Genomic DNA, 54696 nt, shown 5'->3' on the forward strand with positions numbered 1-54696 from the left:
TATAGCACAAAAAGAAACCAAAACATTGGGGTCATATTGTGATCGAAGAAAATTTCTAGAAAGAACGAAGGAAAAAGGGATGCTTCCAAGAAATGGACAACTGTCCTTTAACGTTCGCATGCTCATTGCCTCGTCGTCTACAGCTTTTGTCTACCGCCCTTCCATGATTCCTCTTATCTTTTCTATTTATTTAAAGAACAATCGAGTAAGAGAAGACCCAATAAAAATCAATTCCTTTGAGTGAGAGGAAGTGATACGTAATAATTAGCAATTATACAACATCAATTATATCGCCTATTAACTTTAAGAACATGGACATAACTACCACATTACGGGAAATTACCTGCCTGTAATGTGATCCCTTCAAGAAATTACTTGCCATTCTCTTAAGGCATTAGATTGACTTTTTGTGATTTAAATTTTACTATCAAAAAATAATCGATGAAGGCTCTGCTGGTTACTTAAAGCAATCGGAGAAACTCAAGTAGGAACCACAAAACTACTCCACAATAGTTCATTATAATGTTATTAAATAGACATAAGTACCTTGCATTATCAACAAATATTCCAAATGCCATACGGAGGTGTTTTCAAATGATGGCATTCATCAGACAATTCTATCTAACACAATTATAATATATCATAGCATTGGCATACTCAGGACAGATTTTCAGGTTGCCTATGAAAAGTAATGTTAGAAGTCATGCATAAAGAGACGCCAAGATGTTCACCCAAAAGAACCCAGCAAAAAAAAGAAAAAGGTGTTCACCCAAAACGGGGAAAAAAAAAAAGATTGCTGTCTTGTTGATAGTTCCAAATTTAATGAGCACAGCAATATTAGTTTAGCTGAAATTGTTTCGGATTTTAAACGATAAATTCGATATATATATATATATATGTCAAAATTAGGCGGATTATGCATATAACTTTTTTATATAACTATATATTTGTTATCTATATATATCCATATATATATATATATATATAAAGCGAAAGCATTTTGAAAGTCCTAGTGAAGAGTACGATCAATTTTCATATTCTCATAGATGGATTTGACATTTTTCCTCAAAAAACTTTGACATATAAAATAATAATATATACGATTTACTTAATTATAAACTAAGTAAAGTTTACTAGTTACTTTGCTACGATGTAAGTTTTTCTTAGCTATGAAGACGTACAAAGAGTAATTTGACTTTTATAATTAGTGAGGCGGTGAAAATTTTATCCAATGTAATTCAATCTTATATCGCGGTGGAAAAATATTTAAATAAGAATTACTACAATAGATCCCAAATGAGATAAATAAATAAAATAAAGTAATATTATAAATAATATAAAAATAATATTATAAATTTAAAATAATATAATGATGAAGAAATTATTAAAAATAAAATATTAAAAATAAATTAAATTAATACTAAAATATTAGAATTAAAATTGCAATTTATTTTAAATACTCAAATAAAATAAATACAAATGAAAAATGAAATGAAAGAGAGAGAACAAAGGTGATATGACAAGGCGGTGGGGACTCTCCTATCAACCATCATCTTCATAGGAGCCACATTCTCATAAGTTGATATATCAATAGCTGCACAGGAGCCACGTAGCAAAACCTGACGGTGTTAACTCGAAATTAACAATTTATCTAATATTTTATAAAATTGAAAAGTTATGTAGAAAAGATTATTACAATTCCAGTTTTCATACCAAATTGTTGCCTTTTGTTTTAGCGAATACCAAATGTTTCTTTAAGAAAAGATTTTGTACTAAATATGTTATCTTCCCTAATGTCAGCATAATTTTGTATAATTTGCTTCTATAATATTTCAACAATCCCCATGCATGCATGGGTTATCGACTAGTATATATATAAATGTAATCAAAAGGTTCTGACAGATGATGATATATTGTCCTCTGACCTCCATAATTATTATTTCATTGGACTTTCAAACATTATTTCCATTGGAAAATAGGGAAGTGTATGTATTGGTTTCAATTTAATCAAAATTAGTGTTTAAAAATTAGTTACAAATTAGTTATAAGGAAAAATAGGGAAATATAAGAGACAAGAGTCCATGGTGGTGCTTGGTAACGGACTAGAGCATGATTATACTTAACTTTGTGGGATGAAGACAAAAGTAATTGAGAAAATTTATTATTAAAAAATTAATTATAATTATAGTTAAGAAAATGTATGTGAGAGAATTTATTATTAAATTGAAGAATAAGATAAAAAGGTAATGATTGTATTGTTGAATTAAGGAAAAATTAATGAATAGTTGAGATAATTTAGTATTAAATAATTGTAATAATTAAGAAAAAGTATGCGGAAAAATTTATTATTAAATTGAAGAAAAAAATAAAAAAAGTAATGATTGTGTTGTTAAATTGAAGAAAAAGTTAAGTAAGTTAAATAGAGTATTTTGTTTGTTTATGGAGTATAATTTAATCCACTTAACTCCACTTTATTTTTTTTCAATTCAATAACACAATTATTATTTTTTATCTTATTCTTCAAGACATTATTTTTTTCTTCAATTTAACAACACAATCATTCCTTTTTTATCTTATTCTTCAATATAATAATAAATTCTCTTACATATTTTTTCTTAATTATCATTACAATTAATTTTTAATACTAAATTCTCTCAACTATTCATTATTTTCCCCCACAATTCAATAACACAATCATTACATTTTTATCTTCTTTCTCAATTTAATAATTAATTCTCACACATACTTTTTCTAACAATTATTAGAATCCTACTTAAATAAATATTTGGAGTGATTACAAAACGCCACCTTAATCATTAAAGCCAAAAATCACTTAATGAGTAAGTAAAAGAATTTGACTTATGAAATAAGTCATTTTTCACTTATTAATACTCTTAATCCCTCACAAACATCTTGTCATTCTTATCATTAATCTTCTCTTCCTACGCATTTCTATTCTTAACTAACTAAGTGCTTAATTTTTAATCACTTAATTTATCGAACGGCACTATTACTAACTAACTAATCAAACTAATTACTAACTAACTAATCAAACTAATGATATATTTTTTTAATAAGAACACAAGTTTCCTCGATGTAAATTTGAAAATAATCCCATTAGCCGTTAGCTAGCCTTGTAAAATCCACTTTCTATTGAGACACATCTTCATAGTGAAACTCATCAATTATAATATATGAGAAGAAAGACGTGGAATGTGGCTGCGTCACGTAAGCAAATTGTAAAATCCTTAACTCCACGTTAATTGAACTTTCTGATTCAATTAAATGAATTTTCACTATATTTTATTTTTTTCCATATTCAACTAACTTTGTATATACGTTCATAATGGTTGTATGAATTTATATATAATTGTCTTTTTGAAAAATTAATTCTCAATATAATTTACACGAATTTCTCGAGAGATGAGATATTCTTTCAAAATTTATTACGCTAAATATCCAATAAATAGATGACATGAAAATTCAATATACTATATTTTATACAGTATTTTCTATATTCTTTCGTGTTTCTTCAACCTTTACTTTTATACAATATATCTATACATACATCATGAGTTGATTATTTGCATTTTTCACAAATTAGAATACATATTTTTTTTCAAACAGTTGATAGTGATATATCTCCTCGATATATACCTTTTCTCTATTCATATTTGGGGTAAATACCGCTGACACCCCCTCATAGTTCGTTAATATGCCAATGGCACACACTCTTTTCCAAATTGAAAAATCATCAATCCTGATTTTGTTGTTGTGGTAACTAATTGAACGCCATCTGTAAATTATGCTGACATAACCAGTCTTATAACTATTTTTTATTTAAAAAAAAAAGAATTAACTCGTGGGGGTAGGATCAACGATGATGGCCCCATCCGCACTACCTCCCCACAAGGTGAGGTTATCGAGGGCGTTGGGAACCTGCAACGACCACACCTAGGGGTCTAGTGGTTAGCAATAGAGCCCTCACTGCTAGATTTGCCCCCTCTCTCTCTCAAAAATTCATGAACTAGCCAACGCCTGCAAATTACTTAAGGACCCCATCAAGGGTAAGACAAGTCTTATGCTTCTTATCTCCTCCGACATAATAACTCAATGGTCTTGGGTCCACTGGCAATTTTGCAGAGAACCAGAAGTGACGCAAAGGATTTTCAGTCCATATCTGTATCAATAAACTCAAGCCCAAAGAAGCATATTTTGGATATATCAAGGAAATATTCTCGTGATGTGAAAGGGGACGATGAGGTGTCTTGATCCATATATTGAAAATATTATTATCTTAATTAGGTAGTATATTTAATTTAGATAAAAATATATTTAGAATTATATATTACTTGCGATTTTAGTTCAAGTCAAGAGTCTAAAGTTTCCAATTTTGAAATAATTACTTGTTTTGTTTTAGAAAGTTACATAGTAAGGGCCTAGATTTTAATTTTCTATTTTAGTTTCTTAGTTTTCTGAGGCTTATATATAGTTCATCTCAATGTACCAAAAGGGAGAACTATATTTGAAGCTTGCAGCTTAGCTTTTAAGGCTGAATTGTAATTCAAGGAACAAATTAGAACATAAACTCGAGAAAATTTTGCTAATTTTGCCAAACATCATCATGAAAGGGGTAAGGTAAATCTTGGTGATAAGACGAATATTCATCCATCGATGGAAGAGAAAATTCTGAATAGTAACCATGGAAATGAAAAGGAAGACGAGAGACCAACGCCAATCGACTGCAAGGAGGAGAAGATTAAGGAAGTTTTCAAGATTGTTGAAAGTCCTAAAAAGGAAGATGATATCGAGGTGAAGAATGAGTTAACTCTAGAATCACATGAATTGCCTATGTTGATTGTGAAGAATTTATATTTTGAAGAGAAGTTCCCAAAGGTGTCATCGGTATTAACATTTCCACATATGGAATTTGAAGCTTTGGTGAATGAAGATCCATCCATACGAGCGATTCAACTTCATGGCGACTACAATACTCGAAGCACATCGAAAGTTCGAGGATGAGTTTTTCACAAGTGGAGGAGAATGACGTGGAAGATTTTCAACCCATATCTGTATCAATAAGCCCAAGCCCAAAGAAGCATATCTTGGATATATCAATGAAATATTCTCGTGATGTGGAATGGAAAGATGAGATGTCTTGATCCATATATTGAGAATATTATTATCTTAATTACGTAGTATATTTAATTTAGATAGAAATATATTTAAAATTATTTATTACTTGCAATTTTAGTTCGAGTTAAGAGTTTAAAGTTTCCAATTTTGAAATAATTACTTGTTTTGTTTTATGAAGTTACATAGTAAGAGCCTAGATTCTAATTTCTTATTTTAGTTTCTTAGTTTTCTTAGGCCTATATATAGTCCATGTCAATATACCAGAAATGAGAACTATGTATCTCAAAAACTCTTAATATTTAATAATACTTTGAGTTTGCACGAGTCTTGATTTTCAGCATATCGCTAGGGTTTAGACGTGCGCTATTCCTTTCGAGTCTAAATCATGATCCGCGCTGTGTTAAGAAGAGAGACAATGGGAGGAGAAACCAGTGGTGGGGTTCATCAGCTGACCACCGGCCCATTAGGCGTGGTCGCTGGAGGCTTCCAACACGCAGGTGACCTCACCTAGGGTGGAAATCGCTAGTTTTACAATGACCTTAACACCCCCACACCGTATCCTTTTTCTTTTTAATTTTAGTATTTTATTGTGGAAATTAAGAATAATTTTAATCAGCATAACATAACTATCGATAGCGTCGACTCATCTGCATATATCAGAATAATCAGTGGTCATAAGTATTCACTTTTAGGAGGGGATGCGGTTATATTAACAATACACTGGGAGTGTAGATAGTATTTACTTTTATAATTATTTGCGTTATACGTGTTAAATATCTACATTTTATAATAAATATTGATAAAATATTATTGTGTAATGGGCGGTATCAACTATAGTTTATTTAAATCATTAAGTTTTTCGGCGAAAATATCATTAGAAATTTAGAAGTGCTCGCGAAGTTACTTTTTTTTTCATAATTAGATTAGTTTATTAATTAGTACTGATTAATAAATATAAATATATAAATAATTGATCTAAAAAAGCAAAATCCTTCCCCGCTTTTGCTTCTCTGGCGGTCTTCTGTCTGTCTGTCTCTCCCACACACAAAAACAGAACAAAGAGAGAGCAGAGAAAAAGCGAAAGGCTCTTCCTTTCCGTCTTCCCCAATAATCCTACCTGTCTTTACTAACTCGGAACCAAACGTACGTTGTATCGTGTCCGGCAGAAGAAGGTGGAACAGCAGAGCCCTCCCGAGGTAGAAGGGGAGAGGAAATCGAAGAAGAAGAAGAACAGGTAATCTTCCCGCGTCTTGTAGTTGATATTTGGCCCTAGAATTTACCAATTCTGTCGGTTCCGTTTTGGATCCTTTCCCCAATTTAGCTCTCTCCGCGTCTGTCACGCCCCTTTTAATTCTGCGACTCCCTCGCTCGGTTTCTCTCATTTTCACGCGTACCCTTATTGATTCTTGTTCCGTTTCTTGTTAATTTACGGGAAAGGTTCTTCCTTTCTCGCCCCTATCGAATCTTCCTGGGTCGACTTTGCTTCTGGGTTTTGCTTGTTTGATCGATTTTGGGGTGATAGTATTGGTTTCTACTTTGATGGAAGGCGACTTCTATCGCCGCCGTTTGCCGGTACGGATTGCTGTGACTTGAACCCTTTTGTTGGCATTCACTGTGTCGTTGTATATCCTGTGATTTGACGAATTTTCTGTAATTATTCATCACCAGACAAAAGCAAAGGGGTTCTTGTCAGTTTACTGTCTAGTTGAATATGTGAATACTCTCTTTTTCCGTGTCATTGTTTTTGTTTGGGATTTCATATTTTGGAAAATATGATTTTTTTAATACTCTTTTTGGGATTTCACCAGACAAAAGAATGTGTTTTTTGGTTGTTCTAGTTCTTTTTGTACGAGGCTTACCTAAGAAAGGAGTTGGTATTTACCAAATTGTTTAAATTTTTACCTTAAGTGGATGCTTTTGTAGTTTTCGGTTTGATTGCAAGATAAATGCAGGACTCGTACTACGCAATTCTGCAATATTTTGATAAGGACTTGTAGGTTTACTACATCGCATCGTTCCAAGATATCTCTTGCTATTTTGCATGGGAAAATGTTTGTTTACAAATCTTGAGCATGTATGGAGCTTTTGACATGAACGGGTCTTTGACGAATCAGTTGGACTCAATTGGGAGATTTTTGGCATATACCTTGAATTATTTAGGCGTATATGCTTTATCACTGTGTTGCCAGATGACATACCTGTTGCATGGATTGATGGAATAATCGGTAGAAATCCTGAAATGATTTTAAATTAGAGCCCTCATAAATGTAGGTTTAGCAAGGAGACCACGTGGAATAAGTTATGAATTTTACGATCTATGTATTTCGTTTTGTTGAATTTGGGCTCGTAGTTTAACTTTATTTCTAAAAGTTCTTTTGAAGTAGCACTTTCAAATTGCTTTGCCATTTACCTCGCTAGAGATTTGAACTAAGGGTCTTTCTGCATTCAAGTGTTCCTAGATAATTTGAATATCTGATTGTGGATTCTTTTATTTTACTTAGGCACATTCAGTTGTTCGCAATTATTACGTTTTTGAAGATCCAGCTCAAGATTATTTTTATACAAGAAAGAGGGACAGGATGAGAAAGTGGCTTTGCTGTACATGTCAAGTTGAAGAATCCTATCCTTCTCATGATGATGAGCTTTTGAAGAGTCCGAGGAACCACAATGATGGTACGTTTAATCCAATTCTTCAGTTTCAATAAAGATGAAGTGCTTTTAGTAACTTTTTCTGGCTGCATTTGATGACCTTATTAGGATTAGTGACTAAGAATTCTTGGATCCATTAAAATTTGTAATGTGATCATCATTCTGAATAGATAATGTATCTGGGCAATTATAAACATGCATCACAAGTTATTTCCTTGTTCATCAAAATCTGGAATGATCTGAAGCAGATGTCGCAATTATTATCATCAACCCATTTGTAGGGCTGGCAGATTTTCGAATGTTTTACAGATGTCAGGATTCGTTGATGATTAGAACCAGCACAGAAATGACTGGTCATGATTCGTGGATCACTTTTAAAGAAGTTGAGATACTTCAGCATTATTGAAACATGAAGGCAGCATTCTTGTATGAATTATGAGTCCTAGTCATTCGGTATATGATGTAATTTCAACCATTGCAAAGTGTAGCATCCACTGATTAGCAGATTCGCATTATGTGATTTTTAGGTTACCATAAAGGCTCGAAAACTTCTGCCCCTGTGAAGTCTGAAGTTCCAAAGGCACCGCCACCTATCGAAGTGCCTGCTCTATCTTTGGAGGAGTTGAAAGAAAAGACTGATAACTTTGGTTCTAAGGCACTTATTGGTGAAGGATCTTATGGTCGAGTTTATTATGCACACATTGATGAAGGGAAGGCTGTGGCTGTTAAGAAGCTTGATGTTTCTAACGAACCTGATTCTAATGTGGAGTTTTTGACTCAGGTTTGTTGAGTTGTTATTATACTTTATTATCATGTCTCAGCTTTTTCCACTTTGTGGTTAATTATAGATTTTGGATTGCGTAACTTATCAGATCGGTATTTTTGCAGGTTTCAACAGTTTCAAGATTGAAGCATGAAAATTTTGTTGAGTTACTTGGTTACTGTGTGGAGGGAAATCTTCGTATACTTGCCTATGAATTCGCCACTATGGGATCATTGCATGATGTATTACATGGTATGAGGAACCATTCTCCAATTTTTCAATAATGAATGAAGCATGATTGCAACAGATAACAATTATATCAAGTTAAATACTTCTTCTGCTTATAGAAATACTGAGAGACGGTTCCATGCTTGAAAAGAGATGAATAGTTTTAGTTTATGTTTCTGAAAACCAGCTGAGGAAGTTGTTCTTCATAAAGGGCCTTGTATGTCTCTTCATTGGAGCTCTAAGATGCTGGAGGCCCTGATTAAAAAGGATTAAGTCTTTTAAATCGGGAGTTCCTTGATTTCATGTTTAATAACGTTTCCAAGCAAATTCTGAGATATTTTTCTTGTTACTCTTGCTGCTTATTAATGTAGGTAGAAAAGGAGTACAAGGTGCCCAACCTGGTCCAGTTCTTGACTGGATGCAGAGGGTGAAAATCGCAGTTGATGCAGCTAGAGGGCTGGAGTATTTGCACGAGAAGGTTCAGCCTTCACTTATACACAGAGATATTAGATCTAGCAATGTGCTCTTGTTCGAGGACTTCAAGGCTAAGATTGCTGATTTCAACTTATCCAATCAAGCTCCTGATATGGCCGCCCGCCTTCACTCTACTAGGGTCTTGGGAACATTTGGCTATCATGCTCCAGAGTAATGCCCTCTATCCTGCCGTCTTCCTCTCTTTTTTTTTTTTTCGAAGGGAAAAAAGAAATTCTCTACCCCCAAGATATTGCTTGGCTAATGTTTCTAGTTTCCATTCATGAGTTTTACCATCTTTCATTTTTCCATTTTACGTTTCTTTTCTTTCCATTCTTTTATATTGTTTTGGGGAGAAACTATGTTTATTGTTTAATAGGCAGTACTTGAATATTACAATAAAAAAGAGATCATAATGTCATATAAAGTACAACTCGCGCTTTAATTTGCCTTGGGTTCTGTCTCCTGGAAAAACAAATACATTATGTATATGTATGAATACACAGAGGTTTATGCTGTCTTGTCTTGAACTGAATCTTTGTAAAGGTTGTGGTATTTCCTCATCTGTGTGCATCCAGATGTTACCTTATCAATGCTTTGCTTTACCATTAGAACAGTTATTTTAATGATGAAATCTCAGTATGGTGATTCTTCTGATGCTATTATTGTAATTCTCATGGGTTTTGGTGATTAACGAAGATGGAATCTGGTCTTGGTGCAGGTATGCAATGACTGGACAGTTGACTCAGAAGAGTGATGTATACAGCTTTGGTGTCGTACTTTTGGAGCTTCTTACGGGTAGGAAGCCCGTAGATCATACTATGCCTCGTGGGCAGCAGAGTCTTGTTACCTGGGTATGTCCTTGCCTTCTTTATGCTTGTAGACATTCTTTTTCCAATTATGTATTGCTCTTGTAAAATAAAATATTTTAGGGCTTTCCAATTATTCTTTCTTTTTTTTTTTAAATGGGATAAAGTGGTGTGAATATGCTGTTGATTTTTTCAGGCGACACCAAGATTGAGCGAAGACAAAGTCAAACAGTGTGTGGATCCAAGGCTCAAGGGAGAGTATCCGCCAAAGGCAGTTGCTAAGGTAACGGTTTTCTTTTCTGATTTCTATTACGTCTGCAATTGGAATTCTAGGATTAGAGCTTGTAGTCTAGCTGAGCCAGGGCGATGCAGTTTAATCTTGCTTCCTTTGCTGCATGAATACTTGAGTGGCCCCTTCTTTATCGCATTCTAAGAGGACTGGTGTTTTCCAAGTACTAAAGATAGATTGTTGAGCTTCTTGAGCTAAAAAGTGTGAAAACTCAAATCCGAAGTGCATTTGTTCCTTTGGCCGCTCAAGACATGGATATTACTTTGCTGTTCCCCGGTAGCTCGGCTTGTTCTCACGTAATGTAACTTCGTATACTAGTGCATACTAATTAGACATCAATGTTTTACGGGGTGCAGTTGGCAGCTGTTGCAGCACTGTGCGTGCAGTACGAAGCTGAGTTCCGGCCCAACATGAGCATCGTCGTTAAGGCTCTTCAGCCACTCCTCAAGTCTCATGCTGCTGCTCCTGCTGCTCCTGCTGCTCCCGCCCCTGAGACTTAAGTTGGTCGAGTTAAAATGTCTCCTTCACGGCATAATCCTACTTCTTTCAAACGAGCTTCCCTCACTTTCCTTGCAGACCTCGAGAAGAAACATCCACTTGTAATTTTTATCTTTCTTATGATACTTCTTTCTATAGGTGTTTGTTTTCCATGGAGGATTCGGATATTTTTATGTTCCTTTGTCATGGAAACCTTTTTCTTTTGCTGGTATTCGTAATGGGTTGTAATTCACTAGTTTGCCATTTTACCTTTCTTAGCATTAAAGAAACCCAAAAAAAAAAATTGTATCTAATTAAGTAGGGATTAGATTTGTATCTGGGAATTCCTTTATTGTTCTGTGAACAACGTTCAGTGTCTTCACGTTTTTATTCTGTATATATGTTTGAACTAAAAAGGCAGTTAGACAATGGTATAACATATTGCCTTGGCGCTTATTCAATTTTCGTTTCTCCCTTCTTTCTCGGATTGTAGAGTCCCCAAGTAATGAATGTTACATTGATAGGTTAATTGGTACATGAAAGCTTTACCCTATTCAGTAAATGTGAGCGAGACTAAAACCCCATTTCGAGGGGAATAATGATTATACTCCGAAATGGTGAAAGTTTATCAATATCATGTCAAACTTCCTTCATGATCAGCAGCAACAGCCTGAGGGGGAAGGGCCTGCGTAAAATTAAAGAGATCAATTCATGAAGTGAACTGCATCTGCTATAATAATTCAAGAGGGGCAAGATCTTGTGACGTGAATGGTCCGTTAAATGAGGGTCGCATGATTACAGTCGAAGTCCTATGGTTTTGACGGCTATAGAAGAATGATCTTACCAGGCCTAGAGCTTCTGCTAGGCTTCTAGGGCTCTCTTCACAGCAAACCCCAACAAGCATGTTCATAAGAAACTCTCGATGTTCCTGTCTCAGCTGTTTCCTCAGTCCCAAGGCCACCATCTCCATTTCAGGCTGCAATTAACAAGAAAGTAATAAAGTTGCCACAGATTAGCGAACTTGTTGGAGTATTACTTAGATGACTTATTTCACACTTGCACCAGAGGGTCAGTTTGATTTAACTTAGCTGACTACATTATCTAAAGAGTTATCAAAGAGAGAGAGGGAAGAGGATAATAGGATGGGAGAAGACGGAAGCATCTAATTTAAGCCATAAAATGACTCAATCAACCATAATATATTGAAACCTATTGGTGATTTTTCATGCAAATAACGTCCAAGCTTATTGTCCATATTTTCCTTCTTATTTAACTCTCGACTAATTCAACACTCTATTCCAACAAGTTTCTTGGCCTCCAGCTCATATCAAAGCATATTGAAAAAAGAAACTTTCGAGCAAATCTATTCCCAATGATAGCAAGTGAAAGGACAGGAAATGGAGGGCAATCTTCTCTACCAAATATTACTGCCAAGTAACTGGATTTCGGCAGGTAAAAACTCTCCCTGAATGATAGAATTGAATCCATATTTCGAAGAGGTAAACAAACCACGGGAGACATACAGAGTTCTCCTTGGGAGGGAATATTCTGTGAATGAACCATATCTTCGACAGCTCTTCCAGTGATCCGGCATGCTCACCTTGCATTTCCAGAGCCTGCAGACAAATACATCAACTCTATCATGTAAAAGCTAAGATGGCAGAAACATGGAACCAAGTATCTATGAAATGTGTCTTTCCAAGGACGTTATTATTGCTACAGAGGAATAAATTTAACTCCAAAAAATTCGCACGAAAATCCGCAGCAGGTATTGACCCATTTTAGACCTTGCATCAAGCAATTCAAGACTCGCGTTTGAAACTGTTTTTCAAACTTGCTAGAAAAGCAAAGTCACATATGATTCTTTAGAAATCACAGGCTAATGTATTGTTGACACTAGTCTACATTATTTTATCTAGGTTTTATCTCAAAATTTAACAGTCATCACTATCGGCAGTTTTGCAGCTAAAACTTGGACGCCTGCTAAAACCTGTATTTTGCTGACAGAAAAGAAAGATGTTCCCACCAATATCAGAATGCCGTCATGAAATCCAGAAATTATATGTCAGTAAGAGAAAAGTAAGATTGTTACTTCAACAATGATTTATAAATTTAACAATTACCCAGGCCTGTAGAAAAGTGGATCTTGTCCGTGCAGCAACAGCAGCAGACACAATTCTTGCAGCACGAATATTCTCAAGCCCTATGTTCCCAGCAAGACCCGCAACGAACACCCGAACATCTTCCCCATCAATCTGAACAGGCATGGATTGACCTGAAGGACTGAAATTTCTTTATAGTGTTAGTGAACATAAGAAAGTTGGGGAAATATGAGAAAACTGATAAACTATTATCAGATGGTGAAGAAAGTTTTGCCTAGAAACACATACCGACTGCAAACATTTAGAACAAAGTCAACAGATGTGCGATAAAAGTAATCTCGGGTGTTGGTAGTGCCAAATGAGACATGGATCCCAGATGTCCTGCATATTCGGCGTAGCTGCTCATAGATGCAGGCAAAGAAGATTCCGGAGCATCACTGAAGGATCACCTAATAAGGAACTAGTAAATGCAGGAGAAAAACTGCGGAGACACTCATATAAAGGAAAACAAAAGACCAACTACTCCTGTAAGCATGACAGAACACCACATCCTTCAATACAAAAACCCAAATGCTACGAGGCCTCCCAAAAGCATCGACAGAGATAAAAGCACTCACTTGAATTATGTCAGTCTCAGCAATGTCCTTCCCATGCAATCTGTTGTCCACGATTGCTGAAAATCATATTGATGAGTCATCGGTCAATGGTATATGGCATGAAAATAAGACGCGAACAAGGCAATAAGTGCATTCATCTTTAATATAAAAACTTGTCAGTGACAATAATTAAGGAGATAGCACAATCATGTGCATATGATTTACGACAAACAACGATAATTAGCATTGGCAGCTTGGTTGCTACCGACTAGGACCTAACATAATGGCCTTTAGCTCCATTCCCATCAAATAGCTGTTAAACTACCAAATGCTCTTATCCAAGGTCAGCCATAGTCGACAATTACGAATCGAACAACATAAAGGCTCTTAGCCAGTCATATTGAACACATTTCATATGAAACAAGACCTCCTTGTACATCGAGCAGAATTAGATAGAGAACGTCAAATAAACTTGAAAAGGAAGAAACGGCATAGAATGCGCACCTCTAATCAATCTATTGGCATCCCTCTGATACTCCTCCCTATCCACCTCCGGGTCCGGACCAGGCAAAGAGCTAGGCCACCATTCTGGCAACTCGTTCTGGAACCGAACCCCGAAGTTCTGCTTCCGTCCCTGTGAAACCCTATCCAAATTTCCCCTCCCCGGCGCCAGCGGACTATCCAAGGCCCTAAATTTCTCCAACTCCTGCCTCGTCCCAACCACGACCTCCCTCCCTCCCAAACTCCTATCCCTCCTCACCACCACTTCGGTCTTCCCGTTATTGAATCTCAATCTGGACCCCAACCCTACACATAACTTCACTAAAACCCTGAACACGGAAACCATGACAAAGCTCACAACCACCAGCCCTCCCACGAACTCCACCGTCGACCTGCGGCAGGAAATGAGCACTCTCCGGTTCTCATCGAGGGTTATCAGGGTTCGCAGGTCCCCGTAAGCCTCTCTCCCGCTGCAAACGAACTGGTCGAGTTTGGGCTTCACTCGGTGGGTCCAGTGGTTGAGATCAATGGTAAGTTTGAGGCTTTCTACATCGGAGGATGGTTCGGTCTTAGAGGGCCTGGCCTCGAAGGTGCTGGTGCCGGGGCTGGAGCTGTTCCTGCCGAGCCTCCGGGATCGCCGAGGGCGGCGGCGCGCGAAAGAGCAGGTGATTGAGGAGAAACGGCGAGGTCCCGGGAGGAGGCGGTGGAAATGGAAGTGGGAGAGCGGAGGAGGGTGTGAGGAGAAGGAAGAAAGGGAGATGGGGACGGCGGTTGCACGGAGAGCTTTCATCTCATTTGCAGAGCAGGGAAGCTTTGCTCAGCTCCAACAAGAAAAGGAGGAAGAAGAGCTCACCACTGAGTTTCCTAATATTTAATTTAAAATTAAAATATAGTTAATATATTATTTTTTAAGAAATAAATAAGAAAAGACGGAGGAGGTATTACCAAAATAATAAACCATTATGTTCTTTCCCCATCCTGAGAGCAAAGCAGCCACTTCGACTCTCTTTCCTCTGAAGCCATAGCTACACTCCTAGATCCGCCGCCGCTGCCGGCGTGTTCGGCTTCTGCCGGGCGCCTTCGGCAGCGCGCCCCTTATCAATCTCTCTTCCTCTCTCTGTCCTCGCCATCTCCTCATTGCTACCTCTAGTCACAGCTCCACCGCGACTCCTCCCAGTCATCGTCTTCTGCTAGACCACCAGCCTGCTGTGTCACCGCCCCATCTATCACCACCTACTCCTCTTCTGCCTCCGCCACAGCCTTCAGCCATCTCTCCACCGCTCACATCCCCATCCGATCTCGATCCGCGGGTTGTCTTGTGTGCCTCTTTAGGCAACTATTTTAGTGTTCGGGATGCATTTTCAAGCACCTCTCTGTCTGTTTGGTATGTCTCTTCAGGTATCTCTCTGTCTCGGATGCCTCTTCAGGCATTTCACTCCATGTACATTACTTTGATGTTCAATGAAACTTTACTATTCACCAAATAATAATAACTAGCCCTCACGCATGCGATGGCTTTACGGGTGCGCAATTACTTTTGTGCTTAGGAGCAAACTCGAATATCGGTTTAACAGTCAAAATCGTTGTTTTAGAGTCTATGAACAAATTCGATTATGAGATTAACAGTACAAAATATTATAAATATTTTCTTTCACAATCAATAATCTTTTAAGTTTGAACAAAAATGCATAAATAAATTGCTAGGCACATGCAGCCTACATTGTGCATTTTTCATTATTAAAATTTTTTTATCGTGCAGGCCGCAGTATTCGAGATTGACCGTTAAATCGATATTCGAGTTTGCTCCCAAACACAAAAGCAATCGCACATGCGTTTCGTGTTTGCGTGAGGGCTAGTAGTATATGCGCGATAAAAACTTAATAAATTGAATCTCCATTGAGCTGACCATTTCCTTTCCTGTGAAATTAAATGATAAAGGAAAAGCACAAATTTACAAAATTTATTTTCGTTTTGAAAAAGTTTGTACTTTTATAATAAGCCAATACTTGAACCTAATATGTTAATATGTCCATATATTCACCAAATTGTTTGAAAAATAATCTCAAATGCATAATCTTGAACTAATATGGAGTTGAAGATCTCGTGATAGGTATCGTACCTCTTGATCGGTAGAAAACTTTGGATTCTGGTGTGCCAAATTGCGTGTACATTCTGTTATTTTGACACTAAAAGTCTCTTGAGGTGTAATGTCATTCTCTACGGGAACAAAAATATTTGGATTTAGATGAGTCGATTTCATCGTTAAAGAAAACAAAGAACAATTAGGGTAAAAGGATATTATAACTCGATCGATCATTGAGGAACAGATGGATGGAACATACTTCTGCTCGTTTTCTTACATGATTTCATCACAGATTTTTGTTGTAGCCTAGCAAAAGCCAGAATCCATAAGAAAATCATGGCTATACTTAGGCTATGTTTGGTTGGGCGGAAATGGCATTCCATTCCGGATCTATTCCGCACCCAATTCTATTCATGCGTTTGTTTGTATTCGGAATCGGAATAGTGATTCCGGATGGGGCATCCCATGCCCAACTCCACCCCCCTTCCCCCCAGCTTTTCCCGTTGGGAATAGAGAGCATATTCCCCGTCATGCCCTTAGCTCAGCCCTCCACCATGCCCTTAGCTCAGCCCTCCACCATCACCACTGCTCCGCGTTGCTGCCTCCCAAGCTCCAACTTCGACGGCAGTCGATGTTAGGTGCCTCGCAGCTCCGTCCCCCTCACTCTGCCGAGACCTGAGCAGAAAAGTGGCAGGCTGAGAAGAGAGATGAGGAGCAACACCAGAGGGGGCATCTTATTTCCCAGAACCGGATGGGGTGAGGGAAGGGAAAACCCAGAACAGCGGCAGGGCCGTCGCGGGGGAGCAGGAGGGAAACCCAGGAGGGGGAATGCCGACGGCGCGTGGGGCTGTAGATCCACGAAATGCGGGAGGGAGTTTGGCTTAGATGGACTTTGGCCATAAAATCGGGGCTCGGGATCTTAGGCCCGCCCGACCTTATCCATGGCTGTTGCTGTTGTTCATCTTCGGAGAAGAAGATGAATAGTGGCGATTTCAATATTTTTTATTTTACATTAATGTAATATTTAAAATCAGGGGTATATGTGTCTTTTGGCTTAAAAACATATCATATTTCCCGTGTATTCCGATCAATCAAATATAAAATTTCAGTTCTTAGTTTTGTTATTCTCTCCAACCAAACAAATAAGGTTATATTTGGAAACATAATTTTGCTCAATTCAACTCAATTCCAAACTTTTTAAAATTTCAAAATGATCAAAATATTTTCAAATTTTTCACTTTTGCCCCATCCCTTCTTCCTCCTCCGTGAAGTTAATTGTTCATCATCTTCCTCCCCCTTCCACCCCGTCCTCTCTCTCTCTCTCTCTTCCTTCATGCCGATCCCCGAGCCCCAAATCTCATCAATCGATCCTAGGGTTTTCGATTTCCACTTCAGATTTCCACTTCATAATCTGAAGATCTATCCGAGGGTTTCTGATTTTGACTTCATAATCTGAAGATTGAGGCCAAGTTCACTGTTTCTAATGGAAGCCTGACTCCATGGAACCTCGGACAAGATAATCGAACGGAACTGGCGGAGAGGAGTAGATCTCCTTGTCTTCTCGGAGCGACTGGTGAAAGAGTCGCAAATCTGCAGATCATCGCTATCTTCTCACGAACCTCGCGCAAATCATCCTCCTCCATGAACAATGCAAGGGGAAGAAGAAGAACAAAGATGGTGACGTCCTTGGCGGAAGGGAGAGTGGTCTTGATGAGGATAGGGAATGAGGAGAGGGTGGGCTCGAAGATAGGCGGGGTTGAGGAGGGAGGAAGATGATGAACAGTGACGTTGGGGAGGAGGGAGAAGGGGTGGGGCAAAAGTGAAAATTTTGAAAACATTTTGGTCATTTTGAAAATTTAAAAAGTTTGGAGTTGAGTTGAACTAAGCAAAATTCTATTTTCAAACGGACCCTAAAAGTTTATCAGAATTTCTATTATATTATCTGTTTATTATAATCCATGTTTATTCTATTATGTATCAATTATATTCCAACGAACCAAATGTAACCTAAAAGTCTCGACAGTATGTCCCCTTGAGACTTCTACACCCTTCAGGATTACATAAAGCAACTGTGCTTTCTCGGACTCGACATAAAACATGAAGCCTCGTATAGATGTTTAAGGCCTGCTCCGACATGCTTTGTTCATGACAGAGGTCAGGGTCAATTCGAGGACACACTTGCATTTGATAACTGATAGACTGAACATACAAACACAACATTATTCATTAACAGGGCTCGACGATAGAGCAAGTCCAAATTTGGTCTCGATGACATTAGGGGTAAAGAAGAATATGTCATCAAGCCTGTCATTGCTAGGGGAATTCCCACCGTACACAACCATACCTTTCTCGCCGCTCCTCTCCCAGCTTGTGAATGCGTACCATTCTCGGGGAGCCACGACCCCGCCCATCACCTTCCAATTGGGGTTATTGGCGCCCTCTATGACCTCGACTCCGTATAAATTAATGAAAAATTTGACAACGTGCTAAAATCGTTATTAAATCGAAAGTTTGTACATTTTTAGATTATGGAAAAAAAAGTTTGTGCTAAAATTATTAAAATGTGAAAAGTTTATGCTTTTTTTATTTATTAACCCTTAGTAATAGATAATAATAATAAATAAATAAATAAAGAAGAGGAGGAGGAAGAAAAGAATCAGATGAGTTCAAATTTTTTCAGCCCGCCCGCATCTCTCTGTGATTGGCTGATGCGTGCAAATGAGGTGATGGTTGGTTCCAAAGGGAAGTGGGGCGAATCAGTTCGACCCAATGGTGCACTGCACGTTAGATCATGTTGGGGTTTTCGGGTTGAGGTTGATCCAATTTTTCAATTAAGATATGTTGTTTGTTCGATAATGACGGAGTAAAGGAGTCACGGTACTAGCCATCAGCCATGTTTAGTAGTAGCCAGGATATGGAGGGAGTAGGATTTTGGAAATCCTAAATTCGTGTTTGGTGACCGCACGATGATATATGAACTGGGACAAGATGAAGATATATTTATCAAGGAACTATTCCCATCAGGAGGCGGGTTAAGGTGGACAGAGATAATATTGTGTGCTAAATGATGTCATTGACCCTGATATTGGTACAAATTTTCAAAATCTGCCACTCAACGTAGGAAGAAGGGAGAAGGGCGACCTTGCTTAGTGCTATGGTGGCCGAAGTCGGGCCTTGTGGCCGGCATTGGGCCCCCAACACAAAATTAATTATGACTTTTGAAAGCATGGAAATTGAGAATGCCCCTCAAATATGATTTTGCCTTTTGATTTTTTATGAAAATTTTGAACTTGCCCATGGGAAGAATAGAATATATGTTTTTGAGGTTTAGAAATGTCAAGAGCCAATAAGAAACAATTCTTTTTTATAATAGATAATAGATTCTCTCCACAAAAAATTTATAAGCAATATAAAACTTAATAAATTTAATAAGTTGGAGAAAATTTGGGAATTTGAATATGTTTTCTAATTATTTGTAAAGATTTGAAAATTAAATCTATATGATATTAAGAATATCATATTAATTTTTACTTTCAGTACACTATATACAGATCAATATATTACGTTGATATGGTTTTGTATATTACCTCCTTAAGTGAAATTTTTGGTTCCATCCCACGTTCCAAACACTAGATTAGAATATCGTAAATCCATGGCATTTTTTAAATCCTATTCTATCCCGCCTCTATCCCAATAGCTAATCCGACAACCAACGATCGACGACCAAATGTAGCCAAAAGGTATTTCGGTATTTCTGTATTAGGACTAAAGTAAGTCATGGATGACCTATGTGGTAATTCTGGGAGTTTTCAAAGCCACAAGGGCTTGTTTACAATTAAGACTTAATTTGGGAATTAATTCTTAAAACTAATGGGCCCAAGAATAAATTAAGGAGTATAATATAAATATAAATATAAATATAAATATATATATATTTGCAAATCGAGAGTGTCGGGGCTTCGCCCTACTATTCCTCTAAGTTCCTGGAACCCCTTGTGATACTCAGGACTAGTAAATTGAGCCAACTAGTCAATAAACTCGCGCTTTGCATGAATTGTTTTTTGTGATATATTTTAGTTTATTATTTATTTTGATTAAATTTTAATAAGTTTATAATTTATTTCTCGATAACTTTCAAATTGAAATTTGATATATAATAACCTATCTATGAATTTAAGCAATTATCATATTTAGCATAATAATAATAATAATAATAATAATAATAATATCTCAGCAATTATCACATTTGGCGTAATCAAAATATCCTAACAATTATTTCATTTGGCTTAATCATAATATTATAGCGATTATTCTATTGGGCATAATTGGCTTAATAATAATAATAATCTCCCTAACAATTATCCCATTAAGCTTAATTGGCTTAATTAGGCATACAAAAAGTCGGTGAATCAGAATCCTCCATTTTGAAATTTTGAACAAATAGCACATAATGACGAATGCTCCAACAATTATATATTATTTATAGATTGGACTTAATTGGATTAATAATAATAATAATAATAATAATAATAATAATAATAATAATATCCCTAAGAATTATCCCACTAGGCTTAATTGGCTTAATTAGGCATATGAAAAATTGGTGAATGAGAAGCCTCCATTTTAAACTTTTGGACAAATGGCAAAAATGGCGAATGCCCTAGCAATTTATATATTATATATAATAATAATAATAATAATAATAATAATAATAAAAGTAGTAGTAGTAGTAATAATATTAATATATAATAATAATAGTAAAAAAATAAAAATAATAGTAATAATAATATATTATGATTATTACTAAAATAGAAATATTAATCAATTTAATGGAAGTTGTGGAAATATTAGGCATATAAAGGGTTGGTGAATGAGAAGCCTCAATTTTGAATTTTTGGACAATGACGCGATTTGGTGATTGCCTCAACAATTATTATTATATATAGATTGACTTAATCATAATATTGTAGCAATTATCCTATTAGGCTTAATAGGCTTAATAATCATAATCTTGCTAGCAATTATCCCATTAGACTTAATTGACTTAATTAGGCATACAAATAGTCAGTGAATAAAAAGCCTCCATTTCGAAATTTTGGACAAATGGCACACAATAGTGAATGCCACAACAATTACATATTATATATAAATATATAGATTGGCCTAGCAATTATCCCATTTGGTTTAATAACAATATATCTCATTTAACTTAATAATAATAATAATATTGTTATTATTACTGCTACTACCACTACCATAATAGAAATATTAATCAATTTAATGGAAGTTGTGGAAATATTAGGCATATGAAAGGTTGGTGAATGAGAAGCCTAAATTTTGAATTTTTGGACAAATGACGCGATTTGGTGATTGCCTCAACAATTATTATAATATATAGATTGGCTTAATCATAATATTGTAGCAATTATCCCATTAGGCTTAATTGGCTTAATAATAATAATCTCCCTAGCAATTATCCCATTAGACTTAATTAACTTAACTAGGCATATAAATAGTCGGTGAATGAGAAGCCTCCATTTTGAAATTTTGGACGAATGGCGCATAATGGTGAATGCCCCAACAATTATATATTATATATAGATATAGATTGGCCTTGCAATTATCCCATTTGGCTTAATAACAATATAGCAATATATCTCATTTGACTTCTTAACAATAATAATAATAATAATCAATTTAATGGAAGTTATGGAAATATTGGGCATACGAAGGGTCGGTGAATGAGAAACCTTCATTTTAAATTTTTGGACAAACGGCGCGATTTGGTGATTGCCTCAGCAATTATATATTATATGTAGATAGATTGACTTAGGATGGGGTGATTACTTATACTCCTCCTTACCACCTATCAAACCCCTTGAGTTTATATAACATATATATATATATATATATATTTCTTATGGTTAATAGCCTAAAAATATTTTTTTTCTTAAATTCCCAAATCTACCAATTTTTATTTATTTTTAAATTATGACATGTAAATTCACAAAATTTCGCTATGTTACCTCATATGCCAAAATGATATTTCCTCCATCAAAATGCTATCGTGGATGATAACAGTTCCGACGTGACAAACGGAGAGTTAGCATTCTTTTTGTTTTCATAAAATCACAAATCTTTTAATTTGTTCTCAAATCTATGAAATTTTTTATTTTTTTGGTAAAATCAAAAAGTTGCTCCTTTAATTATTTCAAAATATTGATCCCTTTTTATGATGTGATTTTTTAGCTTCTAAGTGTATTTATTAATTAGTCTTACTTGAAATAAAAAATGAAAAATAACTCCATATATCGCAATGTTTTAGGTCTGTCTCAATTTTATCTCATATTTTAAAAATTACTTAAAAATACCCGACGTTTGCATTTGTTTCCAAATCTATCCCACCATGACTCGTGGCTTGGTTAAATAGGTAATGGTGCCAACGGTTAGGATAAAGTTGGTAATACCGTATATCCCAACCTTTGAGAGTTGTCTTGATTTTATCCTATTATTTAAAAGTTACTTGAAAAGATAGGATAAAAGTGAGACACCCTTCAAAGGTTGGAATAAAATTGGCCATATTGGACAAGGGTGGCCCACATAAAAATTCACGTTAACACCATTACCCACTTAACCCTGCCAAGTCAGCGCTCCATTAATTTTTAATGGTAATCGCCATGGTGAGGTAGATTTAAAGGCAGATGCAAGCGTTGAGTATTTTTAGGTAATTTTTAAAGGATGGGATAAAATTGAGACAACCCTAAAACATTGGGTTATATGGCATTATTTTCCAAAAAAACACGATTTAGGTTGGTTTTTCAATATTTAATGCTCCAGTTATTTGAATTTCTAAATGAGTTTTGTATCTTGCGATAATGACATCACCGAATAGGACCAGTTTTGCCCCGAATTTGAGTCGTGACATTTAGCCATGCAATTTTTTAAGACTATTTAGCCATATTATAAGTACATATAGAGTCCAATGTCAACAAATACTCCATGAAAGATGATGAACTATCTAGCTATTCTATCACATCGTACCGCAACTAATGGTCCTCAATCTCTAGTCGGTGCCTGCCTTGCTTACTAGTGATTGGTCAGTCTAATCCGATGGTTGGAAATAATTCTGGTACTCTCGCTATAAGTAGAATTTTTTTCCTATTTTCTGCTTCTTATACACAAAAAATAAAAAATAAAAAATCAATGGCGTGAGATGGAGCATGCTTTCCTTAGCAGGGGCAAGTCAACCTCGTACAAAAGTGAGAAATAACTCTAGATACCCTAACTAATGGTAAAATTTTCCTAGTTCATGCTTCTCATAGAGTTGACTCTGTGAACTCTTGGACTTGACTTCTCTTCTCCGAATGAAAAGTGCGAACATTCATTGAGATACTAACTTCACTCTATGAATTCCACTGCACCGATTAAATTATAATTTTTTTCGATTACGAGTTGTCTGGACTTCGCCGACTAATTCATGATTTATATGAACACTCTATAAACTCATGGGCAAGTGAGTCGGGCCGTAAACCATACATGTGATCCAACAAGAAGTATTCTCTTGCATGACTTTTTAAGCAATTTGCATCCGAGACTACCTCCAGAAAATTACGCCCTTTAACCATCAATCGAACTCCATTGAGTTAAACTATAAGTCCATTAATTTGGTGAACCTTAAATTATAAATTTGGATTTGGAATTCCTGGACTTTAGTTTATGTTACCGAGATTGAATACATATTGTATTTTCCTTTTGTTCTTTTTGTCTTATTCGGAACATTTATTTATGTTGAAAGTATTAGTAGTCATTTTATAAATAGGTTTATACGGTCCATAAACTCTACGAGTTTATAAAACGAGTTCACGTTTCAAGTCTACGAGACTTCCGCCGAGTCTACATAAACTCTCGAGTTCGTCAACCTTTATTATATAACAACTAGTATTGTACTGAACTGATTACACTTCGTAGCCCTTCAATTGGCTTTCAGAGGGGCATGGGAAGCTCTTTCATTAAGGCTTGATGCTCAATTACTATTTTGATTGGGTATGGTTCTTCAAATGGTTCCTTGGCCCTCTTATTGATGACTGCAAGAGGCCGCTAGGCAATTCGAGTCAATTTGTGTGAAGCCTATATCTTCAGAGGTGAATGAGATGCAAGCATCTGTTGGTCAGTCCAGATTGGGGGAGCTAATCGGAAGACGAACTATTCTTTCTTCTCTTTTTTTCAGTGAGATATTCTCAATCTATTAGCTGAGACTAATCTTATTGTGACATCTACCTAATCCCATTCTCAAGATGATTCCGGTGAATTTCAAGTCCTTATGTTGCATGTAAAAGTATTTTCCCTTTGCTTTAGTAGGTCAAAAAGAGAGATCTGTATTCCCTCTTCTTGCAACTGAAAAAATGCTAAAAAAAGAAACTCAGTAGTAGTACGATGGATCGATCGCCACTAGATTTACCCGAAAAGGAAAAGAAACAGAGAGAACAGATTGTGGCAAGAAGAAAACTTAGAGGGTCTAATTGAAAGAAATTCTGTTGGCGTCGCGTATAAATAAATAAATAAATAAATATATATATGTCTAATATACTTCCCATAAAAGATGAACACAAACCCACCAACACCTGTCTGAATGCTGGTCTAGTCTAGGGATTTAAAAGAGGAGACAGAAAATCTCTGTGTGCTCTCTCTGTCTCTCTCTCTCTCTCTCTCTCCTGCTCTGCGCACAGAACCCCAGTGAGTGAGAATTTGAATGCGAATGTGATTGCGAAAGCCAAAAGAAAGAACCCTCGAAGCAAAATCAAAATCCCCTCCAAATTTTTTTTCATCCCGCCCGAATTCCGCCACAGTAACACCCACACCCACACCCCACATAGTACAATTAAAGGGACCACCTTTGCGCCATTATATTATATTCATCAGCTTCTGCTTCTGAAGTTTATCGTACAAGTCCTGCATTTGAAACTGAAACCCCACTTTCGGATTTGTGGCGGAGGCAGAAGGGAAGCGTGGGTGGTGCTTCATTTGGTTCCCGTGAACGAGAACATGGAGGCCGGGGTGAAGACCGGCGACGCCCGTGGTGGGGTTGCCTCAAGAACAAGAAGCGGTGGAAGAAGGGCCGACCCGAGACCCCGAAAAAGGGAAAAGCCTCCGAGGCCTAAATCTGATGAGGAGCCCGGGTTTCCGGTCCGTTGCCGCGCGAAGCATTTCGACGAGAATGTATGTGGTTCTTGGTTACCCATTGTTTCCAGCCCACATGACCCGCATTGGTTTCTTTCTCAATTGTTTCTCTTCTTGTTTGGGGACTGTAATCCGTGTTAGAAAGTGCGGGTTGTTTCGGAGAAAGTGTTGATGGCTTATGCTCTTTTCTTGTCATGATGGATTTGAAAGTCTCTAGATTACATGGTCGTGATGAGATGAGATCTTTGTTTTTTGCATCTGAAATGCTGATCACTTGGTTACTGATACTCGGAATATAATGAATCTTTTGGCTTAAATTGTTCATCTCCCCGTCCTTTACAGCTCTACCAGAACTTGCTCTCTCTGATGGAATTTGATTTTCGGGAATTGGTAGTTCTGGTGATGTAATGATTCCATATTCTTTTTCGAGAAATTAGAAAATTGTCATGGCGAATACTGAGTCAGGTCGTATTTTGTCAGATAATGTCGTCTGTGTTCAAAAAACTGCAACTTAGTTCTTGGTTTCTAGGAGAAATCAAAAAGAGAGAAGGATTGGCCATCCAGGGCCATGTTTCATCGGATGTGAGCAGCCCTTTTGTCATCAAAGTTTCACCAAACTGCTAGTGCTATGGTGGTGGCCGTTCATCTGCTTTTTGGTGTGTGAAAAGTGAAGCCTTTTCTTTTTCTTTTTCTTTCGTGGATTATTAGTGTTTGATTTTCGTTTGACGCTGATCGTGTAAAAACTCTGCATTCATTCGTTTTGTTACTATGTGTATAATTTCTTGCTTGTGGTTGTATCAGGGGAATCCTGTGGAATCCTTGATGTGCCATCAGTGCCAGAGGAATGATAAGGGCAGGGTCGTTCGCTGTACAAAGTGCAAATCAAAGCGATATTGCATACCTTGCATTACTACTTGGTATGTGTTTGGTTTATTATTCTATGATACCTGTATGGTGAATTCAGATGTCTCGTCTAGTAACAGTTTTCAGTTAATATTTGTCCTCTCAGTTAGTAAAGGGTCTCTTGGTGCTTTAAGCGAATTATGCCCAAAAGATGAATCTTTATTTCCAATAGGCTGTTAGAAACTTGATATTTTGTGGTCTGCAATACATATGCGGAATTCCTCTATTTGTTGGAGATGGTGCTTTATATGATTCTACATTATCTTATATGATTTTAGAGCTGATGTTTTGTTTTTATTTTTATTTTTGTTATTTTGCTAACTTCATCATAAAAGGAGTTTTTCAATTAGAACATTGATCAGTTTGATATTGTTTACCCATCTTTTCTTTGAACCTTGTCAATTTTAATTCATCGGCTTTCATGTCTCATGAACAGACACAGAGCTGATCATTGCTAAAAGACCGTCTAGGTGATCACTCAAAGCTGCAGCCAGGGAACATTTAGGCTGATCTTTTTTTAAAAAAAAATTATATATATATATATATATATTTTATGAGTTCTGTATGTATTTTGAACACCATGAGTGTCATGAACTTTGATCGGCTGACAGGCAGTATTCGAATCTTATAATGGGAGTTGTATTCCTTTTGTGATATGTGTACGTTTTAACTTCACATAACTCGACACTAAACCTTTGTTCCATAACTTGATTTAGTTGTGATTATTTGTGGTTCTTATTGCTATTTTCACAATATTTAATTGTTTCTTGAATCACAATCAGTTAATAATTTTCCAGGTATCCCCAATCGACAGAGGACTCAATTGCTGAGGCATGCCCATTCTGCTGTAAAAACTGCAATTGTAAATCATGCATGCGATTAGATGGGGCACTAAAAGTAAGTTATCCTTCTATAGAACATTCTTCAGCTCATGGCATTATAGAAATGGAATAGAAATGCAGATTAGTTAAAATCACATGAAGTTGGTTTTGAGTTATTCAATGAAGAGAAATGGAGAAAAGATGATAACCTGAAATTCCTCTCAAGTACATGTTTTGGCATCCTGATTCATATCCTCTCTGTTCATGCACAACAAACAGGTTGTTAAACTTCTAATGTGATACTCCGTGTCTTGTGCAGAGAACACTGGAGTTAAATTTGGAATACAGCGACAATGAGAAGTTACAGCACTCTCTCCATATTCTACGGTTACTTCTTCCTTTCCTGAAACAGTTGAATCATGACCAACTGATGGAGAAAAAGATGGAGGCAGAATGCCAAGGTAGCCCCTAAGATGTTTTCGTGTTGCTCTTTACTTTTATGAGCCTTTCTTTTACATAATAAGAAAATTTTTGTTCTTTTATCAAATATAAGGATTATGGGCAATGGTTTATTGGTACCATATGGATCTCTTAGCTTTGTGGACAGTGAGGCCTTTCTAGTCTCTTTAATAGAATGCAACCCTCTGATGTATGAAACACTAATGAACCTTGAATTTATGTTAAATATTCTTTATGTTTGTAACCCTTTTGCAAACTTTGTGCCATTCAGGCTTGTCTTTATCAGATTTAAAGGTTCGGGAAGCACGATTAGATAATAATGAGCGTGCCTACTGGTAAATGAGCACTGTTTTATGTTATTATTTCTTAACGATTCCATTCTGCTGTGTTCAATATAACATCATTTTTTCACTTGCAGCAACAACTGCAGAACTTCCATTTTCGATTACCACAGAAGCTGTCCGAACTGTTCGTATGATCTATGTCTCATATGTTGCGATGAGATTCGAGAGGGTCGCCTTCAAGGAGGGGAAAAAGAAGTCATAATAGAATACATAAACAGAGGATCAGATTATCTGCATGGTGGAGAAGCTAAAGGAGAGAGAAATGTTTCTCTTAGCTCTGTAAAGAAAGTCAAGTCGGAACCAGAGTGGAAGGCAAATGAAGATGGGACTATTCCTTGCCCCCGGGAACTGATTGGTGGCTGTGGAGATGGTCTCCTAGAACTGCGGTGTATGTTTTCGGACAATTGGGTCTCGCAACTGGTCAATAAAGCTGAAGAATTGATCAAGTCTTATCATTATACTGAATCTTTGGAAGCTTCAGGGGAGAAATGTTCTTGCTTTACCCCTGATGGAGCAGTTGACCTTACCAGTGGTAACTTAAGGAAAGCAGCCTCTCGTGGGGATGCTAATGACAACTACTTATACTGGCCAAAAGCCCGGGACCTGAAGTTTGAAGATCTGAGGCATTTCCAGTGTCACTGGGCCAAGGGTGAACCTGTCATTGTGAGCAATGCTCTTGAGACTACTCCAGGCCTGAGCTGGGAACCAATGGTGATGTGGCGCGCCTTTCGTCAGATCTCGAATGCCAAACATTTGAGGCATTTGGATGTCACAGCAATTGATTGCTTGGATTTGAGTGAGGTATGTCTATTAGCTCTTTGATGTGAATGGTTATAAATGTTACATTTTCAGAGCTCCTCAGAGTCTTGAAACTAATTATCTCTTTCACAAAATTGCTGGGGAAAAGGACATCTACTACCAATCCTCAGTGGCCTCATTGTGTTAAAATTTTTTTGTTAAGTTTGCCAACTAATCTTTCTCACCTTCCTGGTTGAAAAAGTTGCAAACCAAAAAATAATTAATCATTAAACTCTGCTACTGTTATATTATATTATATAGGAAAAATTTAAAAATAATCTAACCATTAGACAGCAGGAATATATTCTTGTGGACGAGCTGGTTATTGGACTTGTTACATCTGTTCCCTTGCTTTAGTATCACTCTTATTGATCGGAAAAGACAATTGTTTGTTTGGTTCTTCAGACCCATCGTGGTCTTATATGTTGGTATCTTGAAAAATATAAGAAACAGTATGGTTAGAAGTATCAGTTCGCACCCTAGCTGTTTTGTCCTATGAAATATTGAAAATTTGTCTGTATACTCAGAAGTAAACTGAAAGTACTTATCCAAAAAAAAAAGACAAAAAGAAAGAATTTAGATGCATTGTAATTCAAGAAATCGAAAACTGTATATTGTTATACAAAATCAAATTCGTCTTGTCCTTTCCTTTCGTCGAAATTAGATAAATGATATCCTTTCTTGTTTTTCCTAATATCTGCGAAACTGTAGGTAGATGTGAACATTCACCAGTTCTTCAAAGGTTACTCAGAGGGTCGATTTGACAGTAAAAAATGGCCCCAGATACTGAAGCTCAAGGATTGGCCTCCGAAAAATGAGTTTGATGAGAAGTTGCCTCGGCATGGTATTGAATTCATTACTTCCTTGCCTTTCAAGGAATATACGCACCTGAAAGAAGGGTTTCTCAATCTTGCTACGAAGTTGCCTGAAGGGATTCTAAAGCCTGACTTGGGCCCGAAAACATATATAGCTTATGGGGTCCATCCTGAGTTGGGTCGTGGAGATTCAGTCACAAAGCTTCACTGTGACATGTCTGATGCGGTATGTGTGTAGGTTTTCTTATCCACCCAACTGCATTCTCTAGTGAGTTTTCTTGTCTTTTATTTTTTTCCTCTATTTCTAAGGAAATAAACATAATTTTCGTGTTGGATGGCCTTTTAGGAAGGGTGTCCCTCAATAGAGAGGGTGCAGCCAGTGCCCCCATGAGAATTTTAATCTGTATCTGTAAAGATGGCAGAGTCTTCGAGCAGTTCGTCCCATGAGAATCTTGAATGCTCGAGAGTTCATCTTTTCAAATTTTCTTTTCTTTCTCAGGGAATTATAGAAAAATATTTGCTAGATGGACTTTTTTAGGAAGGGTGTTCCTTAATAAAGAGGGTCCATGCAGTGACCCGTTTGAGAATTTTGATCTGTCTCCCTGTATATGTTACAGATGGACTAACATGTCGGGGAACAGGATCTACTCTTATATTTTCCGGTGTGGAGGATTGTGTCTAATTTCTCTTTTTCTGCAACCAAATAGAACTTTTCATGCTTTCATCCCGTCTCCTGAAGTGCAACCCGACGCCTAATTATTTTTCGTTATATGAATCTGCTCTTCCCTCAATCTACCAGCCGAATGGTTTGTGTTAGACTTCGATGCTTGTTGTGGTTTTACTAACGTGGATTGAATATGTTAACTATCTCAATAACTATCTATCATGCTTGGAATCTCTCTCAGGCGAGTGATTTTTCCCTTTTGGCTTGCTAATTTGAGATTTACTTCGATGAGCTATTTTCAGGTAAATGTACTGACACATACAGCGGAATTGACTCTCTCCCGTGACCACCTCCATAAAATGTTGAAAGTGAAAAAGCAGCACATCAAGCAGGATGAAAAGGAAATTTTTGGTATTGTCTGTGAGAAGAAAAAAGGCACTGAGAAGACGGTGCCTTCAGCATCTCCAAATAGCTGTAAGCCCGAGCTTGACTGTCTTGCTACTGACACTGATGAGAATAAAAATCCTTCTTTAGGGGTAGAAAATGAGAAATTTGATGCATCGACAACCCCGAATGGAGAGACTCTGGAAAAGACTGCTGAAAATGCAGATGGATCAAATGGATTGATGCACTCAGATGAAGAAATTGAGGAGAAAATTCCGAGAAAGGAGAGGGCTGTCCGCGGCAGGAAGAGGAAGAGGGGGGGATATAGTAAAAGTACAAGAAGGTCAAAGAGATTGGAGACAAAACAGGAAGAGTTGGATCACCCATCAGATAAGAGTGATTCTGAATCTTCTCGTGCGGACAAGGAGTTGTCAGGTGATCAAAATTGTGATCTAGAAGAGGAGATCAATCTGTACTTCCCAATGTTGGAGTTTGAGGGGCCAGAGTATGCAGAGGGAGGTGCACTATGGGATATCTTCAGAAGGGAAGATGTTCCGAAGTTGGAGGAATATCTTGAGAAGCACTTCCAGGAGTTCAGGCACATCCATTGCTCACCTCTAACCCAGGTATAGTGATTCTTACCAATTTAGGAAGATTACCACAAAAGGATTATTAAGGATAAAAGTAGGACTTCTTTTGAACTTGCTGTCAGACTCTTAACAAGTCTTAATTTCTTATTTAAAATTAAATTATGAAAGTCTAACCACATATAAATGAATCAAATGAATTTTGAATTTTTCTTGGTATCATTCTGTTGGGCACATATGAATAATTTCCTGGGTGTCCAAGTTCTTGCATTTAGGAGTTGCCAAAGGAAGGTCTCATTTTGATAGAAAACAGTCTGGGGAATTTGATTAGGACAATGTAAGGGTGAATACTGATGTGATTTCTGGATATTTGCACTATGTGATTAACTTATTTCCTTTATGCAACAGGTTATCCATCCAATTCATGACCAGACATTTTACTTGACAGTGGAGCATAAGAGGAAGCTCAAAGAGGAATATGGTGTGTCTAATGTTATGGACTCCCAAAATTAGCCTTACTTCAGATTCAGTAGCTCATGCTATTCCCCATTTTTATAATGATATTTGCATCATATGATTTTATAGGAATCGAGCCATGGACATTTGTCCAAAAACTAGGGGATGCTGTGTTCATTCCCGCCGGTTGTCCTCATCAAGTTCGCAATTTGAAGGTAAATGTGGGAGCTTGCACCGTGTAGAATATGGCATACGGTCTCTCTGCTTTCTTGAACTTTTTCAATCTGGCATTCTTTTACAACTATGTTGGGATCGCATTAGAAATGATCCTCTCCATGCTTGGAAGGGGGTGGCAGGAAATTAATCTTGATGTAGTGAATATTCCATTACTGCTCTTAAAATTGGTGCCTTGCTCCGTTCTTTTTATTGTCACAGTCATGTATTAAGGTTGCGCTAGACTTTGTCTCACCCGAAAATGTTAAAGAGTGCCTTCGTCTGACTGAGGAGTTCCGAGTGCTTCCCGAGAATCACAGGGCTAAGGAAGATAAATTGGAGGTATTCTTTCATTCTGCTATCATTTGTTTCCTCCCCTTGAATGCGCCAGTATCTTGGTAAAACATTCAAAGTCCTTGTGAAGAACTCTCAATTGTATCAAACAGCAATGAGTCTTTCTCCTGGAAATTTTTCTCATTGATGCCGTACAAGCAAATTGTTGCCAGTCTATAGAACCATGGTCTCTGAAACTCTGATCGATCACAAACAGGTGAAGAAGATGGCCATTTACGGGATGAGCAAAGTTGTGGGAGGCCTTGAGCATTATCTCAGGTGAGTGAGTATTAAGGTCTTTTGAATTTCTTTTTGATTGGAATTCAAAACCAACAGTATTCAGTGATATGCGGGAGAGAAATTGACCCACTTTTGTGCAAAGCTGGAGATATGATTTGGTGAATCTGTTCCTCTTAGCTGTGACTGTTAAACTGTTTCCTGAAACGCATTTGTTGGAACTCGAAACCAACACTATTCAGTGATATGCGGGAGAGAAATTCACCCACTTTTGTGCAAAGCTGTAGATATGATTTGGAGAAGCTGATCCTTTTAGCCGTGATCGTAAAATGTTTCTTGAAACACATTTGTTTCGAACCATATCAGGGAAGGAACATTCGAGAATCAGGGTAGCGACAACAAAGAGAAGAGGACCAAACCGTGACCCACTGTCCAATCTCGATCTCTTGTATATCGGCCTAACACTTGTCTAGTTAGATCCCTAGGTCCTCTCTGTACTTTTGTTTTGCTTGACACAAATCAAGATTTAGAGAGGAACACTTCGGGTTGATATGTATTAGGATGTATTGTACTCATGATAATTGTGTATTTTGATAAGGTGAATTCGGCATTCAACTGAGCGGGAATGCTTTTGTATATGTATGATCGAAACGTTGTTCCACAACTGTAATAGTGATAAATTCCTGTGACAATCATCTGCTTTTGCATGGATCTCGGAGTCCCCCTGTACTTTATGGAGTTTATTTTGTGGACTCTTGATCTCTTGCCTTACGTGGTATCATGTTTCTGGAAATGGATCTTTGCTGTTTTGGAATCGTCTGCAGGACCTGTTTACATTGTTTCGAATCAACTTAGCAGCAGCTGCTAGTTAAATTTAATATTGAGGCCAAGGCGGAGGCGCCGAATCTCTCATCCGAAGGTCGAATTTGGCAAGTAAATGTTGAAAGAGTTGAAGGGTAAGACATATTTAAAGATGGCATGAATCACAGCTGCTGATTGCAGCATAGCTGATCGGTGGCTGTCATAATACAAGCTGCTGATTGCAGTAAAGCTAAACGGTAGCTGTCATAGTACAGGCTGCTGGTTGTGTGCAGCTAAACGATGTCATAGTCCGACAAAATTAGAGGGAGCTATTGTTGCCTGATGGTTGAGGGCGACGATATGATTAGGAATGGAACCAACAACTTCTAAGTCGGGCGAAAATGTTTGCTACTTTCTTTTATTCACATGTCAGTTATTTCTGGACCAACAAGGGACACCATTTTCTTAATTCAAGGGCATTTGATCCCTCAAGCTGTTTATATTATTTTGATGTAGACAAATTTCCGCACGTCTATTTACATCGGGCACGTCTAAAATTCCATGATTGCAGTTACTATTACCCTTTCATAAACTTCATTTGACCCGGAAAGTGAGATTTTAGTATTGATTTTGTTTCGGGAATAAAATTGTGAGAGCTATTGCTCTCATAATTTGAAAGAATGAAGTATTTGAGATTGTTATTCTCCTAATAAATTTACTATTCAAAATTCAAACTTGTGTTATTTTTAGCGAAGTCGGTACAATACTATATAATGTAATTATAAATATTTGAGGATGCAGATTCGCGTGGACATAAATTTTAGTCACGTCATTGAAATAAATATTCTAAGTACACTAAAGGTTATCCCAGAAAAAGTAGAATAAAGGTCGTACACAAACATTTTAAGCAATTTCAGTCATGTTGCCACAAGAATAAATATTTGATGTTAAAGAGAAAAGTATGGAATTACCATGATCAAACGGTTCGATAATTGTTCCCCGATATCTTATTGCGACTCTCATGAATTGAAAAAAATAATGATTGGGGGAGATTTATCCCCTTAATTGACCGACCGGGCTTAAATATTAGTTAGATGAAATAAACATGGATATTAATTTTATTGCACGTGGGGCGTGAGTGTTACCCTATTCTTCACGTTTGGATCCACCTGGTGCCTCGGGCCATAATAAAATCTCCTCATAAATATGGAAGTATGAAGACCATAACCCCCCCCCCCCCCCCAAAAAAAAAAAACAAAAAGGGGTTTGAAAAAATAAGACTCATAACTTTTTTTTTTTAAAAAATTCGGTGAATAGACCCATAAATTTTTGGTTGAGGTGAATCCCGTAATTATAAAGATGGATTCTTGAATGGCCCTTATCTAGCACAGACAAGGAATACACACACACATATATATATATATATAAAATTTAATAACTATTTCCTTATCTTTGGCACAGTCACCTTCAAAAAATGATTACGTCATCACTTACGGGCTCCCTCGCACAGACTCTCTCGCGCAGTCATGTCATCTCTTTAATTATGTAAATATTATATGATGAAATATATGTGGAATATTTGATGTATAATGGAATCTATACATATTACAAGATAAAGATAACATATAATCTTACATTATAAGAATATATATATTCTTTGATATAATAAAATATATTAGCGCAATTTTTATATCGGTAAATAAATAAATAAATAAATAAAAATATATATATATTTTATATATATATATATATGTAGCTGTTTGATATATTATGCCAATGTAAAAATATAGTTTTCTATAATAGGCAATATATAAATAGTTATGAATTTATGTAATTGTGGTATATTTATAATTTCTTTATTATTATTGTATGAATATATTCCACGACTCCATATTGATATGAAAGTATCTACATATTTCTCTTTTTTTCTTGCATATATATACGCATGACCTACCTATTTCGAAAAGATATGATATATTTAGCATTGTGTAAAAAGAAATAAATGGTTGTAAATAAAATAATATTTCTTACTTTGATATTTGATAAATTTTTCTGTATTTAACTTTCATATCTTGACATATTTACTTTAAAAATCATATTTTTATTGGAAATGGATAGATATCATGCAATATTTAAATATTTATATATCATATATATAAGTTCTAACTTTTTTATTTCATTCATATTTTGACACGATAAAATTTTTTCTTCCTCTCCACTCATATATCTATTTATATTTTCCCTCTATTTTTTTTTCTTGAATTTTAGTTCGATCTGTTGTTCAGAATCGTCAGAGATCATTCTATTTTACGTATAAATATTCATTCTATATGTTGTCGAATGCAGTTAGTTATTTTGTCAGAATAATTTATATGTATTTGATATGAATAAATTGTTGCAATATGACACATATAAATACTTAAGCAGATTAGTTACAACCGAAAATTATTTAATTTCTGCCTGTGCAACGTGCAACTCTACAACTAGTTTTATTGAAAGCCAAGTATAATTTTAGGTTGCCGAATAGAACGTCGACTAGTATAACAATGAGAAAGATGACCGAAGAGGCAGCCATTACAGAAAGATAGAAGATTGAAGAGTCTTCCATACAGAATAATGGATGACTGAAAAGTCATTCCTTATTGAATGAACCAACAAAACAAGCCACAGATCAAACATGACAAAATGACAAACAAATGACTTCGAGCCTTTTTAAGTCTGCTCAGCACAATCCAGGACCGACCATTGATGAATTAATCGGACCAAGGAAACCTCAGTATGGACACCATAGTGTACATCAAAACGGACACAAAAGAGGCGTCACGCTATATCGGTAAGATGTCAACTATGAAGGCCCAAGCAGCCAACAGTTTTTATCCTTGGAAGTGGGAAGGTGACCATAAAAGTTTCCAAAACGAGTCTTGGTCAATATATGTTGAAGAGCCACCGGCTTGATCTGGGTCGAGGCTGATCAGTGGGAAAGTCTGACGGAGAGCAAAAGTCACCACTATGGAAGGAGTATTACGAGATATGGCATGATTTCCGGGATATTTCATATATTTCCCGAGATTTGTTACATTAGTATCTTCTTGTCTATTTTAGGATACTCTAGGATATTCCTTCGTATAGTTTGTGTAGCATCCTTTTATTCATACTTACTATATAGGACAATTAGCATCCTGTATATATATACGATTAAGACGTCAATGAAATTATCGTCTTCCATTCATTCAATTCTCACCTTTGCATGTGGTATCAGAGCATGTTATATTTCCGTGCGCTCACATCACGCCAAGTCTATTTTCGAGGCAGCCAAATTTGCCCAAGTGTGGCCTCATTATCAATTATCCCCCCTGCTTTCGCCGAGGTATAAGACAAAGTCCACCTCGTGGTTAAGTCTTGAGTACGGAAGTCTAGTCCCGACACGTAGTCAGTTCTTGATGGCGGATGTTCAAGTCTACGTGGCACGTGTAAGTGAAGCATCAAAGCCACACGTTGCCACGTAAGGACGGGCGTTGAGACATATTGTCCCACGCGGAAAAATTAAATAGAAATCAATGGGTTTATAAGTTATTAGGTACCATAACCTATTAGGTTGAGCTTTTGGATTGGAGATGACCTAATCGCTTATAGGCCTAGTGAAATTTTATATGGTATAAGAGCCACATAGGCTTAAAACCGATAAAATCCTTGTTGATATTCGTTTCTTGTTCTCCAATTATCCCATGGATGCAACTACTGGAGTCGCGAAGGGATTCATCATTGCCACTTCACCTTATGTTGTCACCTCCTCGGATAGGCTAGGAATCAAGATCATTGCTTGCACTCTGAGCGGTGAGAATTATCTCAATTGGTCCAGGTTGATGACTAATGCACTTCGAAAGAAGAAGTTCGGGTTCACCGATGGGTCTGTATGAAAACCAGCTGAGGGAGATGCAACAAGTTGCAATGGATCATGTGCAATTCGATAGTTGTGGCAGGGATAACCAATACCGTGGATCAATATTTACAGTCAAGTGTTGCTTGCATTGAAAATGCGAAAACCCTCTGGGATGACCTCAAAGAGAGGTTTTCGGAAGGTAACAAAGCAATGATAAATGAATTGAAATCTCGTTTGTGTTTGATGAGGCAGGAGGTGAAACCGTCGCCAGGTATTGTTCCAATCTCAAGATCTCGTGGTATGAGCTTGAGAGAATTTTCTCGAGGCTCCTACTTATACTTGCACGGCAGTAACATCCATGACATTGCAACGAGAGAAGGATAAAGCGTACCAATTTCTCATGGGGCTCAATCCGGAATTCAGCATGGTGCGCTCTAACATCTTGAGTCTCGATCCATTTCCTTCTCTCAACAAAATCTATTACATGGTGATTCGTGAGGAGCGACAAAAGATAGTGGCTCGTGGACATGAGTCAGGACCGTAGGCGGTGGTCTATTATGTCAAGGACCTGGAGCAAATCAATCTGACACACGCTCGGGAGGTAGGCCTTACTATGGTCATTGTGATTGGATGGGCCATACTCGTGGCACATGCTGGAAGCTCCATGGAAAGCCTGCTGATTGGGAGCCTAAAAACAAAAGAAAGAATGGGCCGAAGCAGCTGAAGAAGTAGGGGTCAGTTGGAGCAACTAGGCCAGGCATCTCACAAGCCCGATCCAATGCAGTGCTTACCAGCTCTGGCACGAAGCTCAACAAAATTTCAGAGCTGTCCTCTGTTCAATTTGAGAAGCTCCTAGACATGAACGAAAGAGATGATTACCTCTTGTTAGTAATAAGCTAATTTCCACTAATCTAGATGTTCAATGGATTATTGACACAGGTGGTTCGCGTCACATTACGGGAAAGGTTGACTTATTTAATTCTAGTTGACCTATGGAGAATTTCAGGGTTTATTTTCCTAATGGCAATTCTATTCTAGTCACTAAGGAAGGAAGTATACATATTTCAGGGTTCGTCATTGCTTCCGCGGTCACTTATGAGGATAGTGAGCTTTGGGACAAACGTTTGGGGCATCCGTCACATGGTCTTGTCTTTGAGGGTATGACATCTAGTTTGAGTTGTCGTGATAATAAGGGTTGTGGTGTTTGCTATAGATCAAAGCAAACTCATTCTCCATTTCCAATAAGTCTCAATAAAGCGAACTATTTATTCCAATTAGTTCATTGTGATTTATAGGGGTCATACAAAATTAAATCACTTTCTGTGTCTTATTATTTCATGACAGTTGTTGACGATTATAGTCAAGGTATTTGAAAAGTAAATAAAACGTCACGTTTTTCATCCCTATCGTATACAAACTTTTCTTATCTTTTTTCTGACTACTATAAGATTTGACACTGTACGTTTTATTGTGTCATCTCTATCTATTTTATCCTTTTTTCTATTAAAGAATTATGCCTATACTCTATACTCTATTTTTCTTTATAAGTAGCAATTATATCCTCCTTTTTATCCATATTACTTTTTACAGTACTTGGGCAAGAATTACTCCCAAATTGAGATCCTTGTATTCCTCCACCACGTGGTCAACATGTTCCACGTGGTCGATATCATCATCATCAAACAACATCCAATTTCCCAAAACAACTAATTAACGATATGATATATAGGATATGCGTTGCATAATGATTTGTTTACGGGGATCTATCTAAATTTTGCATTCTATGTATTAATTATCTTAGTTATTGTTATCTAAAAGTCTTACAAATGTAATAAAATGGCAGGTGTTATGCCACTAAAATAAAATATTCAGAAATCTCTATTTTGTTCCTTTATGATTTGTTTATGACCTGCTGTGGTGGACAAATCAATTGAATATGTGTTATATATTAATAAATGGCTAAAATAATAATAATATTATCGTACTATTTTTTCTATTGATTCGTACCATAAATTTTATGGTGGATTTGAGATTTTTTTTTACTTGAAGATGGATGTTCAATGAATCAGCAAACGATCAGGGGGCCACGTTACATCTTTCCTCCCTAATCAGAACCGAGTGGAGGGAATGGACGAGATGGCTATTGCCCCCGTTGAGATCACAAACCGGCCCAACGGGCAATATTGTGGGCGAGGAAGTTGTCGGCCTGAAGTTGTTGAGCGCAGCTGATGGCATTGAGAGCAGCTTCTGCTTGCCCTTACAGAGAGTCATGGATTTGAGATTACAAAAGGAACTTTCCTAAATCTTTAATTGCAGATGCTACTGTTAATGTCTCAATTTATTTTCGCCTCATTAAAGCAATAATCTATAACCATTATGAAAGTAGACGTGGAACTTCATACCAATACCACGAAGGGTATCTTTTACTTGAGCAAAATTTTCATCAATCGTAACACGGCAAATAACGAATTATGTTCTTTAGTTACAAAAGTTGAAAGATTTTCTTTTCAGATGAATAAAAGTTGAAACTAGAAAGCTTAGGTATACATATACTAGTGATATGTACACGCGCGATGCTGTGGTAGAAAAGTCTTGCGGTAACCATATCTTCTACATTTTCATAATTTTTATGTTTCTATTTGTCTGCCGACGCATCATCTAATTTTCTGAAAGATCATGACTCATGAAAATCATGTGAAATGCATATTTATTGTTTAACTTTTTTAAATTAATTTATCTTATTAATTTTTGTTATAAAAGATGCACTTTATCTCCTCTAATAATAAAATTTGACAATATAAAAATTGAGGACCAATTTTTTAAAAATTATTTTGTGGTCATTTCATAGCAATTTTTCTTGAAAGGCATTAATATTTTAAAAATAAATTGAATGAACAGTGCAAATAAATAAATAAATAATATATTAATCGGGAAAAACAAAATTTTGTTAGTGTTTTGCACTCTTTTATTGTTTTATTTAACTGATTTTGTTGAAAAGATGCACATTCTCATTTTGATGTGCAACCTAATATGACCGATGCACTTTCATTCTTATATTAAGATTTTACAAAATAAAGATTGGGGGCCAATTTTTAAAAAAATGTTATTTTGAGGTCCTTTCATGTATTTTTCCTCGAAGGATTCAACATTGTAAAGGAACAAATTTAGAAATGTGTAAACAATATGGGGCTCAGGTGATTTGAAACATATTCTCATTAAGTAAGGACTCGAATTCGAGTATCGTGAATAGAGAAAATTCATGATTAGGAGAGGTTTATCCCTTAGTTGGTCAACCCAACTCGAACTGATTAGTCGAGACCCATTGAACTTTCGAATATTAGGGTGCAGACTAAAAAAATTAAAGACGTAAAAAATTAAGTAGAATTATATTATGATATAAAAAAGCTCTTGAGTACAAAAGATGCAAATTCTTTTTTGATGTGCACCCATATGTGAATGGTGCACTTTAATTCCTCTAATATTAAGCTTCAAAAGAAAAATTGGGGTCCAATTTAAAGAACATATTATTTTGAGATCCATTCACGAATTTTTTCTTGAATGAATTCAAAATTGTAAATAAACAAATTCGAGAATGGTGACTGGAGAAAATGGGCCAACCTGACTCGAACTAAATTAGTAGAGACTCATTGGACTTCCGAATATCAAGGTGCAGATAAAAAATTTAAGAAATTTATATAGATAAATACATAATATTATATTAATAGGTAAAATAAATGAAATTTGGGAATATGAAAAACTAGTTCATTCACGAATTTTTTTCTTGAAAGGATTCAAAGTTGTAAGTAAACAAATTTGAGTATCGTGACTAGAGAAAAGCGGGCTGATTTGACTCGAACTAAATTAGTGGAGACTTATTAAATTTCCGAATATCAAGATGTAGATATAAAAATTAAGAAATTTAAATAAATAAATAAATAATATTATATTAATAGGTAAAATAAAAGAAATTTGAGAGTATGAAAAACTAGTTCACTTTCCTATGGAAAGATGGACCGGTTTTTATTTGTTACTATGATATAATTATGAGTATAATATAATAATTTGTTAGTATAGTATAATAATTGTTAGTAACTTAGTATAATATAATTTGTTAGTATGATAATAATTTGTGAGTATGATATGATATGATATTTTACCATGGCCTGAGATAGAGGTACCGGTACCCCTATGAAGGGTATCTTTTACTTGACTGAATTAAAACTCTAATATCCTTGAGGAAACTTATCTGTGGGCGCAACCCCGCGGGAGTTGGCAAGACAAAAGAAAAAAGCTGTGGGGGGGATATGTTTTGTTCCAAACGCAAAAATAGATATTCACCCAAAAAAAAATAAAAATAAATATTGATAACATTAACCAAAAAACTCTCTTTGCAACCGAAAAAACTTTTATTGTAACCGGAACAAAAAAAAAAGAAAAAGAAAAACTCTCCTACTTTCATTTGTGGACACACCCCACTTTGCATCTTCACTTTTCTGTAAGATTCTGTTTGGTATAAGGAAATGAATCGTACGGAATGAAACGATATTCGATTCTTCCACTTTATTTATTTTTATATATTATTAATTAGTCTTAAGAATTTAAAAGACCATTCCATTTGAACTTGATGGAATGCTCTTTCCTAATATCAAATCAAATATTCTGATATTGTAATATTTATTTATTCTCTCATATACCTTTTAAAAAAACCTTAATGAATGTATATTCCATCATATTTACTAAGTTTTACATACAGTTAACTATCATTATCATCCTCGAAATTTTCATTTGCTAAAGTTGCCCTTATTTTAACCTAAGCGATACTATTTTGTCCACCAATTTAGTCCCTCTATTAACACTTGTAATGAAAGCGTGACATGGCAATAGGATGATGTCAAAAATATTATTTTCTAGTTATGTTTCCTCCAGACGATGCACTTTTGGTGATTTTGAAAATTAACTCCTTTTCTCATTCTCTTTATGCATTCCGTGGGGAGGCCAGCTCAAGGAAAGTAACGGGGTAGACACATGGGGTGTTCCCCCATCGGCCATCTCGCTAGAAGGGGCCATGATCGGCGATGGAGCCCCCCAAACGGTCTACCCCGTTCCTCTCTCCGTCTTTGTTTTATTGAGACAGAAACATAGAAGGGGAGGGAAGGGGGCAGACCGGAAGGGGGTGCTGCGCCAGCCATCGCCACCTCAGGTGAGGTCGCTCGACTCTAGTGACCTTGCTTGTAGGGGCAACGGCTAACTAGGGAGCCCTTACCCCCTTCCCTTCCTCCCTGACCAATTTCCAAAGAGAAAATGAAATAATTTTTTTTTTAAAAACACAAAAAATGACATCGTTTTGAACAATATGATTAAAAAATATATCTTCCATACCGTCAAGTTGCGATGTCACATTTTATCACAAAATTAATGGAGAGACTAAATTGGTGAAGGGAACGGTAACGTTTATGCTAAAATGGTGGCAAAAATATTTCAGGATCAAAGTTGATGGCAAATGAAAATTTCGACGATGGCAGTGGTAGTCAACTCTTTTATGTAATCATAATTTTCTATTAATTCCTTATATTTAGAACTATATCTATAAAAAGTAACATTTTGATAAATACGTTATGTTTGTTCAAATACAAACTTCATATTCTCAAATTCAACTTCAAAAACAATATTTTCCTCTAACTACATGTCACTTAATTAAATGCACTCCACTCCTTTCCATTCCATTCTCATATACCAAATGAGATCTAAATGCTCTCAGCATCATGATAGGAAAAAAGAATTACCAAAATATGATTAATATGAAATAAACTTCAACAAAAATATGCAATCATTTAAGGTGAATAGTAAAAACCAACAGAGTGTTGGTTGAGTGGTAAGTAACTCCAACTCCGTAAGGAGAACATAAGTTTGAACTCGGGAAATACACTTATTGGCAGGGGAATAACTTTTAATGTTCGATTCTCTGGAATTGTGAGAGGAATATCTCTCACAATTTTTCCTTAGTAAGGTAAAAAGCACCTTCTCACAAATGAACCGCTACAAGCGTGGTGGTCATGGGTGGAAACATTATGTTTGTTATATGCCCATTTTAATGGTAGTGACGGGTCTTTTTAGGAGCGAAATAACTCTAACTTGCTTATATTTACTTGTCTTTCGTCTAGTTAAATTATTAATTAAAATTTGGACAGTTTTGTTGTGGCAGTTGTTTCATTTATGAACTCCATACTGAAAAGATGATTTGATCGGAAATATCGTTTTAGATATAAGAAACTCTTCGACAATCCCACTTTAGCAATGTGGCGTAAGGAAACAGATAAACATGCAATAAATTACTTTTGAATGAGCTTTTAAACACATGCATATATTAAAGATAGTATTGCTTTTCTCGTGCATGTAATGGTGTATATTGAACCCTATGATTTTCGCAGGGTCCGGGACATCTCTCTCTCTCTTTTTCTTTTTTTTTTCTCTCTCTCCTACACGAACTGTTCCGTGGTAAAACGTGGCACATTGAGGTCGCCGGGAAGTTCAGCAGTGCAGGAAGGTTGGGGACCCAATTGAAAACAACTTGAAGGATTTTATAGATTCGTTGATCATGTTGGTCACAGGGGAATTCACAACCGAATGTATCTCAAGAGTTCTTTCATTAATAAATGAGTACTCAATGAGAAGATAAGTTATTTAAGTGCTCCGTTTTATTTGGCCATTGAGGCGAGACCTGAACCTGTTATCAAGAGATGGATGTCCATACAGTGAGGGAAGAGAGGGCAGTACAGTGCAGAGCAGTCTGTCTCTTTCCCATACCCAAGTCCAAGGGGGGCTCACCGCTCACCCTATCATCATGGGCGTGGAACTAATGTATATCGACTCTTCAAGAAAATTGAACATGATTTGAAGCGATAGATTTGTTTTTCTTTTAAAATCTTGAAAAAGAGAGGGCAAAAAAAAAATATTGGAATGGGAGAGCAGTAAATAATCGATTTCTTCTAGCGTCTATTGTTGTGGTGTCTGTGGTAAGTGATAAGAAGGGTACGTACTTCCTAGTAGCGCGTTTACTCTACCCTTTCTCTGTTCTATTCACTAATTTTCTTGTTCAATTATAATCAATATAAAAAATATACATATATATAAAAAATAATAACACACTCTCATATTTTTTTAACGATTTCTGGAGGACAAGGAAAAAAAATTATGGTATACACTACGCACGACGGTGGTAAGCGTCTTGTATTGATTAATAAAAAGAATAAACATTAGGAGAAAATGAATACAGGTGCAAACAATACATCTTTTTGTAAAATATTTTATTTTCGGTTACAAGAGAAGTCAACTGATCTAGTATAATAAAATGAAAATATTAAATATCTAATAATGGGGCACAGGTAATTCCACATGAATATCGTACTTAGGATATCTTGGTCACTAGATAAATACATCTTTATGTTTTTTTGTTTGTTTGTTTATGAAGTATAATTTACTCCACTTTACTTTACTTTACTTTTTTTCAATTCAACAACATAATTATTATTTTTTTATATCTTTTTCTTTAATATAATATAAATTTTCTCACATAAATTTTCTTAACTGCCATTAAAATTAAATTTTTAATACTAAATTTTTTTAATTATTCATTACTTTTTCCACAATTCAATAACTGAATCATTACTTTTTTTATCTCCTTCCTCAATTTAATAATAAATTCTCACACATATTTTTCTAACCATTATTACAATCCCACTTAAATATATATATATATATATATATATATATATATATATATGTATAAGTGGAGTGAAGTTAAACCCCACTCAATTACCAAACGCCACCTAGCTTACTTCTCTTTGAAATTTGAAAGGTCACTTTTAAGTTCTATTGTTAGAATAAATTTTACTATCAATTGTGTTAAAAGTCACGAACTTTGCCAGTTTTCCTAAATCTAACACAAATTATATATATTTTTCATGCGAAAATACATGAACTTTCATTTTCCTACCAAAATCTAACATTTTCCATTTATTTTTTGCTGATGTGGCAATAAAAATTCTAAAAATACTACAAATGCGGGGTTAATGGCGCAATTTTTTTTTATTCACTATGTTTATGAATGATTTTTGAAAGGTGGGTGTTTATGTTTTTTTATTTGAAATTGAGGAGTAAAATTTATAAAATAAAACCATCATATTTTTTTTTTATATATAACATCAAATATTATAAAAGCTTAAGCATATAACATCTATATCGATCTATATATATACAATATTAAAAGTTGAGACGATGCACCTAATAGTGCCACTTAGGATAGAGGATGATTTTCCTTGCACGACCTTTCGTGTGCCCGTCAATAGCAATTTGTCAAATAGCATAGTGTGGTGATGCCATCTTGCTTCTCAAAACCGAAATAACCTATACTCATGGAAGATGAAAACACTATACCATAATGAATATATTAAATTGGCATATTGAGCTATGAAAAAAAATGAATATTTGACAGATTAAAATTCATCTCATGCAGGTGTTTCTCTGGTTCTCATAGCAGCTGGACCTCAAAGTGAGCTAAATGTTTTAAATATGCAATATATTTCATATCCATATATAATTAGAAAACTCAAATTAACTCCAAATGATGTGATATGTGATGAAAGTATTCAATAAATGACTTCTAGAGTTCTCACCAATCATAACACAACTAGCATGCTATTATTGGGTAACGTCACTTCAAAGGTTTATTCGGTTATAAAATTCAAAAAATTATATATATTATACTGTTAAGAAAAGAATAATTTCACCTTAGAATTGAACTCAAAAAAAAAAAAAAATTCTGTCCCGCTACTAGAATTCACGGGTATTCCGACGAATTTTTGTAATGGAATGGGCCCGTCGGAAAAAATTACGTCAGAAGATTTTTCGAATGGAATTTTCCCGACGCAATTTTCTGATGTCCCGTTTGGTCGGGAAAAAGGCCGTCAATGGTCAAAATAGTTTTGACCGTTGACCGATGGCTTGAACTACTTCTTTTGCGCATGCAACATCTCAATCTAGCTCTCTCTCTCTCTCTCTCTCTCTCTCTCTCAACTCAATTCGATCTCTCTATCTCTCTTGGCCTCGTCAGCTGCATTCATGAGTCTATAATACTCGCATGTTGGTTAAATATACTTCCATTGAGATTCATATGTTGGATCTTTTCACGTTCAAGTGAATAGTCGAACTTTATTTGTTCATTGCTTCTAAGGCTTGTTTACGCTAAGTTGCTTGATTTTGGATTAATTTGCCTACAACGTAAACCCAACCTTGCTCTCCATGTCTCTCTTTTGTTCATATGGAATTTGGCTATTTATTGAAACAATATAATGTTTGTACTTATATTGGATATAAATTAAAATTTAAAGGTCAATTCACATGACTAAATATACAAACCATAGTCTTAACATTGAATTAAGCACGTGCTATTACACTTCAACACAGCTAATATTGTATGTAAATGGAAAACTAAGGAAAATCTCCATCGACATCTTTACTTTTAGTGAGCCGACTCGGATCGAATTGTATTAGTCAAAACCCATTGGGCTTCCAGATACAAAGACATGCTAGTTTCACGGGGCCTATGGAAGCGTAAAAGGAAGATAAATTCAAAATTTCATACCCGTGAAACTATATCCCAAGACCTACTAGAAGAATAGGAGTAGATAAAGTGTTCATGAAATCTTTTAGACCGTTGACCAAGCGTCCCAAGTGTGACGCCTCTACCGGTATTCACACCGACTTTCTCGTCAGGATTTCGAGATCGGCGGTGCTAGCGGTCAACTCTCGAAGGAAACACCGGTGTGACTCCGATCCTTATTAGATGAATTGACCTCTTCGAATCGAACAATTCGATCCGAAAGTTCATACACATATATGGATACACACATGCATACAAAGACTTACAAATGCATCATATGCATTCTTCTGTATACACACATATTCGTTTTTTTTTTGTTCATATGCATCATATGCATATAAACTATACATATGACCATCCATTCAATTCTTGAATGGAAGCCATGTGTAAGGATGCATAAAAGCATGCAATGTAACACATGTCTTGAATGGCCACTTGGCCTCCAAGCAAAATGATACGTGTGTCTTGGCATATATGTGCCATGTGGCTCTCAATTCGGGTCCCGTGTGTCTTTATTTCGTGTATGAATCAGGTCCAATTATTCTAATAAATCGGGTCTAATTAATCAGTAAATTTAATCTTATTAAATATCCAATTAACTAATCACACAATAACTCGTCTAATCTCTATTAGACAGTTTTAGTGTTTCAAAACCATTCCGTCGATTTGGTCGTAGTGTGTGACCTTGTAGGTTCCCGATTACATTGACAGTAATATCGAAATATCTATTTCAATATTACAAACAGTGAGCGGCATCTAGCAATGCATCACTGCTACTAAAGTAATCGGAAAGTGAATTTCTCGACGAACTTTGTGACCTATGTTACCGTGCAGTATAATCACTTTGTCCTCTATATCTCTATTGAGCCTAAGGCATGGTCGCTATCATCCTTATATTGCTCAATCTCTCTTTTTTGGTTTATTGGGTAAGTTTATTAGAACAAATGAGCTCGATATTCCTATATCGACTCATTTGGGTATGCATACACTTATAGACTCTGCCACCAAGCAGCCGTGAGATATCACTCCCATTACGTAGGAGGGACAAATCCTATCTTGGTCACTCACATTCCTCTCCATGCTTTATGGTATACCCAATAACTATTTTTATAACCAATTTGTTACGGTGGCGTTTGATAACATCAAAACATACAACATTACATGTAGGAAACTATGATGACCTCAAGTCAAATGACCATTGCACCATAGTCATTATGAGATCTGCAAATGACAGTCACGTAACAACCCATGTAGCAGTCTCATAACGGGTCAGTCCAGTACACATTATTCCTAATGTATACCTGCGGTGTAACTCGATGTCTCCACATCCATAACCTGTGAGACTTGGTCATCAATCTATACCCACACTAGTTTAACCGCATTATCGTTGCCCTAATTAACAATAATACTTTAACTAGGGATATTTAGGAATAGTGTTAAGTCATTATAGGATGTCACAAGCAAGTCACACTTGATGCCTGTTGAACCTACTATTTCAAGGACGTTATTGTGTAAAATTTATATGTAGCGCAACTCATACAATAACAGAAATGCCTCGTATTATAAAGAAATATATGTCATATTACAGAATTGATGACAGATTGCCTCCATGGCATATACCAATTCCCAACAAGGCATACACCGAAAAAAAATAAAAAACTAATGAGAGGGAGCGTAGTACAGTGATAATTGTGCTCTTGCCCCATAATTTAGCGGTTCTAGATTTGATCTTAATGGTGAGATTTGTACGCCCTATTAAATTTTTTATTTTTTTATACTATATTTATAGGACTCTTTTTATAAAAGGAAAATTTCTGATTATAAAAGTCTGTATTCCCCTTTTCATTGTATGAGAAGTTAACTCCATAGAAGGTGTCATTGATCTGAAAGCTTTCATGGCTCCCTGGATCAGTATGCACTTGTCCGTATTACTCTCTATACACACAGGCAAAGCCCTAGCCATCTTCCTTCTCGTCCTCCTAGTTGTTCATGTCCTCCATTCTAGGAAACTCAAATTCACCAAACAATATAAGAATCTTCCCCCGGGAAGCTTCGGATGGCCAGTTGTCGGTGAGACCCTAGCGTTGTTCCGAACTGCCCGGGCTGGAAGACCGGACAGCTTCATGAGGGAGAGGATGAAGAAGTATGACTCTCGGGTCTTCAGGACAAAGCTGTTCAATGAGCCGACCGCCGTCTTCTGCGATGCTGAGGGAAACAGGTTCCCCTTCGCTAATGAGGGCAAGAAGGTCACCGTGTGGTGGCCGAGCTCGGCTCAGAAGCTGTTGGGATCATGTATAATAACCATCGGTGGTGAGGAAGGTATGTAACATTTACGACAGAAAAAATTAGTATTGGAGGAAGCCCTTATCAGATTACTCGAGACTCACAATACGCTTTTCATATTATGCATGCACTCATATAGAACTAATGCTCTAACACATCAAATTAACTTTACTGATTTTTTTTAATAGCTGAAATCTAACAGTATAAAATTCTAATTGCACCAAACACAAACGTATGACAGGAAAGAAAATGAAGAAGATGCTAGCTGGCTTTTTTAGTCCTGACACATTGTCGAGGTACACCGAGACCAAGGATTAACTTACTCGGGACTTCTTGAGAACTCATTGGAAAGGTACTACAATTAATATATCTCTCATATACTACGATCTTCTTTTCTCATCATAGTCTTTCAAATATGATGTTCTTACATATTCCAAAAAATAAAGTTTTTCTTCTTCGATCAATTACCTCTTGGATTCACCTCTGCTGAGGAATTGAAGTCGAGTATGCCTCTACGTCTCTACCTTTCTCCTGCCCAAATCCTATCCCTATCACAACTTTTATTATTATTTTTTTCAAGAAAGAAAATCTTGAGTTATCTCACTGACATGATGACACAATCAGAAAGAACTTATGATCGCCTGCAATACCCGCTCTCTATAAATCGTTGAGATTATCATTTTTAATTAGTATGAGAGAACGGAATGGAATGGAGTGAAAAGAAACAAGCATTTTATCGTTCTACTCATCTCTTTATTTGGTTGCACTTACACTTCTGAGAACTGAAATAATCATTTTATTGAAAGTACATTTTTTCTTTAACTTGATGGAATACATAATCCTTTAAAAAATTTAAGGGATATTCATTCAACAATTGCAAAAAGTTTTTACATAAAATCAATTCGATTGTTTAGGCCTGTTTTATTTGATTTTTGAATCAAAATTTTACTCTATCCAACTCAACTCTATTCTTCCCTATATTCAACACTATAATAATTACTGTTTTTTCATTTTCTTCCATTTAATAATAATTTCTTACTCATTTTTTAACCATTTTTTAATCAATTTTTTAATAAAAATTTCTCATTTATTTTCATATATATATATATATATACATACATATATATATATATTTTCACCTATTTATATATTTTTCAACATTTGCAATAATTATTTTTTGTCTTTTCTTATTCCCTAGAATAGAGTTGAGTTGAGTTGAATCTCAACTCAAAAACTAAACACAAACGGCCCAAATTATGTAATTACAATTTTTTTTTCAAAACCAAAGCTAAGATTAAGATTCCATTTTTGCAATACCATCATTTATCATTCTATCGGATCATTTCATTTCATTTTTTTTTTGTTCTATCACCCACACCAAACAGAACGTTAGTGCTTCTTATGCTATGAGACAAGGTGAGATCATGATCGTGAAATTTTTTTGTATTTGCGATGGAAGTGTGTTGAGTCTTGGGCGACTTACTAGTGAAATGGAATAGTAATCGAAAAAAAAGTGAATACAAATGATGTTAGTAATTAGACTACTTAAATGCGTTCGAAAGCAAATAACATCGAAAGAAGAGACTGGCATATTTTTGGACATCTGTTTTTTTTTTTTCCCAATGGATTGAATTAGAAGTTGTTTGATGTTGATGCGTAGATTAATATAGGGAAAAGTACAAATCTCCAATTATGGTTCGGGATTGGGACAAATTGCACATTGTGTTTTTGTTAGGATTAATTAGCCCATTTGTGGTGTACTTCGTTAGATATACGGGGTTACAACGTTAATTTTTTTCATTTTCAGTCCTTAATCTTTAGGCTATTAATCATTTTGGTTCTAAATCTTTTTTTTATCATTCCTACCCTAAACTTTCCATTTTATTTCATTTTAGTCCTACAAAGAAAATCGAAAGGGAATGAGGGGTCGGGGCCGCCAATCGGCGATCTTGACCCCTCCACCGAGATTGTCTGTACCCACGGAGGATGCCGATCGGAGTCCCCAGTTGATTCGGCGATTGGCGACCCCGACCCCTCCACCTAGGTCGTTGGAACCCACAGAGGATGCCGACAACCTCGGTGGAGGGGTCGGGGTCGGGGTCGGGATCGTCGATTCACGACCCCAACCTTGAACCGATCGGAGACCTCCGACTCGAAGTCCCCGGTCGATTCGGGGTTGGGGTCGCCAATTAGCGACCCCGATCCCTCCACCGAGGTCACCGGCACCCACAGAGGATGCCGGCGTCCACAGAGGACGTCGGTAATCTCGATGGAGGTGTCGAGATTGCCAATTGGTGGCCCCAACCCTTCCTTCCCTTTCGATTTTCTTTGTAGGACTAAAATGAAACAAAATGAAAAGTGGAGGGTGGAAATGATAAAAGAAAAAAGATTCAGAACCAAAATGATTAAAATGCTAAAGATTGAGGACTGAAAATAGAAAAAAATTAACGTTGTAAGCCCCTATGTCTAACGGAATACACCACAGGAAGGCTAATTGTCCCTAACAAAAACACATGGTGTAATTTGTCCCGATCCTAAACCACAAGAGGAATTTTTGTACTTTTTCCATTAATATATAATCACTGACCCTAAGGATTTAATGCATAGTGGTCGACGGGGCATATGGCTACTGGTCCATGATCGACGGTACCATTAATGTATGCTGAAGTAAAGCGACCACCTATATATACTCGTAAATGAAAAAAAAGAAGAAGAAAACCTATTGAAAAAAAAGAAAAAAGAAAAAAAGAAAGGGAAGATAATTTCTTGAAAAATTTGATACTCGTTGTTAAACTATTTATATCCCTTTATTAGTTATTAAAATTGTTATTTCATTATATTAGATTCATGAGCCTCCTTTATAATAATAATAAAAAAGATAACAGTATCCATGTACAATTTACAATATGAATCAACTGCACACCCATTAAATGTGTCTAATGTGCGTATATGCAACAGAGACATATATATATTCAAATCTAATTTCAATATTAAGTAAGAAATCATTGGTTCAAACCAAAGAAAAGAACGTTTCTGGTCCTACATTTTTTCATATTTTCTTAATTTTTTTCTAATAATTTAATTATCCCTTTTGTTGAGTTTTTTTCTATTGGGCCTAGACCTAGCAAGATACCTGATTGAGCCGTCATACCAAATTATTTGGTCATTATGGTCGGATCAATTGTTTTGCGAAAAAACAAAATTCTCAATTTCATATAGAAAAATCAGGAGAAACAGTATTGGAAATGCTAGATGTACAAATAATGATATATGCTATTTCTTTTTCAAATTTTACGTTGTGAGTGAGGAATCTTTTCATTTCTCGAGTATCTCATTTTTTATTAAATTTCCACATATTTTGACTTCTCTCTTTTGTTCAGTGTTATTATACCAAATCCTATAAGGTAGCAAGTAATCCGATTGCCCCTTCGTTTCAAATGAATAATCATTTCGTCGGACCTTGTTATTTTGAAGATTTTTTTCCCAAGTTCTAAGTAGATTTGTCCCTATACATTTTCCCACATTTTTTATGATTACTGTGCCTACAAAATAATATTATTTATGGAAACAAACCTCTAATGCTCCAAAGTGAATATAATGTCACGTTTTTCATCCTTATCGTATACAAACTTTTCTTATCTTTTTCCCGATTACTATAAGATTTGACCCCATACATTTTATTATATCATCGCTATTTATTTTACCTTTTTTCTAAAGAATTATGCCTATACTCTATACTCTATTTTTCTTTATAAGTAGCAATTATATCTTCCTTTTTATCCATATTATTTATTTTCGTTCACAAACTTTCCCCCTCTGTATTTTATCTTTCTTAAGGAATCATATTTAAATGCACACTTTCTTTGTGTTACATTATTTTTTCTCCGTTTCTCCAAACAAGTTAACTATTTTTGTTACCAAAAAAGGTAATATTATATCTCCGTTTCTCCATACAAGAAATTCCAATGATGAAAATTGATTTAGTTGCTAATTTACTTTTCACAAATTTGTAAAATGCTAACATTTTCATTATCATGTTCTCCTTTACTTAATATAATTTGTAAAATTCCAGATCTTATATATTCATATCACTTTTTTTTAGAAAAAAGAATTATAGATTTTTTAGAAATCAAAAGTCAACCTATTTAACACATTTAAACACACTTCACAAAACAAAAAATAATAATGTCATAAATGAAAAATGGATAAACATGTCTAAGGTTCAGTTACGCTAAAACTCACATAAAAAAGAAAAGAAAAGAAAGACAAGACATGGACATAAAGAGGAATGAGCTCTACCATTTATCAACTCGGGTAAAGTTAAAACTCACGTTCCAAGAGTATATCATGAAACAATTAGAAACAAGCTTTTCTTGTATCTTCAGCTACCGTTTTTCATTATCCCTCTTTCATGTACTCTACAAGTCCTTTTATCTTTAAAATAAGCTAATTTATCTGCTTGGATTAAATAGGTAAGGAAGAGGTGATGGTCTACCCAGCAGCCAAACTATACGCATTCGAAACAGCATGTCGTTTATTCATAAGCATTAGTGACCGCAAACACATATGGGAGCTTCATCATCTATTCTCCGAATTTCTCGATGGGGTGATCAGCATTCCTCTTAATTTTCCTGGTACAAAATACTACCGAGCGAAGAAGGCAGTGAAACATATCCGTGGCGAGCTACGTGAGATAATCACACAAAGGAAATCAAGTCCAGCTGGATCATGGAATCCGGAAGATCTGCTATCATATTTGCTCCAAAATGGGGACGAAAACGGAAGGTTTCTGACAGATGATGAGATTGTTAACAACTTGTTGGTGTTTCTAATCGCAGGGCACGAGCCTACTAGCAGTACGATAACATCACTCGTGAAATTCCTTGCTGAGATGCCCCATGTATACCGGACAATACTCCAAGGTGACCGCGCTCTCTACACTATTTTATACATAACGAGAGCTAATTAAAGGTTATTGAAATGGAGTAATCATAGGCCGTGGTTTAAACTTAGTTTATAAATGTTTTAATCTATGCAGAACAAAGGGAAATAGCAAAGTTGAAAAAGCCCGGAGAGAGGTTGAAGCCGGAGGACATACGTATGATGAAATACTCATGGAGTGTAGTGTCTGAAGTCATAAGACTTGTGCCACCAGTCATCGGTGCTTTTAGGGTTGCCCTAGAGGACTTCTCTTATGGCGGATAAACCATCCCTAAAGGATGGAAGGTATACTTACCATCCATCGTACATTTTACCAACTTCATGTCCCTTGTCTCTATAATTTAGAATGCATCCAATCATTGAGGTATGCCGACAAATGCAGTTGCTTTGGAGCCCAACCACAACAAATAGCGACCCAGCGGTCTTTCCAAGAGAAAAGGACTTCGATCCGACGAGGTTTCATGACGCTTCCCCCCCAAGCACTTATGTTCCTTTCGGGGGAGGGCCTAGGATGTGCTTGGGCAAGAATTACGCCCAAATTGAGATCCTTGTATTCCTCCACCACGTGGTCAATATGTTCCATTGGGAGTTGATGATTCCTGGTGAGAAGATAAAGTTCGATCCCTTGCCTATCCCATCGCGACGGCTCCCTGTACGCCTTCGACCTCATCATAAAACAACATCTGATCCAACAAGCAACTAATTAACGATATGATATATAGGATATGTGTTGCATAATGATTTGTTTACAGGGATCTATCTAATTTTGTATTCTATGTATTAATTGTCTTAGTTATTGTCAATAAAATGGCAGGTGTTATGCCACCCAAATAAAATA

General features: G+C 36.1%; 4 protein-coding genes across 6 annotated transcripts; 3 read left to right on the forward strand and 1 right to left on the reverse strand.

The window, feature by feature from the left end:
* Positions 1-6129: 6129 nt before the first annotated feature.
* LOC116195086 (PTI1-like tyrosine-protein kinase 3) lies at positions 6130-11242 on the forward strand. Of its 2 annotated transcripts, none has more exons than XM_031524062.1 (8): positions 6130-6370; positions 7638-7809; positions 8313-8566; positions 8674-8800; positions 9148-9421; positions 9969-10101; positions 10253-10339; positions 10702-11242. In XM_031524062.1, exons 2-8 carry the CDS (start codon positions 7716-7718, stop codon positions 10843-10845), a joined length of 1113 nt encoding a protein of 370 aa, XP_031379922.1. In that variant the 5' UTR covers positions 6130-6370; positions 7638-7715; the 3' UTR covers positions 10846-11242. The 2 variants fall into 2 exon arrangements, with proteins under 2 accessions (XP_031379922.1, XP_031379921.1); XM_031524061.1 differs by lacking the exon at positions 6130-6370 and adding an exon at positions 6514-6708.
* Positions 11243-11278: 36 nt separating this feature from the next.
* On the reverse strand, positions 11279-16255 carry LOC116195085. The gene is made up of 8 exons (XM_031524060.1): positions 14967-16255; positions 14025-14885; positions 13542-13597; positions 13213-13322; positions 12946-13105; positions 12346-12438; positions 11667-11798; positions 11279-11507 (listed from the first exon to the last, which is right to left on the reverse strand). Exons 2-8 carry the CDS (start codon positions 14809-14811, stop codon positions 11457-11459), a joined length of 1389 nt encoding a protein of 462 aa, XP_031379920.1. The 5' UTR covers positions 14812-14885; positions 14967-16255; the 3' UTR covers positions 11279-11456.
* Positions 16256-24729: 8474 nt separating this feature from the next.
* Positions 24730-33006, forward strand: LOC116196954 (lysine-specific demethylase JMJ25-like). 2 transcript variants are annotated; one of them, XM_031526925.1, is made up of 14 exons: positions 25192-25320; positions 25762-25937; positions 26083-26198; positions 26982-27081; positions 27325-27466; positions 27736-27799; positions 27883-28609; positions 29318-29647; positions 30388-31095; positions 31465-31537; positions 31642-31727; positions 31948-32067; positions 32276-32337; positions 32662-33006. In XM_031526925.1, the coding sequence occupies exons 3-14, from the start codon at positions 26104-26106 to the stop codon at positions 32717-32719; spliced, it is 2565 nt and encodes an 854-aa protein (XP_031382785.1). In that variant the 5' UTR covers positions 25192-25320; positions 25762-25937; positions 26083-26103; the 3' UTR covers positions 32720-33006. The 2 variants fall into 2 exon arrangements, with proteins under 2 accessions (XP_031382784.1, XP_031382785.1); XM_031526924.1 differs by lacking the exon at positions 25762-25937 and having other exon boundaries at positions 24730-25320.
* A 15477-nt stretch (positions 33007-48483) lies between these two features.
* LOC116194920 (beta-amyrin 28-monooxygenase-like) lies at positions 48484-54418 on the forward strand. The gene is made up of 4 exons (XM_031523838.1): positions 48484-48953; positions 53390-53839; positions 53956-54143; positions 54241-54418. Exons 1-3 carry the CDS (start codon positions 48530-48532, stop codon positions 54120-54122), a joined length of 1041 nt encoding a protein of 346 aa, XP_031379698.1. The 5' UTR covers positions 48484-48529; the 3' UTR covers positions 54123-54143; positions 54241-54418.
* The last annotated feature ends 278 nt before the right edge of the window (positions 54419-54696 follow it).

The sequence above is a fragment of the Punica granatum genome, chromosome 2, assembly GCF_007655135.1.
Source record: "Punica granatum isolate Tunisia-2019 chromosome 2, ASM765513v2, whole genome shotgun sequence".
NCBI classification, from domain to species: domain Eukaryota; kingdom Viridiplantae; phylum Streptophyta; class Magnoliopsida; order Myrtales; family Lythraceae; genus Punica; species Punica granatum.

What these genes read in the sequence shown, in the direction of transcription:
- LOC116196954 (XM_031526924.1), top strand. Translation starts at nt 25,147, where the DNA reads ATGGAGGCCGGGGTGAAGACCGGCGACGCCCGTGGTGGGGTTGCCTCA. An exon ending in GATGGAGGCAGAATGCCAAG is followed by an intron (nt 27,467 to 27,735) that starts GTAGCCCCTAAG and finishes TGTGCCATTCAG; the next exon opens with GCTTGTCTTTATCAGATTTA. An exon ending in CTAAGGAAGATAAATTGGAG is followed by an intron (nt 32,068 to 32,275) that starts GTATTCTTTCAT and finishes GATCACAAACAG; the next exon opens with GTGAAGAAGATGGCCATTTA.
- LOC116194920 (XM_031523838.1), top strand. Translation starts at nt 48,530, where the DNA reads ATGGCTCCCTGGATCAGTATGCACTTGTCCGTATTACTCTCTATACAC. An exon ending in AACCATCGGTGGTGAGGAAG is followed by an intron (nt 48,954 to 53,389) that starts GTATGTAACATT and finishes TGGATTAAATAG; the next exon opens with GTAAGGAAGAGGTGATGGTC. An exon ending in ATACCGGACAATACTCCAAG is followed by an intron (nt 53,840 to 53,955) that starts GTGACCGCGCTC and finishes TAATCTATGCAG; the next exon opens with AACAAAGGGAAATAGCAAAG.
- LOC116195085 (XM_031524060.1), bottom strand. Translation starts at nt 14,811, where the DNA reads ATGAAAGCTCTCCGTGCAACCGCCGTCCCCATCTCCCTTTCTTCCTTC. An exon ending in CCACTTTTCTACAGGCCTGG is followed by an intron (nt 12,439 to 12,945) that starts GTAATTGTTAAA and finishes ATTTGTCTGCAG; the next exon opens with GCTCTGGAAATGCAAGGTGA. An exon ending in TCCCTCCCAAGGAGAACTCT is followed by an intron (nt 11,799 to 12,345) that starts GTATGTCTCCCG and finishes TGTTAATTGCAG; the next exon opens with CCTGAAATGGAGATGGTGGC.
- LOC116195086 (XM_031524061.1), top strand. Translation starts at nt 6,676, where the DNA reads ATGGAAGGCGACTTCTATCGCCGCCGTTTGCCG. An exon ending in ATGTGGAGTTTTTGACTCAG is followed by an intron (nt 8,567 to 8,673) that starts GTTTGTTGAGTT and finishes GTATTTTTGCAG; the next exon opens with GTTTCAACAGTTTCAAGATT. An exon ending in ATTGCATGATGTATTACATG is followed by an intron (nt 8,801 to 9,147) that starts GTATGAGGAACC and finishes TTATTAATGTAG; the next exon opens with GTAGAAAAGGAGTACAAGGT.